The sequence below is a fragment of the Lepisma saccharinum genome, chromosome 14, assembly GCF_977018435.1.
Source record: "Lepisma saccharinum chromosome 14, izLepSacc3.1, whole genome shotgun sequence".
Taxonomy (NCBI): domain Eukaryota; kingdom Metazoa; phylum Arthropoda; class Insecta; order Zygentoma; family Lepismatidae; genus Lepisma; species Lepisma saccharinum.
In genome coordinates, this window is record NC_139242.1 from 27,382,323 (window position 1) to 27,454,411 (window position 72,089).

The following is a 72,089-nucleotide window of genomic DNA, read 5'->3' on the forward strand; positions in this document are numbered from 1 at the left end:
CAAGACCCCCATCTCCCGCGTGTAAATAGCAGGCAACAACACTCTGGAAGACCATAATGTATACAACTTGTTTACTACATATTTTACGAAAATATTAGAATGTTAGCTTGATATAATTGTGGATTGGAACGAACGAAATAAAATACCTGTTTTATAAGCACACTGGAACGAGCGCAGGCCTGCTGAGAGTCACTCTGGCAGTGAAGGTCACTGATCGAAGCAGTTGGTGCTTGCTTACTACAAGCAGGCGCCATATCTTTCCTCAAGGAAACACGGAAATCTTAGTTACTTTCTTTCGCCAGACTAATGGTGAACATTTACAGGAACGTAAGTAGTAGTATCGTAGCGTATTGTATTGGAATTAGATTTCGTGGTGTTTCAAAGATATCATAACAATATGTAAATCTCTTTTGTGACCTACACTGAACTTATTTTAAAGTTTCATTGACATGTGAAAGCGGAAATTTAGAGATCCTTCTTTCTTACGATTTCTAAACAACCGAAGAGTGTGGTGAACGTGAAACTATTTATTGTTCACATCAACGATATGCATTATACAAATGGTCCTTAATCAAAAACCCTATTACATCACAGGAAGTGATATTTAAAACAATTCTACCACGTATCCAACGTAAACAATATTCAGATTGATTCCAAGCTTCTGTTTGGGTTATATTGTGTCGCATTTTTACCTCTTGCAATAATCGCGACGACGAAGATGATGGGTAATGATACGAATGCAATGCTACATCTAAGCCTCAACAGGTTTCAAAAATGGATCCTCTGGCTTTGTAGAGAGTTACGGTGATTTTTATTTTTATTTGGTATTTTAAGTCCACTTTATGCACACAAAGGCTAATCGAGACTGCATCTACAGTTTAAAGTGGGATCCTAACCACTGTGTCTCCACCGGGTATCGAACAGGGGACTCCTTGATTACAATGCGACTCCTCTACTACAGCGCCATCGGGAAGGATGAGAGAGAGAGAGAGAGAGAGAGAGAGAGAGAGAGAGAGAGAGTTAGTAGTTACGGTGACTACGATAATGAAGAATTGAAAGTAGCAGAACGCCTAAGCTATTCTTTTGTCAATATTGGAATCGTTAATGAATGTTATGAATGTCAGTTCAAATTGGAAAAGATAAACTACTTGTAAAAGATTTCCAGAGTGCTGTTACAAATCGTTAATTTTTCTCTATCCACACATTACTTTGCTACTATGTAGATATTTGCATGCTAAGATGTAGAAAGTGCTGCATTTTCAGTGTTTGGAATTGCGATTTATTTCTGAGAATAGAGTGAGTAGTGGGAAAAGGATCACCTCACATGTTTGGATTATACGTCCCCGCCAAAAAAAAAGACACAAAATATATATCGGCTGTTGTTCTTATAAGGAAATATAACATGTATGAATTGTCTCAAGAAATATTGAAGCCTATTCACATCCCTACGGAACTTGGAAGAAAGCCCACGTAGGGATTGGGAAGTTTTGTTACGACAAAATTGGGATGTATAGTAAATTAAAATGCAAAGTCCTAAATTGTGCTTTGCACCAAGCCATGAAGGCGTATAGGGGGTGTGGAGTTAGTGGAGTTAGGGCCCCACGCTTTCTTCATCAGGCGGAAGGTGGGAATGATGTGATCAGCACCACGCCCCTGGCCGCCATACCCCCCCCCCCTTCCCCAGAGTTTCCTCCAGGTACCCATTATACGACGCTGGGTGGGCACCGAAGCAGCTTGAACAGGTGAACAAAATCCCGATTATCCCCCGTCGAGGATCGAACCCAGATCTCTCGCATGGTAATAAAACGCCCTAACGACTGTGCTACTGCGGCACATACAGTAATTAAGGCAAGAATTGTTTTAGCGTTTCGTTCAACGTTTTTAGGGGAATCATTTTCGGAGATATAACGGGTAGCTCTTGTCGGTTCTGCGACCTGGGTTGAGAAAAGGCGATTTTCTGACGAACAACATTCCACCTGACAAGTCACGTGACTTTCCTACATTTCCTGTGCCTCTTGGCTTTTGCATGAAAGACGAGTTGCTCTTGAGACAGACAGAATCACCCGATCACCTAATGGTGCAATGTGTGTTGCCTACCCTTCCGGCATTATTTACTGCCATTAAAGTCTTATGGGGAAGAACTTTTTTCCACCACTGTACAACACATAGGACAATAATGCGCACTCATCACGGGTTCGAACCCTGGCCTGGATTGTTCATATGAGGTCCCTTCATCAATTTCATCATATCATCACTCATCCTCGTTTTTGCAATAACCAAATGTGGCAGAAAAGCGAAGGAAAATAAACCAATCCAACAACAATATGAACGCGCGTTCTCTTGCCCAAATAAATACATCCGTATTTATGACTGTTAGAGGCCAAGAGTAGTATATTTAAATAAAACACTACTAAAACGAGAGTGAGAGAGAGCCCGAGCACATATTTGTAATTTAATCATTATATATTCCATACTTGAAAAAAAAAAAAAAGAAAGCATAACATTATTGTCTGCACATAACACGTTTCATAAATAATAAAACTACATCCCATATTATACATACATATTGTACAACGTATAAAATGTTGTGTAAATACAGAGAACTGCAGAAAATTTTCTTTAGAGGATTTACAAAAAAATCTATAAGAAACCAATCAATCCCCTATCTGTCCTATAGGAGATAGACTGGGGGACCTGAAAGCACGGGCTTTCAACCATTGCAGCGTGGAGAGGGGGCAAGGAAGGTAGAGGTAGAAATCTTCCTTTTCTTTCGGGCGGCCGTTTCAACTTGGAAACTGGTCAGGCGGAAGAAGAGCGAACTAGGGTATCCAGCCAGCTTTGCCCGCGGAGAACACCGGTGGACGAGAAGAACGTGGGAAAAAAGGTTTTGCATATGAGCTGTGGTGGCTTTAACAAGACAATAAATATTGTGATTTGAATATAATTCGAGATGTGAGATTGATTGATCTATCTCTGCTAGACTAGCTACTCCTCAGTGCACGTCACTGCTGCTATCTATCGCTCCATAGCACTTGGGAAAGTTCCAAGGCTTATGAAAACCTTCCTCAATGATTTTCCATTCCTCATTTGTATTGGGGACCTGGAAATGGAAACAAAACAAAATATGAATAATAAAACAAATTAGGTACTTACATCTTGTTGGTCATTATTGGAACTATTTTAACAACTATTTTACATTGTTACAGATTGCTGGAAATAAAGATTCAAATGAGCAAGAAGGTTCCCAGGCAGAGTCTGAAGAAGACCAACCTACGGGAACCGGCACCGTGCAAGGCCAACAACCAAAGATCGCTAATAAGCAAGCAGGCCCATCAAGAGAGATGAACAGAAAGCAATTTGGCCGACCAATCGAGACAGACAGGGAGCAAGAAACTCCATCAAATTCCAAAACTACCAAACGAACTCGCATACACCAATTGCATTCTGTTGTTCAAGATATGAAATCAATTTCATTGAAAACCTAAATAACGGAGAAGTTAATGAATTTCATGTTTTTGGAAAATATGTTGGAATGCAATTGAAGTCTCTACTTGAGGAAGATGCTGTCATTGCCCAAGCAGAGATACAATCTATCTTGACTCATTATAAATTGAAAAAATAAGGCGCAGAAGTGAATCGGAATGTTCGTGACAGCGGAATCAGTCACGACTGTCAGATTATTATCAATCCCTCGTAACCCCTATTGACAATCATGTAAGCACTGCAGACTAGGGATGGCCAAACGGATCCGGATTCAAAAGTTCCGGAACTAGATCCGGATTCAGGTCCGAAAGTTCCGGTTTCCAGAGTTTCGTATCTCAATCCCATTATAATATTACCACACCTTAAAAGGTATTAGTGGCCGCGGTGGCTCAGTCGGTAACGTGTCTGACTACCATACTCAAGGTCCCGGGTTCGATCTCCGGCCGGTTCAAATCCGGGAACTTTTCTAACGGTGGAAGCGGCCCCGGCGCCCACCCAGCGTCGAATAACATGGGTACCTGGGGGAAACCCTGGGGGGTAAAGGCGGTCAGGGGCGTGATGCTGATCACATCACCCCCACTCACGACCGGATCAAGAAAGTGTGGGGCGTTACCCCCACACCCCCTATACGCCTTCATGGCGTGGTGCTATGCACAGGGGAACACTTTACCTTTAAAAGGTATTATGATCTTCGATTACAAATAAATTTTTCATTAGTTAGTCCTACAAGAGTTTTTCAAGTGTTGTTCCTAAAATACTTTGCTATGCATCGGCTAACACACTCGCGCACATTGTAAATGCCATTGATTCAAATATGTATCCATTCGAATGTATTGGAAATGGAAACGCACATAAATGTGAGACATTCCATTCCAGGATGAAACCTTTAACACATTTAACAAGGTATAAATGATATACAAAAATTATACAATTGTTCTACAGTTACAGTTTTAAAAATTAAAATAAAACATTATTCAGTTATATAATTACAAAGTGTAAGACTAACAAAGGAGGTTATCTAAGTGTCTAACTCCAATTTCCATGAAACTTGGCAGGTGTATAGAGGGGCCCAAAGGAAGAAATACGTGTTTTTGTGTTTCAGCTAAAAAACTATTTTAGGGTGCAAAACCCCCCTCAAATGTCAAGATGAGGACAAATTGAAGTGAGGATCTGACCCCTGTGTCCGCCTCCGATTTCCATGAAACGTGGCAGGTGTATAAAGGGGGCGAAAGGAAGAAATATGTGTTTTTTTGTTTCGGCTAAAAAAAATGTTTTAGGGGCACCGTCCCCCCCCCTTCAAATGTCAACATGAGGACAAATTGAAGTGGGCATTTGACCCGTGTCCTCCTCCGATTTCCATGAAACTTGGCAGGTGTACAGAAGGGCCCAAAGGAAGAAATACGTGTTTTTTTTTTGTTGTTGTTGTTGTTTCGGCTAAAAAAACTGTTTTAGGGGGCAAGACCCGCCTCAAATGTCAAGATGAGGACAAATTGACGTGGGGGATCTGCCCCTGTGACCCCCTCCGATTTCCATGAAATTTGGCAGGTGTATAGAAGGGCCCTATGCCCCGTTTCTTCCCATGCCATATTTACGTGGTTTCGGGGTCAGATCCCCACTTCAATTTCTCCTCATGTTGACATTTGAGGGGGGGTTGCCCCCTAAAACTGTTTTTTAGTCGAAACAAAAAAACACGTATTACTTCCTTTGGGCCCCTCTATACACCTGCCAAGTTTCATGGAAATCGGAGGGGGACACTTAGATAACCTCCCTTGTAAGTGTATTAATTACAAATCACGCACGCTGGTGGGAGTAGTGTTGTGTCTGACCTTGTAGGTTTGTGTGTGTTGGTAGTGAATGTTATCAAATGGCGCCGAAAATCAACCGGTATTGGGAGGGTTACGTAATGGTCCTTTTCCATGCTAAGTTTTCATACGTACGCATTGTGAAACAGTGTCGGGAGAATGGGTTAACACTCGGGGTGACTACTGCAATAGCTATTGTGGCCCGTTACACACAACAGGCTCTCCTTTCGAAACATTCATCCATGAAAACCACCAGGAGAAGGGCTGCAAGCTGTGTACACCACCTTCTACTGCGTCACATTGCCGAACGTAAGACGAACTGCAGGAAACTGTATGAAAAGTATCTGGCGGGTTCCAAATGAAAGAAAGTTGTCACAATGGATGAATCATATGTCCATCTCACTGCTGGTGGTCACATTCGGGCGATCACATACCGTGACATTGATGGCAAGGGGCGCAGCAACTTTGTTCGTCAGTGCAGGGAAAGTTTCCCTCGTGGCTTTACGGTTGTGATGGGATTGGGATGTGAGGGTAAGTTGATGATACGCAATGTGGACGGAAACGTAAAAGTGAATGCCAGATACTTCCAAGACTCCATTCTGACACCTATCTATCGGAGAGACATCCCACAATTGTATGGAATGGACGTGAACCAGGTGATGATCCATATGGACAAGGCTTCGATTCATACCGCCAGAACATCACTACGTTTTTATCAGGAAATGGCAGAGGAATTAGGAATTCATGTCATTCCGTTTGAAGACATTCCTGTGAAAAGCCCAGATGCCAGTCAATGGATTTTTGCGCATTTGGACTGTTGAAATGACGTCTTCAACATTGCGGCCCACGCACCCTGGATGGTCTATGGAAAGCTTGCAGGGAAGAGTGGGACAGAATTCCCATGCCTGTCCTGCGCCGGAGCTTGCTGCAATGGAAACTGCGATGCCGGGCAATAGTCCACAATGCTGGGGGTCCAATAGAACATGATCGGTGATGGCGGCACGGTATCTCTTAAGGTGAGTACCTGTCAAAAATGGTTGGATATAAAGCAAACAACCTCTGTATATGTATGTACGCATATTAGCAGGTAACAATATGTTATAAACACATTATTACTTTCCAAAGAAGCGCTCGTGTGGGATGGCCAAACGCCTGGATCTGGCCATCCCTACTGCAGACACTGCATCAGTCAGATCACAAAATGAGAGAGGTAAATGTGAACAAAGAAAATGCACAAACCGAACCTGGGATGTTTGTTCAGCATAGGCGCCGACTCCATGGGGCTTAGGGGGGCTCGAGCCCGCCCAATGTTAACGATGTGGGGGCAGAGTCCCCCAAATAATTTTGCTTAAGAGGATCTAATGTATTATTTTGCTTCACTTGTAAACTTTACTCTGAATTGTGCCACATGAACTAAACACACATTTGAAATGTTCTAGACCAGCAACTTTGGGGGGCTGAGACCGCTAAACCATCAACTTTGGGGGGGGGGGGGCTATGACCAGAGACAGCAAAACACATGACTTATTACTATATACTAAGTATATAATTATGAGTATTGTTAAAATGTTTACTAAAAAGAGTTTCAAAAGACAATGTGCATGAACTAGGGTAGTTCGGGCTACAAATGGCTCTCACATGACATTCAGAACGAGATCATTGATATATTAGGGACATCTGTTTTGCACTCCGTGGTAGCAGATATTAAAAGTCGGGAATATTTTGCTATTATGGTTGCTGAAACTTGTGACATATCCATCCGTGGACAATTAATATTCTGCATTCAAACTGTGAATAAGAATTTTGATATTTTTTAGGAATTCATGGGTTTTTATGAGATTCCGAACACTGAAGCCAAAACTTAAAAAAGGGAGTGAGTCATTTATTAATTTATTTCAGTGATCAGAGGCCCCCCCCAATAATTTTGGCAAGTCGGCGCCCCTGTTGTTCAACAAATTATTCCGAAACAGATTCACAAAATTGTAATTTGAATTCGACAGAGGCACAAAACATGGACCTTGAAACATTTAATATAATAAACATGGCATTTCAAAACTCTTGAAGTCCCAATGTGGAAAAGTTTTTTTTTTTTCATTTTTGTGCCTTTTGTAATTTGTAAAACAGTAGCAATAATATATATATATATATATATATATATATATATATATATATATTTATTATTTACCTTCATTTGGTCTTCCAAAGCCTTGTAGATAGCATCACATATTAGAGATAGCTGGTATTGATACTCTGAAACACCTTCGTAAAAATCTGAGGCTGCATCCACAGACTATATACGTGATTGTCAATTCTAATTTTACTAGAGCAGGGATAGAATCATGCATCATCGTATTTAATTTTTGTATACTAGGACCAACTAAGCCAAGAAGTGTTTCAAACAACTCGGGCATCATTCTCATGCACAATTTGTATTCTTCAGGATCTTCTGTTTCTAATTCTATTAAGATAAGACTTAATTGGCTCAGTGTAGATCTCCTGGCTAGCATGATTCTAGTCCACCATCTTCTTTCAACAGTTGATTCTTCCCCTATTATTTCGAGGATTTCCTTTTGCATTAAAATTATAAGTTTCTTTCAATTAGCTTTCAATGCCATTTGCCTATTCATTCTGCACAACCGTATTCACTGGACTGGCCTACATGTAAACAACAATTTCATTTTTCATTGGATTGTCTTCAACATTGTCACTGGATTGGCTTAGTGGAATGTCTTCACAATTGGCCTCATGTAAATGGTCCACTAGGGTGGGATCCTGAAAAGTCGGCACCGAGAAAATATTCTATGCAAGGCCGCCTGCAGGGAAAGTGGGGGGGTGCTTGCCCCCACTAAGATATCTGGAAAAAGTTCATGTAATTCAAATGGTAAAATTGTAGCGATATTTTACTACAAATAATATTATTTTCCATCATTTACAGATACGTTGGCAGATTCCCCCTACGATGGATTACTAAGCAATATATGAATATACAAAGAATTGATAGCATTGTGTTACAACCAGCGGTGCTGCTCACCCTCCCATGAAGTACTTAAGTAACATAGCATGTTTACTATTGTCCTATTATTGCAAGTCACTTTCTTTTAGCTTTGTTGTACGCTCTCTTTGATTTGCCCTCCTAATTTATTTTCTTCATACAACATATTAGATATGGTGCACCTAATAGTAAAAGTTCCTTTTTATTGATTTTGTTTATTTCATTTTGCTTTTCTGACAACATATGGCTAATCACGAAAATGAGGATGAATGACAACATAAAATTGATGAAGGGGTACTCATGAAGTACACCATGCCCAAGCCAGGATTTAAACCCAGCCACAATAAATGAATTGGTAAGGGAATATATTTTGATTCCCCTCCTCTTAAACTTATTTACACATATTTTAGAAAAATATGTGTATGTTCAATTGAAATAATATTGTTCCAGAATTTGTTTGTAATGATTAATTTGATGTAAATTCGACGAGATTTTTTCTACCGAGTGCACCATTTCCAACCTTACAAACATTTATCGGCTTCAAATTTTAAGATGCAGAATCTTGAATATTCTGTAATATTACTTGTCGTATTTGTGTCTTGTTCTCTATTAATACATTGGAACATAATTTAAGACTGTTTAAATGAAAGAATACTGCAGTAATGTATTTTTCACTCAGTACACACATAATTGTCCTAATATTGGCTATTCTAATCTGACACTGAGAATGTGTCACCAATGGCGATGCGGATGTTCAAGAATGTAATTTAACTTTATGGTGTTTAACACGAGGCGTATTCGAAAAGTAAGTACCATTGGCAAATATTGACGCTGTAGCACTGCAGTCGCAACCGTGTGAGTTCTCGCTGACATCTTTCATCCGTAAGTAAGCCACATGCAGTCGTGGGAGCAGGTCATGCTTCTTCTTTGTAGGTTTATGAAGGTTTGAAATGTTCAAGAAAATCAATCGGCCCGCCGACTGTGAAGTCCGGTCTGTAATTCGTTTTCTCAATGCAAGAAACGTGAAACCACTATACATCCACCGTCAACTGTGAGAGGTCTTTTCTTATGTTTAAAGAAGGTCGTGAGACAGTTAACGATGAGCCAAGGAGCAGTCGGCCATCTGTTGTGACCAAGGATTTGGTGCGTGCGGTCGACATGGAAATTTGTGAAAACAGATGCTTCACAATATCGTCGCTTTCCATGGAATTTCAACAAATTTCAAGAAAACAGTCCTCTACGAAATTGTGACAGATCGCCTGAAATCGAAAATTGTGGTCAGCGTTTCAACGAGGATGACGACGTCGAAGCAGGAGTGCATGGATGGCTTTCATCACAGGCGGGAACATTCTATGACGATGGAATACAAAAACTAGAGCCACACTATGACAAATGCTTGAAAAATGGTGGAAACTAAGTAGAAAAGTAGTTTACGGTCTGTAGAATGTAATTCAAATAAAAACAGTTACAAAACTATTTTACTTTATTTCTTACACCCTTTCGGTACTTACTTTCCGAATACACCTCGTATCTTATAAGATGGAAAGCTGTTAGTAGTAATATTCTTCTTTTTCTATATTAGAGTTTGCCATAAATGTTTAGTGGCATTTTAGGTTTACAAATAAATAATGCATGATTATGCGGTGTTTGTTACTTGTTGTTAATCTGCATATGTTGATACAAAAAACCTATACTTTTAATAACCTTGCAAAAACTATGTTGCCATATCAATTTCTGCATGTGATTATCCCCAATATGTTGAGAAAATAACAGTATATTTTTTATAAACGCTAGGAATAAGATGTCAAACAGGGGGTAACAGTTGCTCCCTGTAAAGAGAGTTTAATGACAACATTCCTTCTTCCAACTATATGCATGTACGAGGCGCATTTCAAAAGTAAGGGCAGATTACTTATAAAAAGTGCTAGCCAACAGTGATTGGATTGCACCTGTACAATAACATCAACTAGTCCATTGGCGACCCAGCAGTAATATTCTCGCCAGTCAGCTGTTGGTCATCCGTTAGTTAGAGCATATTAAAATGGCTGTGCGATTACACAATCCCGTCAAAGCACGGCCTGTGATTCGATTTCTTAAAGCCAAAGGTCATAATGCAGCAGAAATTCACGGAGAATTGTGTGACGTGTATGGTCAGAGTGTAATCAGTGAAGGAAAAGTACAACAATGTTTTGATGCTTTCACACCCACCAAATTCAATAAAGTTTAAGGAAACTCCATCTGCATGAAAAGTCATGACAGCCATTTTCTGGAATCAACAAGGTGTGCTTTGGGGTGTTCCATGGAGCTGGGGGAAAAAATTACATCGCAGGCATACTGTGAAACACTATCCAAACCAGGCATGCCATACAAAACCAACGATGTTGAATGCTGCGATCAGAAAATGTTCTTATCCATGACAATGCTAGACTACACACTGTTGCTCTCTTAGACGTGTCAGATTCAGAAGGGAACTTTTTGATCACTCCTTGAACAGTCCGAAACCTGCACCTAGTGTATATAATGTCTTCCTGTACCTCAAAAAGTGGCTTGCGTCTCAAAGATGTGAAGAAACTGAGTTGTTGAATGGTGGTGTTGGATTAACTGAACTCTCAGGTGGCAAACTTCCATGCAGAGGGTATAAAAAACCTTATTCAACAGTACCAAAAATGATTGGAAATTAATGGTGGCTATAGTGAAAAATGAAGTGGTTACGTGTTTGTAACCATTAATACAAAATGCTACTAATACAGTGTGGCTACATTTTTTTTTATTATTGTTTGATATAATCAATTGGCCCTTTATTTTGAAATGTGCCTCATATATTTCCCTCATAAAGACCCTGAGACAGGGTTAAAAGATCTGTTCAAGTTTTCTTTATGATTGTGCTCTCTTTTCTGCTTAACCTCGTTCAAGGTAAGTCAGGCATTATTTTCCTGACATTAGGAGGTTTAAAACTTTAATAGTATCATTTGAAGAACAAGTATGGCTGTTCAATATTACACAATTTTTTGAGGTACCTGACTGAAGCTTATGGTTAAACCAGTGACATATTCTCCATGTTACCTGGTTTACTGTAGGTATTTCTATATGTATAAAAATTGCTGGAAAATTTGAAGTTGTTGAGCTCTTGTTATTGTTCCACTTGCATGCCTACATTGGTATTTTATTTCTATATCTTTGATTGATTGATTTGGTGTTTTAAGTCCACTTTATGCACAGTAATGCTAATAGGAACTGGGCCTACAGTTTAAAGTGGGATCCGAACCACTATGTGCCTCCACCGGGTATCATCTATTATATCTAATACATAACATATACAGAGTGTCCAAAAAGTCATGCAACCCAGTGTTTATGACCGTATAACGGAATAGCAAAACTGAATGAGGAAAAACACTTTCTGCCAAGAGAATGCCCTGTATATTGGGAAAGTTTAGAGAGACAAACATAGGTAAGAACATGCATGTTTTAATAACAAATAAGCAAAGTGTTGCCAAAGGCGGAAATTATTTTTTTGCAAATCGTGTGTATTGATGCACAGAACTCACTAAGGTAAATTATTGCAACATTTCACAATACCAACAAAGAATTTGGATGGCCATCTATTGAATTTGACAGAAAAAAGAACTTTGACGAAGTTTCAAAAACATTGCACAAGGGAATAAATGGGTTGTTCCAAAAATCGATGTTTTCACAATATTACGAGGGACACTGGCAACACTGTTGCTGTCACGTGCCACGTACAGACTTGTTTCACCTCAGGCTATCACACTAAGGTACTTTTAACGACAAAAGAGAAAGTTGGTTATTCTCGAACATATGTAATAAATTACATACACCTTGCAACCCTGAAATGTGGGTATCCCTACAAATTAAAGCAAATGTTCGCAGTGTCCACCATTTTCTTGGATAAATAAGTTGGTTAGCTTGATCATGTTCTCAGATACCTTCCTGAGGGTTGCAGCACCGATATTATCAATTTCCTGTGTAATGTTTCGTTTCAGCTCCTCCAATGTTCTGGGTCTCGTTTGGTATACTTTCCCCTTTAAATAACTCCACAGAAAAAAATCTGCAGTTGTTAAATCGGGCGAGCGACTGGGCCATAAATCCTTGGATATTAGACGATCACCAGAAAATTCTCTCAGCACACGAAGAGATTCATTAGATGTATGGCAAGTTGCTTCATCTTGTTGTAGCCAAGCATCACGTTCATCTTCTTCCAGGAGAGCAACGAAATGCATTATGAGATTCCCGTACACAGCGGTATCCACTGTTGTCTCAAAGAATAATGGTCCCACAATACTCAGTCTCGATATTCCACACCATACACTTATTTTCGGAGAGTGCAAGGGTAGTTCATGCAACTGATGTGGGTTTTCTGTCGCCCAATGCCTGGGAATTTTGGCTGTTGACATACCCATCCAATTGAAACCAGGCTTCGTCGCCATAAAAAACTTTATTCAGTACATTGACACCATTTTGTCGAACAAATGATTGAAACCAATGACAGTAACGCAACCATGCTGAGACATCCACCACTTTCAATTCATGAACAACACGAACTCTATAGGGGTAAAATTTCAATTTCCGTATAGCCTTGTGAGCAGTTGACTTGCATAAGTCCAATTCTGACGCGAGCTTCCGAACAGACTTTTCTGGCGACATCATTCTTTGTTCAACACGCTGCAGAACATCAGCTCCTAACACAGAAGGGTGCCCTTAACGTCGCCTGTCATGTACTGACCCAGTTTGGCGAAAACTTTGCACAAGACGAAAAATTGACGACTTATCTGGAGAGGGAGTAGTCGGAAACTTGGCACTAAACGCTTCTCTTACGCCAGAATATGACGATGTTCGGATATATTCTTCAACAATAAACACACTTTCCTGTGTAGAATATGGCATTTTGAAAACACACACACATGACATCAGCATAAGTCGACACAATCTGGAATGCCGTTCGCAGCAAACGGCAACCACCTAAGGCAGAGAAAACATAACAATTGATACACCTTCTTCTGTACCCACATTTCAGGGTTGCAAGGTGTATGTAATTTATTTCATATGTTCGAGAGTAACCAACTTTCTCTTTTGTCGTTAAGTGCCTTAGTGTGATAGCCTGAGGTGAAACAAGTCTGTAAGTGACACGTGACAGCAACAGTGTTGTCAGTGTCCCTCGTAACATTGTGAAAAAATCGATTTTTGGAACAGCCCATTTATTCCCTTGTGCAATGTTTTTGAAAGTTCGTCAAAGTTATTTTTCTGTCAAATTCAATAGATGGCCATCCAAATTCTTTGTTGGTATTGTGAAATGTTGCAATAATTTACCTCAGTGAGCTCTGTGCATCAATACACACGATTTGAGGGGGGAAAAAAACACCTTTGGCAACACTTTGTTTATTTGTTATTAAAACATGCATGTTCTTACATATGTTTGTGTGTCTAAATGTTCCGAATATACAGGGCATTCTCTTGGCAGAAAGCGTTTCTTCTCATTGAGTTTCTCTATTCCGTTATACGGTCGTAAACACTGGGTTGCGTGACTTTTTGGACACTCTGTATATATACAATAAATAAGAATTGTCAAATTTTCAGAATACACCACTGGGTTAAACTAAAAATTCTGTTTTGAAGACAAATCACAAGTACTCCAAGATCTGAGAGTTAACGAACAAAATATGTGCATATGTACTACTTGTATTGCAGGTAAGAACATGAGTCAGTTTACCTGCATTTCTCTCTAATTTCAGACACACAGTTTTCTTCTATTACCAGGTCATGGAAGTGATCACTCTTGTGCTAATCTAAATGCATGTGAATAGAGAGCAAAACATTTCCTTGCTTCCCAATTTTTTGTACACATGTTATTTTTTAAGCTTATGAACACATGTAAGGACATAAGAAAAGTAACAAATATTTTCCAACAGTTGTATTTATTTATACAAAATGGTCTTATTCTAACAAAGAAGCACATGATGAAGTCCCTAAGTAGATAACTAACAAAGCTTAACATTATAGCCTGAAGCCCTCTAACCGATCAACAGCATTTTTTTCAGGCAGCTTGATTTTTTTATTATGAGAAATAGTATTATGCAAAACACTTCGAGCCCATAAAGTACCTCTCATAACCAATGGGTAAAATCGTGCTTTAGTAACTTGTATTTTGCGATATTAAAGTAAAACATGAAGAATTGCTGTGTACAGGTTTTCTTTCCCAACACTGAAATATATAATAGTTTCGAAACTTCTAATTTAAGTCCACTTATAGAAAAGGCAAAAATTCTGGTCCATGGAAAAATCACAAGAGAGGGGAAATAAATAAAGACACATTTTATATAACAACTAAAACAATTGCTTTGATTAAAAAAAAAAAACTACTCATAAAATTTGAGCAATATTTAACAAAACCAGCTACTCTTACAACAAACTGAAAAATAAACACATACCTGTAACTATCCTCAGAGCCACTTACACAAAACATACAGTGCACCAATAATAACTTTTCTTGCAAATTCTTCCTCATATCATTTATACATACTTACTTATAATACAAAAGATAAAAAGCCAAATATTTATGCATGCTTTTAAGCACTGGGAAATACATATTTACAATTTCACACTCCTTACAATTCAGCTCATGTATTTAACCAGTAGCTTTGCTGAATCCGTTAATTTTAGATTTACACTGCATTATTTTTCAAATAGCTGAAACTTCATTTCAATTTGCATTAACATTCATTCGATCATTTTTGATGCTCGGAATCCACATACGTAACATAAGCACACTTTGCATAAGAAAATGATCACTATTTACAGTCACAGTAAGTGTACTTCAATTCACAGTTACAAAAAGCCATCTCAATGGTATGGTAGCACAATGTATGTCAGTATGAAGTGAACCACCAAGCTTAAAAATCACACTTACACAGGATTTTAGGATAACGAATTACTTCCTCATTGTAGCACCAAACCTATCTGTAAAGACACAAGCAAATGTGACATTTTGTGTTAAAAATGCCACCTACGTGGCAATGATCTATAATATAATACATGCACACTTTAACCCTGTACTTATGCTTAAATGATACACTGGAAACTGTTTTTCAGGGGATCAAAATTCAAATCCAGGAACATACAAATCATATTAAATTTGAAAACATACAATAATTTTTATATTCACTATGACTTGGATTAAATACCAATTACAACACCCTAAGCAATTTCTGCTGATTCCTACACCTTGCAAATATGATATTTAGAAGTGTTTAGAACAATTCTAAATGTTAAAATAAACATATTTCATTGCAACTACACAATGCAGTATTGTACAAATGATTGGAAACATTTTTCATATTCACACTACGAATGATACAACAATTACACAGGATGGAATCACAAAACATTTTTCAAGGTTGCATCTGCCTCAACATAGTTCCACTTACTGGACTTGCAGATGTAGAAATGACGACTGGTGCTGGGTATGTTAGAACTTTAGCTTATGCTACAGCTGGAGACTAATAGTGACGATTCCATCTTTCAACAAGATGGTGTCCCACTTCACTTTCATACTGAAGTCCAGAAATTCCTTAACACCGGATTGCCAAACAGATGGATAGAGCAGAGAGCGAGAGGAACGATGACCAACAGCTTATGTCCTGGCCTCCACATTCCCCAGACTTAACACCATGTGACTTTTACTTGTGGGGCTATGTGAAGGATTCTGTGTTTGTGGCACCATTACCCAGATATCTGGTCACGCTCCGGACAACTATAGCTGCTGCGATGGATGTGGATACATTGAACCACATTTAGAAACAGGACTACTGAATTGAAACCCGAAGGATTAAAAGAGGAGCTCGTATCGAGCACTTATAGTGTGAGTGAACAAACCTTATGAGTGTGCCTCCATACCTGCATGTTTCACTTTCCTATGTTGGTGTAATGCCTGCAATAATTTTCTAGAATCAGGGAATTCGTTTTGATATCAGGTGTACATTGCATTGGTTACTCATAACATTTGTCCTTTCATCTGGTTCACAGTCATAATTCATCCTCATTATTGTGATTAATCTAGACAAGTAGCAGAGTGGCATTAAATAATAATACTAATAATTATAATAATAATAATGAAGAATTTCAGTGAAAAATGCATGCTCAATCAAGACTCAAACCTGGGTCTCTGGCATACTGTACCATTGCTCTACCAACAGAGCTACTCTTTTCGCTGAAATTCTACACAGTACATCTTCTGTGTGTATCATATCATAATTAATAATAATAATAATAAAACAGTTCAACAATGTAATGCAGAAAACTCTGTGGATATACCTATGTAATGGGGTTAATTTTCCATGTTGTCTCATTCCACAAAGCCTCTTAATTTCAGAAATCCACTGCCTAAATGATCAACAGGTTAAGACAAAGTAAGCAACATAGGAAAAGGAACTCTCTTAATTCACTTATGAAGCAATCTGAATATTAAAAAAACTGCCTTCACTTTATTGCAAATTTCATCTCAGCTGCAGAGATTTAATGAAATTTGCAACATCTCAAGTGCTAATCACAACACTTGCAGAACTCAGAAAAATTCAGCCATTATCCAATATTCGTATACACATAGGTTTAATAATTACACTAAGGACTTTTGGCTTGTTATCTCAATGTACTGTGATAACTGTGATACTGTGGTTAGACATTTGTAAAATAGGAAATTTAATGAGCTGAGGAAATTGTACAATTCAGAAATACAAAAAATAAAATAAAGTTAAAAAGTTCAAACTTTCTAACCTACTTCTCACCTCTCTTACCTTGTTCGGTTGAATAGGAGGACATCTCCAATTGAAAAGATAATATTGAAGGTTACCATCACCAATGCCAAACTTCAACTCTTCCAAAAAGTCCTTATTTTCCATGAGGTCTAGGGCATTAAAAACATCAAAACCCGTCTGAAATTATAAACAGACATTAAACAATGTTTGCATTATAAAAAATGAAGATACAATATGTACTTAAAAAAAAGATACTTACAATTGAATTTTGGATTGTTGTTTTCAGTCCAGTTTATGCACAGATAGGATAATTGGGACTGAACCTACAGTTTAAAGTGGAATCCGAACCATTGGCCATTGAACCTGGCACCCCTTGATTACAAGGTAATGACATTTCCACTATGCCATTGGGGAAGCTCATACTTACAATTGAAAATTTTCAATATCATGTGATTGAACATTGTAACTTTTATTTTTGAGGTTTTTGAAAGGTGCAAGGTGGATTTTTCTACCATATTTTGTAACAAAATGATGTGAAATAAAATGCAATGTACGGAATTACCTAACAAGAAATTTAGACTGACAATACTTTCCAAAGTCAGGATTATCCTGTGAATTATGCAAAATCCCAGAAGAAAGTTTAATGCTGCTTCAAAATTTGGGATGAAAAAATGGACTACTGTACATGGCAATAAACTTAATAGTAAATAGGAATTGTAACTTTCCTGGCGATGTGATTCGAACAAGTGTTCTCAGGTTACCAGCCAGGTTGAATTGGAGTTGGCTTCAGGGAATGAAGATGAGAGCAATGTATGCCCTTGAAATGTTGGAAGCCAACTCCAATTTAACCTGCCTGGTAACCCGAGAACAACCTGTTCGAACTTAATAGTAGTTCAGTTAATTACATAAACGTGCTACTAGAATGGAAATTTTTATTTTCTTAAAGTCAGGTGTAGTATCAAGCACAGTTTTTAAGATCAAATTTGGGACTTTATATGCCAAAATGCCATTTTAAATACTGCTTTCCATCCTGACATATGTCCAGTTTTTATACTGGTACCATATCCTGATCTTGCATTCATCATAAATATGTCCCCCTAGTAATCATTCTCCAAAATGTGCATATCCAATTATTCTAAAGAGCCACTTACATTCTTAGCAGAAACTAAAGCATCCCCAATTAGTTCAGTCAAACTAGTGTTGTTAGAAACGTTGTAGAATGAATAAGCCGCCTTCAAGGATTTATGGACTGGATGATGCATCACAGTTGATGGTAATGTGTAGTAACTAACAAAATCTGAAAAGAGCAAATTGAGCAACACATGACTAACATTTGTGCCAATACAAATAATAAATTAAAAAAAAAAACTCGTACAAAATTAGTTATATTGCAATTCCTGAACTTTACTACGTTTATGCTCAATATTCTGACTATCAAACAGTTATCATCACCCAAGTTTCAAGGATGATAGGTCAATCACACGTTATTTTCATAGTGTTCTTTTTTTACTCCTCTTATACTTATCATACTTTGCATAAATCTTGAGTTGTAATCACGTTATTACATTTAAATATTTGTAGCATATATTGCATGCATTTTTTTTACTATTAATACCTGAATATACAGTATGGAAGCAAAAGAAGTATACTGAAAGTTGGCAACATTGTACACAGTCGGTAACAGCAGAGACGCAGGGAAGCAAAGCCTCAGTTGAAGCCTGTTGCTCGTAGAGAACAGGTGTGGTGAATGGCAGGTCGTAATGGCTTTGAGTATTCAAGAGAAGGCCTTTGTGTTTGAGCATTATTTCCGCTCGTACGGAAGTGGCCATACTGATGGGCCTAGTGTGAAACATGAGACGAGCCCAATCCTATTAAATAATTTAATATGTTTAGTTTATATGTATCTTGTTTTTCTATTGAAAGACTGTGGTAATATGAAACGCAATTATGGGACTGAAACTGCCAATTGAGCAGTATGTACATCTTTTTCTTCTTTATAATTCTTGTTCATTTAACAAATGCAGTTCAAGAAGTGTAACATTGCATTAATGTGTAACCATGAAGTTTAAAAAAGTGTTTTGCAGTTTCTAAAATAATTATTTTATTTTAACTAGAAGACTATAGTGCTGAGCTAAGTATTGATTATAGGGCTGAATCTTCTGATCGGTCAGATAAAGAATATTAATCCTAACATTCTGCGTTGATAATCTGAAAGTTGGTGTTACTGGGATAGACATTGCTACCATATTTTGTTCATTTTTATATTGCTTAGTTCAGTGACTAGAAATCTTAATTATAAATCACTTGATGAGATTTTAATAATAGTTATGTCTCATATTTCTGGCGACCCATTTAAAGGATACGATATCTTATGAAATGACTGATAGAAAATCTGGAAGAAGTGGAAAGAAGACCATGTCATCATCTACTTTTTATAGGTCAAATCTTCAACAAGGTAACATAGATTTATCATCCGTTGAAGAATTGGAGTGTTGTTAAGATCCAAATAAAAAACAAAAGATGTGTTGCATGTGATAGATGTGGAAAATGGTATCCCATTGATTGTCTCCAGCTTACTGCACTACATTGGACAATATTTGAAACTACAAACCAAGAGTATGTTTGAAGACAGTGTGATCCATTTAAGATTAAAGGATACACAGATGCTGTAGGATCCAATTTTGATGCTTTAGCAAAGGTCATCTTAGACAGGATGGGTGAATTAAAGATTAGCATGGAAAACAAGATTGAACAAAGTAATGAAAACATTGGAAACAAGATCGAACCAAGTCCTGAAATCATGGAAAAGTGTTGAACGCGATCTTGGAGAAAACTATCAGCCACAGATAACGAGCATGAGGGGTTAGTGCTGGAGAAGATTCTGCAATCTCCGAAGAAAAGTCAGCAACGTATTGCGAAAGAACTGGGTATGAAGAGAATATCAGTGCAGACACTTGTCCATGAACTGGGAGCTTTTTCATATCGTATGCAGGTGTGTCATCTGTCATGAGATGTGGACAAGAATGCATGGTGTCTATTCTGTGCACGTACATTGGCCATTGTGTACGAAGATAAAAATTTCCTTGCCAATATCTGGTTTTCAGATTAATGCCACATTAGCCTGGATGGTTACGTGAATGAACAAACAACATGATTTCTGGGATTTGAAAGACTTACTGATGTGACCTACCTTTGCACCCACATATGGTTACTGTGTGGTGTGCCATCTCCGGTCATGGCATAATTGGTCCCTACTTTATCGAGGATGACCATGGAAATCGACTTACCGTTAATCAAGAGAGGTACAGAAACCTGGTTGTCTCAAGGTTTGTGCATGATCCAAAGAATTTTTGTCAGGCTCGATATCTGTGTTTAAACACACAATGGTTTCAGCAGGATGGAGCGACACCACACACCAACCGGATATCCCTACTGCTTCTGCAGAATCACTTTCAGCAGCAAATCATCTCACGGCGAATGGCTTACCCATTCCCTGCCAACTCACCTGATCTCACCCTGCCTCATGCGTATTTGTGCGGATGCTGAAGGAGCTTGTCTACCACGATCCAGTGTCTCGTGATATTGATCAGTTGAAAATGAACATCAAGCACATATTGCATTCAGTTACACGGGACACAACTACAGCGAAGTTGAGTAATTTGCAGCATCGCTACGAGAAATGTTTGGTGTTGGACGGAGGACATTTGGAACATGTACAGTAACTTAGCTTTCGGGTCTGTTCTGCTGTGTTGATATACGTAACGTTTTCATGTTCATTATCAGTTACATTAATATCTGACAAATAAAGAAAATAGTATGTATTCTGGTATAGTTCCTTGCTTCCCTGCATCTCCGCTGTTATCGACTGTGTACAATGTTGCCAACTTTCGCTATACTTCTGTTCCAGCCATACTGTACATCCCTGATGACTGATACAGTCAAAATATTACATGTAAATAATAAGTAAATATTTTTTACAATTACTACATTGTATTTTGTGGCTCATATTTATTTTTATCAGGCAACAGCATGTACTGTATATAAGATATTTTACATCATGTAAAGTAAATCACAATATTCTACAGACTGAAATTACAATTCAGGGCATTCTTGGTTACTTCTCTTTCCTAAAATACTGCTGCAACTTTAATGAGTGAGGATTCATTTTTTTATGAATTTATATACAAAGGACACAGTCTCATTTTAAAACAAGATACCTAAACTGTCCTTGAAATTACAAACCGACTACATACCACTTCATTTGAGTACTACAACAGATACAAGTAGAGGATCAAACAATCTGAATAGCTACCAACTTCAGTGTTTTTGCGATTGTGCAGCACAGTTCAATACAAAAGCAGCTCTAAATATATTCATATTCCCCATATAAAAACATATGTACCTATTTCAGGAAAATAATCTTACCTGTTAGTATTCCACCCTTCTCAACTACAAAACTGTCTACAATGTTGTTTTGTGGTAAGAACCAATGACGAAAATCCTCTTCTGAAAATATAGGAGCTAGGTCGAATTTTTCTAGATACTGAAAAGAACAAAATCCATTTTAAGTAGGAAATACACCACTTTTAAAACAAAAATCATTACTTTCAAGAAGGTTCGAGTTTAAGCCCACTCTATGCACAGAAAAGCTAATAAGGACTGGACATGATCCGAACCATTATGTATCTCCACTGGGTATCAAACCCAGGCCCCTTTCAAGTTGAAAGCAAGATTTTTAGAACCTTACAAATGGTGAATATTTGGTTTGAATGATTACTGCAATACTCAACAGTATGGGACACTATGGTGGTTACATCTCCATGGTGAACTGGAGCCAGAAGATTAACACACTTCACACTCTCCCTAACCTATTCTTATTGCATCAAGGGATAAGCACCGCTAATGTGGAATATAGGTAAAATTGATTAAAACAAAAAGGTATTCAAGGTCCATGTGCTTAGCTAAAAGTCATGTTAAGAAAAATATATTTTAATGATGGATTATAGTATTACACTTATCTGGTTCTATCAGCCTCATCTAGTTTGCTGCACTTTTTGACACTAGGTGCAGTGCAGTGTCAGGCTGGTGCAATTAAATTGTGTTCAACCAAGTACATGCTGTATGTACAAATAGTAGTGTTCAAGTGTAGAAGATTAACAAATGCCGTCTGCTGCTTTCAAAATAATTTGATAGGTTAGCATGAACTACGTGATCATACACCACACTGTACACTGTTCCAGAACGCAGTGCAAACTGTACAGATACCAAATACTCTACATGACAACAAATCAGTGAAGAACGAGGGCTGCTGGAAAGGTTTCTGCAATCAATATGAAAAAAGACATGTGAAATTCTGGGAATGGCTTTATTGTTTTTCAAAGTATTCACCCTTAAGATCGATACACTGTTGCATACACACAAACCAATTTTGAAAGTACGTATTTTTTTCTGAAGTTTATACCTCACAAACCGGTATTCGGAATGCATCAACAGCTGTTTCAGGCAACACAAATTGCTCACGACGCATCTTATTTTTCATGTGTGGGAACAAAAAGAAGTCATTAGGTGATAAATCAGGAGAGTACTGACAATGAGTCATTAATCAGACATTTTTACTGGACAAAAAAATTGGATGGTGCTTCATCCCCAAAAGGCAAATGAAGTCGCTCGATGCATTGTTTCGGTGTTAAACTACATTTAAAATTAAAAAAAAATCATTGCCCAAAAGTGTTCACGAGAAATTTCCATTTCTCACACGAAACTACTTCTTCAAACTGCAGTGAAAAATAAACGAATAGGCTTAAACAAACAATCAAAGATAATTTAAACATAAAAAAGGTCTATTCTTCCAATTTTTATAATAGCAGAACACTAGCGCCACTGTTGGTGATAGTTTGCAGAAACTTTTCCAGCAGCCTTCGTAGTATACAACTTTGTGTTGTATTTTGTAACCAAGTACAGGTGAATGCAAAGGGAGTCAAAATGTGCAGCAAACTATTTGCAAGGTATGTGTAAAACATATCAAAGTCAGTGAGCTTAACTTTTAACAGTGTGTCACCAAAATAAGATATATAAAATTTTTGTTTATCTTAACCTTTATTTATTAGACCCCTACATAGGTAAATTTATTGATAGATTTGCTTTATTTTACTTCGCATTTTGTCCCACTTTTGGCTAATTTGCGAAGATGGGGATGTTACAATGAAATTGATGAATCGACACTCACAAACATCCATGCTCAGGTTGGGAATCGAACCTGGGACCCCTGGCATCGTAGGGTGATATACAACCCACTCCATGGGGGCCGGCCCCTACACAGGTAAAGTTGGAAATAATCAATTAAGAAAATAAATATTTATTTAATGAAAAATCCCTACCAAAAGGACAATTAACATGAAAATTGAAGATGTATTTAAGAGAATTAGACTTGCTTTACCTATTAATGCATCCTGGACTGCATTTGGCAGACTAGCGAGGATCTGGCATCTGGACTCTCTCAGCCAGTATAATCTAATGTGGGGCTCGTATTGTCCTATATATTTGTGATTTACAAGGCATGCTTGCTGTCAATAATGATTTGACTGCGAAACATTCAGAATTCTTGGATGTCAGATGCTTTTCTTTTTCTCATTCACCCATAAACATTCTCTTTCAGCTCGCTTTATAGTAAACACAAGTACGTTAAAATAATAATACATTTCTAAAATTATTCTTAAAATTGATGTAATTAAACATATTTGTGGTTGACACATTTTAAAAAAGAAGTAACATCCGTGAATTACTTTCTCACAGTGTATAATAATAATATATTTAATAATTTTATTTCTGTTCAGTAGACTTTTTAAGTCTTCATTCTTGGGCGGCGTTAATAGCGTTTGTGACATGTTTTAACTGCGATGATGTGGATGTTCGGTGATTATATGAAAGTTAGGAAGGGACACCCAGGCCGGTATCTGAACCCACAAACCCTGGCATCGTAGCACACTGTACTAACGACTTCGTTATGAAGGGTGGTGAAAGGCAGTATTTTGAGCAAAACAGAAAATAAGTTATTAATATTATATATAGTATTACATATAAGACATAATGGAGACACATAGTGGTTCGGATCCCACTTTAAATTGTAGGTTAAATCCCGATTAGCCTTACTGTGCATAAAGTGGACTTTATAAAACACCAAATCAATCAATATAATATAGGAAGCAGCGTGTAGTGCATCTCCACTGCAAATCAAATTAGGGACCCAATTTACAAGGCGATTATATTCTGTACTCTGTACTCTTCACAGTTACAAGCGCTAACCCACTGAGAAACCAACCGGCCCCTGTGACAAAGTAGTTAGCATATCGTGCCTCAACACGAGGGGTCTCGGGATCGAATCCTGGCCTGGGCATGGATGTTCGCGAGTGTCCATCAATTTCATGACATGATCACTCATCCCCATCTTCGCAAATTAGCCACAAGTGGCACAAAGAGCTAAGTAAAAATAAAGAAAAATTAATCAATCAAACCACTGAGAAACCAAAGTTTTCTATTTTGGAATATCTCTCATTGAACTGGGCCTCCTTCAGGACTAGGGGGGATCGAAAAAAGCAAATTTTTTATGATGCTTTTGGGGTAGAGCGGAAAAGTTGCCTCTATACATAAGTAACTTCTGTTCAAAATTTCAACACCCTAGGATAATGTCTTCTGTTCTGGCAAGGGACGTGAAATTTCAAAAATTTAGTAAAATCAGCATTTTTTTTTTTTTTAATTTTTTTTTCAAATTTCACAGCACGTTGCGGTAGTGTGCAAAAGTTGCACCTATGTATGGTTAATTACAGTACAAAATTTGGCGCCCCACGGACAATATGTTCTGTTCTGTCAAGGAGCCAGAAATTACCCACAAATCGACAAATACACTGTTTTTTCATTATACTTTTAGATATAAATATGATTTATTAACAATTATGTTAGCAGCAGATTTTCCAGATTATCATTAACCACTAATTAATGATTATTAATCTTTTTTTTGTTACAGGTCGTGAACTGAGCTAGCAGTGAGCAACAAAACATGGCAAAATCTTCAAAATTTTCAAAGCGAGGAGCATTAGACTGCCCAATTTTCGGATCACCGACAGATTTTGCTGCGATGCTTCCAACAAAAGAGGATGTTATTAAATGCTGCATTTACGTCTTGGATCTGAAACAACTGGTAACAAGGAACCCGCATTTTCTTACATCGCAGAGCAAGTTTGTGTAAAGCTGCAAATGCTGTATTCTGATGCTTCCATTCCGACAGTTTCAAAGAAACGTGTCCTTGATATGATTCATGCATATCACAAGAAATATATTGATATCAAGGCTGTTTATAAAAGAATAGAGAAAAGCATGGCAACTAAAGCAAGGGTGGAGAAGTTTAAAGAAGAATCATGCTTTCTTTTTGATATAGCAGCTTGTAAGTGCTCCACGTTTACAGACTGCAATTGCCCGAAGGAATCCAAGGTCCCCTTTAAGGAACAGACATTTCTTGCTGATCAGAGAACAAAGTGCCTAATGTGCATTGGATCGCTCGATTTGCAAGAAACCAAAAAGCTCCAAGCACGTGCTGAAAGGAAGACAAAAAAATTCCTTCGTAGTTCTAAATCTACTGCGTCCTGCTCATCGCAGCCTGATGGTGATGAGCTCTCATCAACATCAACGTTATTAGAAGACGATGAGGCAATGGATGAGGATAAGGAACCTGAACCTGATGACTAAGACTACAATCCCGGACCGTCGACTTCATCCTCTTCGCAAATGCGAAAGAAACTTTCAAATACCGCCTTAATAAGCCAAAGATTTGGGGTATCGCTTCAAGCCACGGCTGCCATAGCTTCTAGCGTTCTGCACGACGTAGGCCTAGTCTCTGAATCGGATACATCTTTAGTGATTGATAAGAACAAAATTGCTAGAGAAAGGTATCGAACCATGCAAGAGCTTAAAAGTGAGAGTTCGGACATTGACAATGATCATTTAACAGGTCTTTACTTCGATGGCCGACGTGACAAAACATTGTCAACAGAAAAGGAGGATGATAAATACTACCAAAGAACAATTGTAGAGGAACACTATTCCTTGGTGAAACAACCAGGATCTAGCTACGTTGGTCATGTTACACCAGCTTCAGGATCAAGTCTGGCCATTGCTGAAAGTATTTACGACTATATTACAGCAGAAGTGCCCGGAGGTTTAAACCATATTCTTGTTCTAGGGTGTGATGGAACGGTCGTAAATACTGGAGTTCACAATGGGGTACTGCGTCGTCTTGAACTGAAGATCGGGAGAGCTGTGCAATGGGCTGTTTGTCAGACAGTACAAAACCTAAAGACACATATTTTACATTATTATTACCTACAAAACACACATTTTCGTACTTTTAATTTTGAATACTTATTTCTTAATTCTTATATCTAATAGTATGCGAGTGTATGGCAATTCTGGTTTATGTTTAAAAAATGTTAGTTAAATAATGAAAAAACAGTGTATTGTCGATTTTTGGGTAATTTCAGGCTCCTTGCCAGAACAGAACATATTGTCCGTGGGGCGCCAAATTTTGCACTGTAATTAACCATACATAGGTGCAACTTTTGCACACTACCACAAAGTGCTGTGAAATTTGAAAAAATTTTCAAAAAAAAAAAAAAATGCAGATTTTACTAAATATTTGAAATTTCACGTCCCTTGCCAGAACAGAAGACATTATCCTAGGGTGGTGAAATTTTGAACAGAAGTTACTTATGTATAGAGGCAACTTTTCCGCTCTACCCCAAAAGCATCATAAAAAATTTGCTTTTTTCGATACCCCCTATTCAGGACGTAGTGATAACATCGTCGCTCTGAAATCAAGGGGTGCAAAATTTCTTACCTGGTGGAGGTACAATGTGCTTCGAATCCCACTTTAAGCTGTAGGTTCAACCCTGATTAGCCTCTTTGGGCATAAAGTGAACTTTATAAAATCAATCTTTCGTTGAACTTGATATTGGTTTAGATTTTTTGTATGTAAGTTTGAATATGTATAATAATAATGACTATAATTAATAGACGTAATGAAAGCCAAAAGCATAGAGATTACATGAAATTATCCTTTGTTCGAGATGTTACTGGCACTGGTATTGATGAATGGACTGGACTAAATATTTTGCTACCCTTGGGGGAAGGGGGGGAGGTCAAACGAACCAAAGAAGAATGGCAGCCACCCTGCTCTGTTTAAGTGGGGGGGAGGGTGGGTGGTCGGACGCTTGGCAACTCTGAACTAGCCTTTCTTTGTCGGTGTGTACTACACCCCAAGATTTATGGTTGTGGTTTTGCCTCCGATGTGGGACATGGAGGTCGCGAAGGCATGGCAAAGAGAATACACAATTCATCTTCATCTTCGCAATTAGCCAAAAGGGGCAGAAAAGTGAAGGAAAATAAACTAAATCAATAAGTCATTGTGATAGAAAAAAATTTTGACCACTAGTATAATTTCTAAACTTTATATTGACTTCTTGTTGATAACTTTTACACAGAATTCATCACTTTCTTCCTTGGTAGACAACCTGTTAAATCAATTTGTGTGGGGGTTATAGTATCATAACACAATGTTCTAGACCCATATGATTGTAAATTTAAAAAAAAACTTTGAAAAATCCATTTTTGACACACAAATATACGACTAATTGTTCAACACAGCAGGTGTTGTTATAGAGAAAATGCTTACCTTTCCAAGAAGTGTGTGTACTTCAGAAACATCCTGTTCCTTCATTATACGAAAGCCTTCAGTGCGAGGATGTTCTGGCAATTTGTACAATTTTAATGTTCGCTGCATGGTCATGTTCCGACTAAGATGAGAGAACTTGACTTCGATCAGTTTCTTTGGATTCAAGGAGCGATGCCAATACCTGCATGGAAAATAACTTGCAAAATAACTCGCTGCTGAAAGCACTATTTCATGGACAACTTGCATATACAGTGGAACATAACTGATAGGGATAGACCGATAATCAAATTTTACCAGTATCGATTGATAATTTATTGATACCAGTAACTGATATTCTACCAATCCGATAAATTTGCAAATGTTTCTTTCAGAACCCAAATGAGCTTTGCTTTGGTATTAGAATATACAAATTGTTTGTTTTTGAACAACAAAAATAACATGGACTAAAGTACTTTTACATTACATTACATTAGTCAATGTTATCAATTTAACACTAAATTACAGGCTGCTTACAGGTATATTGTATACGTAAAAATTATCATCAGCACTTTTATTGATAATCCAAAACAATGATATGCCCCTACTTACATGAAATTTAGAAAATTTCGCACTTCGGCATTGCACAATTTAATGGTTAAATCCTATTAATTTCGAAGATCCACTGTCTACATTCACAAAAGGGTACGGCGTTTGAAGCGGAGATGGTACCGCGTCACTGCATTGTTTGTTCCCGGGCAGTGGTAGTTGCGATTCCTCCCGTTCAGCGGTGATGGCGAGTGCATCTTGGTTTGCATCATCTGCTTCCTGTTATCAGGTGGCGTTGCCAGTTGGGGGTTGGGGGCTGGGCTGTGCTCCTTGGCATGGTGCTGTTCCTGTTCCTGTTCCCCGCGTGGCTGGAGGGGGGGGTCAAGTATGTGCACCGCATCTTTTCTTTTTCAGGTCGGGGATCTTTCTGAGGACAGGGTGCCACGTCGGGTGTGCCTGTCCAGGTTCAGTGCTGGTTTCTGTTGGAAGATAGCATGGGTTTCTTTGACAGTGTTTTCTATGACAGAGCCAGTTGGGTGAAGTATGGATATGGAGTTGATGGTGGTTAGTGGAGAGGAGGTGTTGAGAGAGGCCTGATTTTGGTGTGTCATTTTTGGCATCTTTTACGTGTTCATTAATCCGTTCTTGGACAGTGCGGATAGTTCTGCCAGTGTAGGTGTTGTGGCATTGGCATGTGGTCTTGTAGACACCAGGGGATGCAAGTTTGGGTAGGTAGTCTCTTGAAGTTGGGTAGTGCTCTTCCGATTTGAGATATGGGTTTGTGTGCCACTCGGATTTGAAAGGTTTGAGGGCCTTGGCAAATTGCCAGATGTGGTGGGGTGATATGGAAAAGCGATCCATTTGGGTTTAGGATTTTGGTTCGGGTTATCTGTTTTTTGGGTGTCTGAGATGGGCTTCTGATTTTGCACACCACATGGATAGTTGGCGCTCAGTGTAACCATTGTTTAGTCCTATTTCAGTTACGCATGCTATTTCATCATGGAGGTCATCTTCTGTACAAATTTCACGTAAGTAGTTTTAAACCGCGTTTACAGCAACCATAATGAATGATATGCCCATTTGTTAGTCGATACTGATAAATGTGTATATTAATTGGTCCCATCCCTAATCATTTATACATTCATTACAAAGTAGTAGCTTAGGAACACACATTTCCCATACCTATTCCATAGCAAGATACTGCCTCAGATGGTGTGTAATCTGATATACTTCCAACAAAATTTGAGATATGAATGCATAAAAGACAGTTGACCAGATAGCACTTTGAACTGATAGCTATATTCTTACCAATTAACCAATAATGATGCGTGAAAATTGTAACAAGTAAAAGTTGTTCAAAATATTGATTAATAATAGTAGGTGGGTATTCCACTGTTATTGTAAGCATCAATTTAACATAGTTGTGCTTTAAAATTTTCAAAAATACAAGTTATGTAATCACAAAATTTAGGTTTTCTTTTCCCACAATGATTCAAAATCAATTGAAACTTTGAATATGAAAATAAAGGTTCAAACTCTTACCTACAAGTGCCCACTGGCTTTGGCAAAACCACTCCAGCAGTATATACAGCCTGGAATATCCCTGTGAGGTTCACTCGCCTTGTGATTTCTCTAATTAAAACTGGAGCTACTCGTTTTGATCTCAGCTTTTTATGAACACAGAGGAAATTGATCTCTACCATTTTTTGGGCACTAGAAAAGAAAAAATAATAATACAATGCTTGAAATTTGACTAGGTAAGGTACATGTAGAAACATCGCTACAAAAATTTAAATCAGTGTAAAATCTTGTAAACTGCCTAAAATATGACTTGTTGCTGGATTGATTGATTTGGTTTATTTTGCTTCACTTTCATGCCACTTTTGAATAATCACAAACATGATGAGTGAAGATATGATGAAATTTATGAAAGGGCCTCCCCGATGGGGCAGTGGTAGCGTTGTCGCCTTGTAATCAAGGGGTCCCGGGTTCGATACCCGGTAGAGGTACATAGTGGTTCGGATCCCACAATAAACTGTAGGTCCAGTCCCGATTAGCCTTACTGTGCATAAAGTGGACTTAAAACACCATATCAATCAATGAAGGGGACATTCTCAAATAACACCCATGCCAAGGTCGGGATTCAAACCCGTGACATCTGGCATCAGAGCACACCATGCTTACCACTCCGCAATGAAGGTCGGACCACTTTGCCATGGAGGTCGGACACTTGTTGCTAGAGCACAGGGCTAAATGAACACTTAAACAATCATACACCATTTTTAACATTGCCTCCAAACTACTGAATTACAGAGAATAGACAACATATAAGTTTGGATAAAATTAAATTTTTGGGCTTCCCTTATGACATAGTGGTAACATCGTTGTCCCATGTTCGATGTCCAGTGGAGGCACACAGTAGTTCGGATCTCACTTTAAACTGTAAAGTCCAGTCTCAATTGACAAATCTGTGCATAAAGTGGGCTTAACATATATTTTTCCTATCACCACCACATACAATTATAAAAGGCATTAATCAAAGATATTGACAAAAATCATGAAATAGCCAACGTTAAAGCTCATTGACTCTTGGATTGAATATTTCTTTGTGCAAAATAAAAAAACACAAAAATGCATTACCTTATGTAAAATTAATATAATGTGCTATTAAGTTAGCATTGAATTGAAACATTCAGCTAAGAACAATAGAGGGAAAATACTTACTGATTATAAATCCTAATAGTAGCAGGTATGGCACTAATGAAGCCCACAAGTCTATTGTTCTTTGTCACTCGAACTCCACAATGCCATTCACGTAACCAACCTGGAGGTTGTAAGGCCCTAAAAAGTATGCAAAAATACACCCACTGTAAAACAATACTACATAATAGCAAAAATCACGTAGTTATATTCAAGAGCACATGAACAAAAAGAAATTTGTTGCAAAGTAGCAAATTTGGTTTATCAGTTTGATTTTTGGTACTTAGCATCACTTTTAAGTTACTTTAGGCTAATCGCAACAATGAGGATGAGCGGTGATATGACGAAACCCATGGAAAAGACCATACCCAGGCTGGGATTCGACCCTGGGACCTGGTGTCACAGTGCTCTATGCTAATTACAGTGCCACGGAGGTCTGTAGTTTACCAATCAATTGCAAACAATATAGCCATAATCTTAAGGGTCATTCCATGTCAAATCATCCAGAATTTTGTGAAAATGTCACTCACCATCCCCGATTTTGATGAAATTTGGTATACTTATAGAATTTTTAATGCTGATTACAAAAATGACAATTTTTCTTCGATTGGTCAAGAGGTTCAGAAGTTACGTGCTTTTTAAAATCTCCATGTACACCACTTGCGGCTACACTTTGAATGACACGCATTAGGTTATAAATGATGGTATCTTCTCTCAGGTTTGCTGTAGAAACTTCAAGTTTCTTTTTTTGTTCAAAATAATGTAAGCTTTCATTTAAATAAGGTTTCAGATGATTGTATTAATAACCATGTATTTTTATGTACAGTTTCATGTATTTTTTTAGAAGAATAAATGACTAACTTCAAGACCAAATTTCGTGCAATGCCCCCTTCAATTTCCCCCCCAATTTTATATGTACATAGCTCAAAGTGTGTACTAATGCCTAATGGAAAAATTGGGGTGGGCAGTTCAGAGACAGGGTGATAAAAAAATCATTTGCATCAAATTACTTTAAAAGTTAATCTTATTAAAAATGCTTATGTATTTAGCACAAAGCCTGAAGTACAATATGTTTTATGGTAATATTCAAAATTTCTGTTCACTATGTGTGAAGGTAAGCATAGCAATTAAAATTTACAAATAATAATTGCAGTGAAACTCTAGATTTCAAGTTCCTTGATTTTATGTTGTCCTGCATTTTATTTTCAATCTTGGTGGTCCCAACATAGCAAATTGCTAAGAAATTTTCCTCCATTTTACATTTTCTCGCATTCTAAGTTAGTTTCAACTGTCTTCAATTCTTAAAAAATTATAATCGTCGTTATTAGCATTTCCAAGTTTAGCAAATTATCTTCAAGAATATTCTTTTTGTGCATTTCATCTCAATATGGAAGTTCTTTTTCTGGCTACCCTTCACGGGGATACGTAATATGTAGTTAGAATTAATAATACACATTTGTGCTGATTCGAGATTTTGCCATATACCACAGTAACTGTTGTGACGGGCTGGTTGGAACAGTTAAAACACTTGTATAGACTTCTACAGTATCAAGTAACAAGTGCGGCAATGATGTACCATTTAGAAATAGTATTCAAGGCATAATTTTTTTATTAATCATGTAAGGTGAAATGACAAAACACACAGTACGATTTCTCAGCGATTCCAAAGTACCAAATAACAGAACCAGGAAAATTAAGTATGCACTATTTTGAACTTAGGATACAGGTTCGGTAAGTTACTTTTTACAAGTAACCAAGTTACAGTCACTAATTTAAAAACTAACTCAGTTACAGTTACTTTGAAAGTAATTGAGTTACTTTACAATCACTGTGAAAGTAACTTACAGTTAATTATTGATTTGTGTAAAAATTACACACAATCAATGATCATGAAGACTTGAGTGATTTATTTATGTTTTTAGTACATAATATGCCTTCATATATATTTACATTACTACTGCCAATAAATGATGGAACACAGTCAGCTTTGCTTGAACGATTTTAATTAAGAAATCATTAGTATGCTAACCACGGTATTTTGAATATGGTGTTATTGATTTCACTTGCACCTATTTCTTTCTCCTCCATTCAAAGATCAACAAGGTGCACTCCTTTGACAATGTATTTTTACTAGCTTGAGAACCACATTCCAAAGTCCACCAAAAACACTTAAGTTTTCACATACAATTAGAAATGAATTGAAGTAAAGCATGGATGTTCTAAAGTTAGCATGGAACAAAGCATAGCTTCCTTTCCAGGCCAGCAATTCCAGTCGCTAGTTACAGTTAGAATTCCTAAATAAAAAGTAACTGTTACATGCAACCAGTTACTTCGACGAAACACTGGTTGTTTAACAGTCAATGCAAAAATAATAAGTGCTGATGAAATATGTTTTGTATAACTGTATGGTTTGACTGTTGTGAAGAAGTGGCTTTCTGAATTCCAACTGTAAACAGTTATGAAGTAGCTTGTGTGTGCGACTCAAACTTGTTTGTAGGATTGCCTCAAAAGTCAAAAGTCTACGTGAAAAATAGGAGATGAGGAAATGAAATTCTTGCACGTGAAAAATAGGAGATGCAGAAATGAAATTCTTGCATCCACTTAGTCCATCAACTTCCTACTACTGGCCACAAAATATTCTGTGTCCGGTGGACATTAAGAACACAAATGAAAGGACATATGTACTTAGTGATAAGTCAAATACTTTAGTGTGTTCTAAATGGTCAACATATTCTTCTAATATGTGAAGGGAACAATTGATAGTACATGAAACTTTGGCAATGCATAGAGTACAATAGTGTAACTATTATTAGTACTATCTTTATGGGCGTAACTTGGGAACTATCTTTGGGTTGAAAGAATCACAAAGTTTTCCATCCCATAAAAATAGTGTCCAAGATTATTTGCCTAATACAAAGAAAATCACAATTATAACTCTTTATTTGTTTGTTCCTCAAGTGCCAGAAGGTTCACAATATATATTTAACTGGTAAATTTTAATTAATCTATAAATTTTGGAGGTGACCCCGCCAGGTTACGCCTATACTTACCTTCACACATAGTGAACAGAAATGTTGAATATTACCATAAAACATATTGTACTTCAGGCTTTGTGCTAAATACATAAGCATTTTTAGTAAGATTAACTTTAAATGTCATTTGATGCAAATAATTTTTTTATCACCCTGTGTCTGAACCGCTCATCCCAATTTTTCCATCAGGCATTAGTACACACTTTGAGCTACGTACATATGAAATTGGGGGGAAATTGAAGGGGGGGGGGGCATTGCACTAAATTCGCTCTTGAAGTTAGTCATTTATTCTTCTAAAAAAAATACATGAAACTATACATAAAAATACATGGTTATTAATACAATCATCTGAAACCTTATTTAAATGAAAGCTTACATTATTTTGAACAAAAAAAAAGAAACTTGAAGTTCCTACGGCAAAACCTGAGGGAAGATACCATCATTTATAACCTAATGCGTGTCATTCAAAGTGGAGCCGCAAGTGGCGTACACAGAGATTTTAACAAGCGTGAAACTTCTGAACCCCTTGACCATTCTAAAAAAAAAAAATGTCATTTTTGTAATCAGCATTAAAAATTTTATACGTATACCGAATTTCATCAAAATCGGGGGTGGTGGGTGACATGGCCTGGATGAATTGACGTGGAATGTTATGGATGGAAGGTATCACAGAAGCAATACATGACATTTGCCAGATTTCATACACTATGATTACGAAAATATGAACTTTCTAGTTCCTGAACTAACAGAGCGTACAAGAAAAAGAACATCTTAGCAAAAACCTTATAATTCCCCACCATTTATTCACTTCATGGAAGGCATAAATGAACGATCATGTGGCATGTTAAAATACTAATTGCCACCTTACATGAAAAGTATTGGGAAAACAAACTGCTACATCCTATGTTCTTGTAGTCTTCGAGCAAGAAATGAAATCTGTCAAATATATGAGGAACTTTTATTGCCTCCTGAATTCGTGTTGAATGCCTCATAAATCATGTACTGATTGTTTATGAAAAGTTAAGATTTATCTTCTATGATTAAGTAATTTACTTAATAATAATAATAATAATAATAATAATAATAATAATAATAATAATAATAATAATAATGGTGCTGTTAGTAGTTTAATTTTCCAAGAGTTGAAGCATGGCTTGTGTTCAATATAGCAACAGGTCAACATTACACATGTTTTCTTATAATAATGTTCCTCAAATATTAAAAAATAAAGCTGGTGTCTGACGAAAATTGTGGAACTTTGATTTAAACACAGTATTTTCTTATCTAATCCATGTATAAATTAATTTTACAAAATTGGCATACAATTACTTTACCCTATTATCGACCAACTTACCATTTCAAAAATTCTGGAGGGTAATCAAATCTGAACATGCTATCATCATCTTCTACATAATTTTCATTTAAGAGCAAATATAGTTCTTTTAGCTGAAAAATTTAAAAATATATCCATTAGTAATCCATTAATTCGAACAAAATCAGTTACAATAATAATTTCAAAAGTTCTTTCTTTACAGTAAAGCACTTCTTTAAATAACTTTCAGTAGCCATAAAATATTAAAAACATTAAAACATTGTTATCAATGATGCAATTGATAAACATTAGTGATACAGAGATAAGACTGATAGATTTATATTACACTCTCAAGAAGAAGACAACTTGCACGTTGTCAGGATATATTCTGTTTTGTTGATGGGTAACATGTTGGTAACGTGAAAGCACGGATTGTGTAAAATATTGTCTTGTGGTTAATAAAACCAAATGCTTAAATAACAAAGCCGAAATCATTGTACATGGTTCATCACCTATTTCTAAACGCTCATCAAAGACTACATAAATATCTTTCTCAAAGAAGTATTCGAAGATTAAAGGATGCGGAAATTATTAAAAGCAACATTTCTATAACATTGTGCACAGTAAAATGCATGTAATACTATATGTTGTTATATTTTTGTTATCAAGCATCCCTTCTCTGCCACTTTTGGCTGATTGCGACAATGGGGGATGAGTGATTATTAGATAAAATTGATGAAGGGACATTCACAAACCTCCAGGCCCATGTTGGGACTTGAAACCAGGAACTTTGGTGACAGATCGAAAGTCACCAAGACAGCGCATGTAATGCTGATTTTCATATACATTCAGTGCTCAAAGTGGGGAAATGTGGGGTAATGCTACGTCCTCGGTAAAGAAAATTTTCATACAGCATCCCACCAGCTATGATAATTTGCATAAGCAACCCCACACAGAATGCACAATGTCTTTATGTTGATCTATATAAGCAACTTTAGGAATCAACATGGTACAACTTTGAAAATCTCAGAACACTGATTAATTCTGCTCCAAAATTTGGTATGAAAAAATGGATTTGTTTACGCACAAATAAATTTAGCAATTTTCAAACTAATTAATAAATCTAAATAAATTTGTGACAGAACTGTGCTATATTGGTATAGTAAGTACAACATAACTAATTAGCCTCATTTAAACTATTGACACAGACTCAAATATGCATGTCAACAGGAATTAATAAAAGATATGCCCTGATATCATAAAGCCAAAGAATCTTGATGATTTTACTTCATCATATTGCATACTGTTGAAGAATAGTAATGTGCTATTAGAATGGATTTATTTTCTTTTTTCCAGTAAGTTTAGTTTTTAAATCGTATTTGACCATTTTAACATTGAAATGCCATTTTAAATACCACTTTTCATATCCCAAAATGGATTCAGTTCTTGTACTGAAATGGTGATCTTTGATACACCATAAATATAAATCCCCACTAATGACAGTAGTTCAAATAGTTTGATCATGAACATAACTGAAATCCACAGCATTTCAAGAAGAGGATGATAAACCAATTACAATGCAAATACCCAACGTACCACTAAAGGATCATCTAAGTTGAGTGTGTCCCAATGAAAACCATCAGGAAGAGAATATGGTTCTTGACGTATTTCCGATATTTGTTTATCAGGTTCTATTGCTTCATTTACAGCTATCTTCTCATCTGTAAATATAAATGTTACATCCACAAATTAAAAGATAAAAATGTCTAAATCAGGTACTGTGCAAATATGAGGGCAATTTGGAAAAACCCTCCGTTTGTGCATGTGTGAGAAATAGCCGGGAATAACGACGTCAGTCCTCTGGCATAGAAAATCCCGCCAAATGTGAAGTGCGTGAGGTAATACGATTTCTGTGTGCAAAAAAACTTTCGGCAGCTGCGATTCATCGTGAATTGTGTGATGTTTAGGGACCAAACATGATGAGTGAAGATGTCGTACGTGAATGGTGTCACATGTTTAAGATGGAAGAACTGACGTGCATGATGTGGCAAGAAGTGGGGTCCATCTGTAGTCAGCAATGAACTCGTGCAATAAATTGACAAAACTGTCCGTGAAGTCCATCGGTTTACGATATCTGAACTTTCTGTTCACTTTCCCCAAATTTTTCGGACTGTTTTATATGAGGTGGTGACAGAAAAGTTGGGATACCACAAGTTCTGTGCTTGTTGGGTTCCAAAACTCCTTTCTGAGGAGCACAAAAAACACTGAATGGGATCTCCTTTGGACTTTCTCTCGCATTATGCCAAGGAAGGAGAACAATTTCTTAACAGAATTGTGACTGGCGATGAGACCTGGGTGTTGTACGCGAACTCTGAAACCAAATAGCAATCAATGGAGTGGGGTCATACGCACTCACCAAAGAAACCCAAAAAACTCGGCAAAAATTGTCTGCCAGAAAGGTTATGGCAACAGTCTTCTGGGATGCCAAAGGAGTACTGATAGTGAAGTTCATGGATAGTGGATCGATCATCAATTCAGAAGTCTACTGTGAAACTTTACGACAACTCAGTGGAGCCATCCAGAACAAGCATCTGGGCATGCTGACTTCCGGTGTGGTGTTGCTTCACGATAATGCTCGCCCACACACCGCTGGATGCATTCAAGAACTTTTGGAGCAGTTCCGTTGGGATGTTTTTGCTCATCCTCCCTATAGCCCAGATTTGGCACCAAGCAAATACCACCTCATCAGGCATAAGAAACAGTGGCTTGCGCCGCACTGCTTCAACAATGACAATGAGCTTCACAATGCTGTCAGGGGGTGGCTTCATTCCCAGGTGGGAGATTTTTTTGCAGAAGTAATTTCAAATGTAAAACGTTATGACAAGTGCCTCAATTTGAATGGTGAATATGTTGAAAAGTAATGCAATGTTGTACTTTTCTTATGTGTATAATAAAAGTTCTGTATCTACGAGTGTCCGTCACTGATAACCAAACAGCGTTTTTTTTCCAAATTGCCCTCGTATCTTGTAAATAAAAGGAAGAGAGAAAAATTAGGTATTGATAAGTCAAGATATTATCATATAGGCGTTACAAGCTAATCAAAGGGGGTTTTGTATTGTCGAGGTAATTGCAATGAACAAAAGTAATATACATAAATTGGTTCATTTTACTGATTCCCTGCAGGGTATATTCACCAGCATGTTTGGGATCTGGAATTGAAGTTACCTGTGGATAGAACCTTATAACTAGACCTCGGACTTTTACGTTCTAAAAAGTGTGCTTTTAGGTTCCTAAAATAGGCTATAAAAATCCTAAAATAGGTTCTAAAAATTGTGAAGTAGGTTCTAAACAAACATAGAATGGTTCAGAATTCCTGAATATAACAATCGTTAAAAACAAAATTTCACAAGAACCGTAAGAAATTTTAATACGTATAAATAACAACCAAATATCAATTATAAAATTATCCACAAATTATTTTTAATACTATGTTTGTACTGTTACTTGTTGATCTGAAAAAAGAATTACGTATGTATAATTTGCTGAACAATATCAGGGTGGCTACCCACTTAGAATTCCGGGAATCATGCGTGATTTTTGGTAAAACATGAAAAGAAGGTACAAGGAGATGTTTTGTCTATTCCAAGTTTTTCTCTGTAGACGTGAAAAAATGCAACTTTTTTAAGAGAGAGAGGGGGGAGGCTGACAAGGACAGTTTCCTTTCTCTTAGTAGACAAGGCTTAGCATTAAGAGTCCATAGTGCGGGGGCAAGAAGTAGGAGGGAACTACCCCTCTAATCGCCGCCACTGTGTGCATTTTGTTTGGAGCAAATTTACAATACCCCGATTTTTGTAATGTTTTGCATACTCACTCAGGGTGGCTACAAACAAGCAGAAATGAAATTCCCTGACTTTTCCAGGTTTTCCAGGACAAAATTTACATTTTTCGCTGACAATTACAAAGTTAACTAAATCGATCGTTTTGCAAATAGAAATAATAAACTCACACAGATCCGCATATGGTTTTGTTAAGTACCAATATTATCTTCTATGAAAATGACTTAATTTCTATGATTTGCATTCAAACTGCAAAATAGTGAATTTGGAAAATTATTACAATTCACAAGCTATGGAACGATTATGGAATTTTTCATATGCAGTAAGTTTAAAATAAAATACTTTATTATTTTTAAAGTTACGACTAAATGAGATAAGAGTGAAGAAAGAGTGATTGATCAAGAAATACAATTTGTAATTTATCAGTCTCCTTAGCTATACATTCTCCGTATTATATGTTGATATTTCCACTGAGGTTTCGAACCCTCTGCTTGCAAGAACCATGAGTGCGGACTCATTTTTCAATGCATAAAGCTACTTCTCTCTTCTCTGTAAAGCAAACAACTTAACTCTTGCATATAAGTGAAACAATTGAATCGAACAAAATAAAGTGTCATATTTCCTTACGTTATTAATGGGATTTCTGCTTCAGTACAATATATCCAAGTGAAGTACTGTGAAACTGACAATATGTAGTTATACCATTATTGTTGACGAAAAGGGTATGTAGGTATTAGAAATTTAATGCAAGGAATTTATAGAATTGCATTGTATAGGTACCTGATTAGGTAACCACACATTAAAACAGGAACACTAATAATAACAGCTTCTGAAAGTTCATATACGAGGGGCATCCTGAAAAAAGCTCCTCCAAAGGTCGGAGAGCTACACACACACATGCAGGCAGGAAGAAGTGGCATGTAGCTGTAATCTGGTACAGTTGCAATGCAGCCGTCTTACGACAGTTCTAGGTTAAAGATAGCAGCTTTCATACAGTCTCCCACCGACTGCGATGTAGCCTACATTGCACGCTCAGAATTTGGCACAGAGCCACCAGCAATCGTGTCAGGTGTGCAGACCGGACGTCGTGAGTGATAGTAAGGTCAGATGATGGTGCAGACAATTCACGGAAGGCCAATCAAATGTGCACAACCCCTTACAGCTGAGTACACATGGGCCTTTTGCATCACTTCAGGTGAGAGATCTTGGACCAGTCCCTGTACAGCCCTGGCCTTGAATGTACCGACTTTCATCTCTTTGTTTACCTGAAGAGGTTTCTGGCAGGGCAAGGATTTGACAGCTACACTGCGGTAGAGATAGTTCCAGTCTTTTCTGTCAGACACATATAACATGGGCATACAAATTTTAGTGCCATGCTACGACAAATTCCAGAACAACGGTGGTGATTATGCCGAAAATTAGGGTAGGACTCACTGTTACTAATGTAATAAAGTACAACTGATATTCTTGTTTTATTTATGTCTAATCGGTAGGGACCTTGATATTTTGTTATTTTTATAAAAAATTGGTGTATTTTCTTATTTTTTATTTTTTACTACACGGTGTTATTTTCCCCAAAATTCACATTTTCATTTTAGTGCATTTTCTAGCAAATATCTGAAATTATACCTTCATGGTGTTTTTAAACTACTGTTTCAAAGTAAGTCAAATGGCTTACGCCTCTTCGTGAGAGTTTGATATCTTGAAAGTTATTTCGGGAAAGTTCTTTTCCATACCCCTTTTTTAATTTTAAGGTAAGGATTTTAGATAATGGAATTTTCCCCGTATATACTGAAGGGTGCATAATGACCGTAAGTGGCGACACACCCAAAAAATTAAAATCAATCAATCTCACGTGACAGATACCGATATATAGGGGCATGCATATTTCGTTTTTGACGAAAAAACGAAATTTGAAAAAACACATTGTAGTGTTAATTTTTTATGTTTTTGAAAGGTGTGAGATGCATTTTGTGACCATGTTTTGTCACGAAATAATGCGAAATGAACGGCAAAAAGCGAAATTAACTCCTAAACACGAAATTTAGGGTTTATTCACCAACGCGACACCTTCTAAGGTCTGAATTATCCTGAGAGTTATGCAATTCCCAGAAAATTGATTAATTCTGCTGTTAATATTGGAGAAACAAAAATTGACTCCTTTACACAGAAATAAACTTAATACTCGGATAACTACATAAATGGGCTATTAGAAGTGAAATGTTAATTCTGTGGAATAAGTGTAGTTTTTAAATCAAATTTAGGATTATATTCACAATTTTAAAACCAAAATGTCATTTTATATACCCTTTTTTATGTGATTATTCACCGCTATAACACCGATATTTTATTTTATTTACCGCTTTTGAACCCGAAATTGACTCAGTTTTTATACCGAAATTTTGCTTTTTTATTTACCAAAAATATGTGCCTCTACCAATATATTATGGCACCAAAAATTGGCATTATCTTTTTTTCACTTGTTAAGTTGAAAAAATCGTGGGAAATACATGATTTAATGTGGCTGTCGGAATTATTCCATGTACGTATAACTCTATAGTTTACTCTTGAGTAAAATGTTGGAAACCTTGCATATTCTATGTACACAAACATGGGCTACAAAAGACAAGAATGTTGGATTTCATGGAATTTTTCGTTGTTTTAGGACATTTCTTTTAAAAAAAATAGTTAAAAATGCCAATAATTCGCATTTTATGCCAAATTCACATTATTTCGAACGGGCTAAAAATGTGTCCAGACATCATCACTGGACATTCCTAAACATAACTTCGCAGCAATTACCATTTTTCACAGTTTTCGCGTTTGCGAAAAATCAATGTCCCTACTAATTAGAAATTACTTTCTGGCCACCCCTCGTATAAATCAGTAGATGGAAAGTGAAAATTTAGCAGGGCTGGCAGAGAAAAGTCAATTCTTGAAGAAAGTGATATGCTTTTATGATTGAATGATTCGAGTAAATATGATATTCAAATATTTACGTATCTATTATTAGTATTTTATTTCATAATATTGGACATTAACCTTACTCAGTGAGAGATTAATGACCATCTCTCATGAGTTTAAACAGACAGGAATTTACAGTGTTGCAGTAAATTTGAGGTTGGGAGCATGCACTTGCAAATTTTTATAACGTTCACCAATGCAGATTTATGTTTCACTTTTTCGTGATAGTATTCAATATATATCCCGTTTGGTTGGATTCTTCTTGATATCTAAGAATAGTGCAATGTCCTTGAAAACGTATGTTAACTTGTGCAAAACCAGTAATACGTCAGGATAATGAAAGAAAACCTTCGTAAGCACTGCTACATTAAATAAGCTGAAGTGAGCCAGAAGAGTAATAAAATTCCAGCAGCATATTTGAGTCTAAAGCTTTTCTTGTTTATGCATGCGATTTTTGTTGGATGTTGCAGTCCATGCAATTTCTGTCGCATGTTGTAGTGAGATACTTGTCGGGTAGCGATATTCGACAAAAATCGTATGTATCAATGGAACCTATTTGTTTCCATGTTCCTTAAGTTTGCCCAACAAAATGCCTTACTACGACGTCCGACAACCATCGGACGGGGCCACCCGCTCTTATCCCCTCCATCTGTTGACAAGTCCCCTTACTACTCCCATACGGACAAGAAAAAAAATGATAATTCAATGCATTTTCCACGTAATATTTAGAGGCTTAACATTTACTCCCCCGACGATGATACCATATGGTATCATCAGTGTAAGGTCGTACTCGCCCGATGATACCATATGGTTTCATGGTGCTGATTACGAAATGAATTGGCTTTTTGGACCTGCATACACTTTTGTTTGGGTGGAAACTCTGACACAAGTCTGGAGCAAGCCTGGGGAATTCATATTGATGACCAACCTCCCCCACCCCCTCCGCAACATATCCATGCCACATTTCCGAACAGAGTTTCACATTTTGGCTCATTATTCAACATGTATGGCACCCAGGAACATGAAATATGTTTCAATCTCTTTGTAAACGTCAATTCTTTGAAGAGAATGCTAAGGTTTGCGCCTTCTCCCCAAAATAGCGGCAGAAGAGGGGCAAACTCGAGATTCTTGTTTTTTTTCATGGAAATTTGGTGGTCGTGCCCCCAAACACCCCTTCCTCGGTTCAGCATTCTGAGTTATACACGGTTGCATGCTATGATGATTTAGCTGCAAAACAAAACTTATCCGAAATAGATTGCTCCCATAGAATATGCAAGTGTAGTCTGGTCACCTTACACTCAATGTAATAGCAAAAAGATAGAAATAATTCAGAAGAAATTTGTTCGTTACTTATATTATAAAAAACACAAAAGATCATCTTTTGAGGATCAGGTATCATATAAACAACTACTCAGAGAATTCAATGTTACAGCTCTGTACGAAAGGAGAGTAGTATCACATCAATTATTTTTATATAAGTTAGTCAACGGGCTGGTTGACAGTCCAAGTCTCCTCCAAACATTAAAATTTAATGCTAAGAAGGACATGTTGCGGTTCAGGCAGCCTTTTTATTACAGTAAATCCAACTCAACAGAACACCAGAATTCCCCCATTCTAAGACTATGTATTAAACATAATGAAATAGTCAGAAACGGTGGAGACTTGGATTTCGCTATGCCATTCATGCAATTCCTGTCCGTCCTTCGAAGAATATCATGAATAAATAATAAATAATTATAGATGTTTTCTGTGTATATGGGTATGTTTGTAAATACAATTTGCCTGTATGTGTGTATATTTATTTATATATGAGTATTTACATGTGTATAGTTATAAATGTCTCAGTCTGTATATAGATATGTACCTTGTTCTACCTCAGTGAATATCATTTTTGGATATATGTTCTCTAGAATACTTGTGCTGGTGTTCTTTATGAAACGATTATTGTAGTTTTGCTCCCCTTTTTCTTCTATTGTTTTTGTATTGTTGAAATTATAATTTTTTAATTGTTTAAAATATATATATATGTAAGCCTATTGTAATTGGAGCGAAAGCTCTGTTATAGGTGAAATAAATAAATAAATAAATAGTGCCAGAGTTATAACAATTTTCCTCCAAAAATTCAAATTACATATTTTCCGTAAAAAAATAATCACATTTTGGCTTATTATTCTACTTGTATGGCACCTAAGAACATGAAACACGTTACGTGCTTTCGAGAAAAGTCCATTCTTTGAAAAGAATACTAAATTTCGCGCCAACTCCCCAAAATAGCAGAAGAAGTAGGGGCAAACTCCAAATTTTTGTTTTTTCCATTGAAATTCGGGGATCGTGACCCCAGCCCCCATTCCTCGGTCCGGCGTTCTGAATTGTACACGGTTGCATGCTATGATGTTTTATCTGAAAAACAAAACTTATCTGAAGTAGATTGCTCCCATAGTGCCAGAGTTATAACAATTTTCCTCCAAAAATGCAAGTTACATATTTTTCGTAAAAATAAAAAATCACATTTTGACTTATTATTCTACTTGTATGGCACCCAAGAACACGAAACATGTTTCATTCTCTTCAGAAATGTCCATTCTTTGAAAAGAATACTAAAGTTCGTGCCTTCTTCCCAAAATAGTGGGAGAAGAGGGGGCACTCTCTAGATTTTTGTTTTTTCTATTGAAATTCGGGGGTCGCGCCCCCCAAACCTCCTTCCTCGGTCCGGCTTTCTGAATTGTACACGGTTACAAGCTATGATGTTTTAGCTGCAAAACAAAACTTATCCGAAGTAGATTGCTCCCATAGTGCCAGAGTTATAATAATTTTCCTCCAAAAATGCAAATTACATATTTTTCGTAAAAAAAAAAATCACATTTTGGCTTATTATTCAACTTGTATGGCACCCAAGAACATGAAACATGTTTCATTCTCTTGATAAATGTCCATTCTTTGAAAAGAATACTAAATTTCGCGCCTTCTCCCCAAAATAGTGGGAGAAGAGGGGACAAACTTTATTTATTTTTTTATTGAAATTCGGGGGTCGTGCCCCCAAACCCCCTTCCTCGGTCAGGTGTTCTGAATTGTACATGGTTGCATGCTATGATATTTTATCTGAAAAACAAAACTTATCTGAAGTAGATTGCTCCCATAGTGACAATTTTCCTCCAAAAATGCAAGTTACATATTTTTCGTAAAAATAAAAAAACACATTTTGACTTATTATTCTACTTGTATGGCACCCAAGAACGTGAAACATGTTTCATTCTCTCGAGAAATGTCCATTCTTTGAAAAGAATAGTAAAGTTCGCGCCTTCTTCCCAAAATAGTGGGAGAAGAGGGGGCAAACTGCAGATTTTTTGTTTTTTTCTATTGAAATTCGGGGGTCACACCCCCCAAACCCCCTTCCTCGGTCCGGCGTTCTGAATTGTACACGGTTGCATGCTATGATGTTTTAGCTGCAAAACAAAACTAATCCGAAGTAGATTGCTCCCATAGTGCCAGAGTTATAATAATTTTCCTCCAAAAATCTAAATTACATATTTTTCGTAAAAAAAAAAAAATCACATTTTGGCTTATTATTCAACTTGTATGGCACCCAAGAACATGAAACATGTTTCATTCTCTTGATAAATGTCCATTCTTTGAAAAGAATACTAAAGTTCACGCCTTCTCCCCAAAATAGTGGGAGAAGAGGGGGCAAACTTCAGATTTTTGTTTTTTTCATTGAAATTCGGGGGTCGGGCTCCCCCAAACCCCCTTCCTCGGTCAGGCGTTCTGAATTGTATACGGTTGCATGCGCTGATGTTTTAGCTGCAAAAAAAAACTTATCCGAAGTAGATTGCTCCCATAGTGCCCGAGTTATAACAATTTTCTGTTCCTGTGCAGAGTTCCATAATGATATCTTTAAACTAAATAAAAAAAAGTCAATGAAGGCGAAATTCCCTGACATTTCCATGACTATTTTTGACACCTCAAATTCCCTGACTTTTCCCGGTTTCCCAGGTTTTCCAGGTCTGTCGCCACCCTGTCACTAAATGAGGCCTCCTAATCACGAATTTGAAGCTAAAATTTGGGGGTCACGTGTAGAAATTGCAAAATAAGCAAAATTGAGTGGTCTGCAATCGGAACAGAAACCCTGGATTTCTCCACGAAAACAATGGTTATTGCAATATTTTACATTTTAGAATGAAATTTATATATTCCTGATTTTACTACGACCCAAAATTTTAACTATTTTTCCCTAACCTAATCTTACCGTGAATGGTTTGGGGCTATCCGTGAATGGTTTGTGGGGCTACCCGTGCATGGTTCTACCACCCCAAATTTTAACTGTTTGCCTAACCTAACCTTATAAAGAATGATTCATGGGACTATGCGTGAATAGTTTGTGGGCCAATTGCGATCACAGACCGATAAAAAATGTTAGTTTCATAGCACTGTAACGGCAAAATTTCCTCACTCAATTTTGCAATTTCTACACGTGACCCCCAAATTTTAACTTCCAATTCGTGATTAGGAGGCCTCAATTAGTGAGTATGCGAAATATTACAAAAATCTGGGAAGGGGTCTGGTATTGTAAATTCTTACCTTTTGTTTTGTTTAGAGCTCTGAAAATCATCACAGACTTGGAGGAAGTGAAATCGACAGAACACATGTTTCAAACATGCCAGCCATTGAATTGTTTAGTCACTAAATACATTAAATACCACTGTGAGATATAAAAATCCTGTAAAACCTAAAAAAAGTTTAATTTAGGCAGTTAAACCTAAAATAGGGGCTAGAATTTACAGTACCGGACCCTTCTGTAATTTCCATAATACTAATTATACTCACGAAATACTTAGTCGCAGTGGTTCTTCTAAGGTTAAGATGTTGCGGTCAAGTGCAGAAATTGATCATTAACATGTAGAAGTTGTAAAAGAAGTTCTTCAATTCTCACAATCATTCTCCATGTACAAGTATGGAAACCATTTTTGTTGATATAAAACATTTGACGTTCGCTATGACTTACTCAGTAAAAAAGTTGTGAATGTTGCACAGATCGTTAGATGGAGTGTGGAGCAGGTTGCATCGAGGACTAAACTAAAGTGAAAGTGACAATCACGATGTAGAAGAGGATGTGGAATGCAAACTCATTTGATTAGAGGTAAGTTTGGCAACAGTGCATGGATCGTAAAATTGCAGGATACAAAAATGGAGTCTTCAGTGAGTAATGTTTGTGGTTAAAGTGCTACGAAAATAAGATTTTTTATAGGTTAGTTGCTGCAATTACCGAAAAACCATTGATGGATAGCTGCACTGAACATTCTCAGTAAGGTTAGGTTAGAAAAGTGTGAAAAAAGAAATTCTGGAGCGCGGAAAGTAATTTTTGGAGTTCTACGTGCTATGAAACTTACATTTTTTAATATTTAAATTCCTTACCAACGTATCTATAGAGACAGGCAGGTAGCCGGAGCGGAGCGAAGCAGAGGCATTGCCGCTATAGCGGTTGCAGGCAGCAGGTTTAATACCCCAGGGGCAGAGCCCGGAATCGGCGGGAAATTTTGACAGCAATTTTGATGACATTTCTTGGGGTAAAGCCATGAAAAACCGACTTCGACATACATCGATCGGTACGGGTGCTTCGAAGTTCGCATACTCACTAATTGAGGCCTCCCAATCACAAATTTGAAGTTTAAATTTGGCGATCAGGTGAAGAAATTGCAAAATAAGCTAAATTGAATGGTGTGCAATCGGCACGATTGCTCATTATTTACAAAATTTTCAGGTAAATAATGAGCAATCGTGCCGATCGCAGATCACTCAATTTTGCTTATTTTGCAATTTTTAGACTTGACTGCCAAATTTTAACTTTGAATTCGTGATTAGGAGGCCTCAATTAGTGAGTATGCGAAATATCACGAAAATCGGGGAGCGGTCCGGTATTGTAAATTTGCTCCAAAATAGGTTCTAACAAGCAAAATAGGTTATTTTAGGCACTATAAAACTTCGTCAGTTGTTGAGTTTTTTAATGAAACGCTGACATAACTTGTTATTTTATATTTTGTTGCAAAGGAAAAAAAAATAGGTTAAAAACCTAAAATCTGAGGTCTACTTATAACACAGCTTCTATTGATTTTAATTTTGTACATTTGCCAACAATTGATACAGAATTCCATCAATAAGAGTACTAACCCATTTTTGGTACTGGCTGCGTGCTCCAAAATTGATACTGCTTCTGCAAAGCTTCTTCTGTTGTCTTTGCAGGCTTCTGTTGAAATGAAAGCACTTCCATTGCTTTCCTAAGATCCTAAAATACATTGAAAAAATCTGATCAGTGATTTAATTTAGCAATGGAAAAGTAATTACAAAATAATCTCATACTGTCAGTGGTGTGTTTATGTTCATCAGACTCAATGATGAAGCTTTCAATCAATATGGATGCACACAAAATAAAAATCACACTGTAAAAAAACATGTTATGTTCAATTTACCTTCTTGCTGCAGGTAACACAAATATAGTATGAACACAAGTAAGGTTTTCTCTATTTCAACCTTACGTATTACCGCCTCTCACCAGCCCCCCCCCCCAATAAATATATTAACAATATAAAGGTTTATGTGATTCCAATGTATCCAAAAATTCTAATTTAATTCAATTAAAATTATATATATATATATATATAATTATATACCAACTATCCCCTGGAAAGATACATCACTGCCATAATCACCACCATCACTGACAGCTCATTTCTTGACAACCTCCACAACAAACCTAACCTTAATCCCTCTCAAGATCTCCGCCAGAACCACCACATCAAAATCCTCCCAGCTGACAAAGGGTCCACCATGGTGATCTTGAACTCTCAAGATTACCTGGCAGAAGCCACACGCCAGCTGGCCGACTCCTCCACCTACAAAAACCACCATGGTCGACCTTTCAGCCACACACCTCAACTGAATCCAGGACTTTATCCACACCCGAGGCCCCCCTGAGGGTCTGACAGCCTCCACCATATTCATCTCATCCCAGACAACTCATGCACCCCCACTTTTTACCTGCTACCCAAAATCCATAAACCTGGCAACCCTGGTAGACCCATCGGGTCCAGTTACAATTCACCTTCTGAAAGAATCTCAGCCTTTGTCGACTCCCACCTCCAGCCTCTTGTTAAAGCTCTGCCCTCCTACCTTCAGAAAATCAACACTCTCCCACCATTACCTGCCACCATCGATGTTACTTCTCTCTCCACCAACATACCTCACTCTCATGGTCTCTGCTTCATAGAATCCTTCCTCAACAACAGATAAAAACTCCACAACCCCAGCACTAATTTCCTGACCCATCTAGCTCACCTTGTCCTCACGTGTAACAACTCCACCTTCGAGGACAAGCACTACAACTTCACCTTCGAGGACAAGCACTATCTCCAAATCCGGGGCACAACCATGGGTACCAGAATGGCCCCATCCTATGCCAACCTGTTCATGGGCAAACTTGAAAAAGAGTTCCTGGAGACCCAATCCCTCAAACCTCTCCTTTGGCTCCGTTTCATCGATGTCATCTTCATGCTTTGGACACATGGGAGAACCTTCCCTGACCACCTTCCTAGACAAACTTAACCACTTCAGCTCCATCAATTTCACCTGGACCCACTCCACCAACCAAATCACCTTCCTGGATGTGGATGTGCACATGAAGGAAGGCCATTTGGAAACCTCCATCCACATCAAACCTACACTTCTCCAGCTCCCATCCATTCCACAGCAAGAAAGCCATCCCATTCCCCCATGGCCCTCAGAGGTCAACACCTCCCGACAGAACTATAACCTCTGCTTACACCAAGCCTTGACCAACCGTGGATATCCTTCCACCCCAGTTACTAAACAAATATCCCGAGTTGCTTCATACACTCCCACCAAGAAACCTGCCACCAATCCCCCTGCACTTGTCACCCAATATCACCCCCACCTCAACAAAATCAGACACACTCCACGTTCCCTCCTTCCCATCCTGCACAGTGATCCTGACACCAGAAATATCTTCCCCGACAAGCCCAGAGTTGTCTTCAAACGCCCTCCTAATCTCCAAAACATCCTGGTCCACCACAATCCACCAACTCACAATCAACTCGCACCCACCCACAAATGCAACCGCCCAAGGTGCAAAACCTGCCCCATATTTGTCACTTCCCCGCACCCTCCAGATCCACACTGCCACTGGCAAATTCACCCTCTACCCCAAAGGACCCTGCTACAGCTCTAACCTAATTTATATCCTCACCTGCAACATCCGTGGGAGCTTCTACCTGGGGGAAACATCCACAGCATTGAACCGCTGCATCAACAACCACCGCTCCTCTACCCAAAACCTGGGCTTTGCTGTTGCCATTCACACCAATCACCACAATATTCCTTTTAATGACTGCTTCCAGGTAACGATCGTCCACTCCTTGCCCCAATCCACCAACACCTCAATACGTAGAAGATGGGAGAGGGCCTACATATCGACCATGAAAGCAACCACACCCCCAGGCCTGAACAAGGCCACCCAGTAACACCCCTCATCCCCTATCCTCACCCTCACCACCACCTTCCTCCCCCCACTCACTGCAGGTCATGCTTACTCTTTGTTCTTGTCACCAAGTTCTACAACGTCTCTCTACTCCTGAAGATGTGACATACCATCATGAAAATTTGAAGTTTTTCTGCTCCGGTGAGTGTTTCCTCTCTCCTCTTTCACTTTGTATTTAGCCCTTCCTTCCTTTTATTATATATATAAAGGGTGTTTCATAAAGTGCGCAGTTTTTGAAAATGCAATAACTCAGCCAAAATTGCATGAAAGTTGACATTTTGTTTTTTATTTTATTTGACACATTCACTACGATTTAATAATTTAAAAGTGAAAAGTGTCCGGCATATGCCCGTATGCGATTTAAGAGTGAAAAATGATGTCTGGCATATGTCCACCTCCGTTTCGTAAGCAGGCAGTAACTCGATCTGTGAAGTTCACCATGACTCTTGTGCAGACGTCTCTGTCGATTGAACCAATTACCCGTTGGATTTCCCTCTTCAATTCAGGGATTGTTTTGAGGTTTGTTCATGTACACTTGTGACTTCACATAACCCCATAAAAATAAATCACATGGGGTGAGGTCACAAGACCTCGGAGGCCACTCCTGGTCACCACGAAGTGAGATCACGCGGCCAGGAAACTTTTCTTGCAGTAAGGTTATTGTTTCATAGGATGTGTGACAGGTAGCCCCGTCCTGCTGAAACCACATACTTACGGTATCCAGTTCTTCCAGAGCAGGCCACAGAAAATTTCTGATCATGTTCCGATAACGAGGACCGTTTACCGTAACTGAATTTTCGTTCCCATCTTCAAAAAAAAGGGGCCAATCACACCTCCTGACCAAAATCTCAAACAATCCCCCAATTGAAGAGGGAATCCAACGGGTAATTGGTTCAATCGACAGAGACGTCTGCACAAGTGTCATGGTGAACTTCATAGATCGAGTTACTGCCTGCTTACGAAACGGAGGTGGACATATGCCAGACATCATTTTCCACTCTTAAATCGCATACGGGCATATGCCGAACACTTTTCACTTTAAAATTATTAAATCGTAGTGAATGTGAAAAATAATAAAAAAAAAAATGTCAACTTTCATGTAATTTTGGCTGAGTTATTGCATTTTCAAAAACTGCGCACTTTATGAAACACCTTTTATAACTATTCAATTTAAGATGCAGAGTTTAAATTTGCCATTTCACAAACTCAGACTGGGAATACATTTCCAAACACAAGTAAGGGCCTCCTGATGGTGCAGTGGTAGCGTCGTCGCTTTGTAATCAAGGGGTCCCGGGTTCGATATCTGGTGGAGGCACATAGTGGTTCGGATCCCACTTTAAGCTGTAGGTCCAGTCCCGATTAGCCTTACTGTGCATAAAGTGGACTTAAAATACCAAATCAACCAATCAATCAAACACAAGTCACAAATTTTACGGAATATACTAATTACGAAAAATTGTTAATTGCATAAGAATTTCAAACTCAAATTTATCTAATCAAATTCAAGATATCTTATTTTGCAATAATGTTCCCTCTGTCAGATAGATTGTTCTGCAAAGAACACTGACAAAGTAAAAGGATTGAGAGAATTCTGTATTATTTTCCACGCAGCTTTCTTTTTTTCTTCCTCGATCAACATTAAAGCTAAACTGTTAAAAAATTGCCTCAGTACATTTGTAAAGGTATGAATTCAGTTGAATTAATAAAAGTTGCAATTTTTCATGTCTAAGGAGAAAAATTCACGTATAATTCCCGGAATTCTTTTCATTCTTAAGCTGGCATACCTGTATGGAGATGTTGCGTCCAGCTTGAAGTTCTCCATCATCAAGAGAATTTTCCAATCCCCTCTCAGCAGCATTGCCTCCTTTTCTTTTTCTACACCTCTTCTTAGAACTGCAAAAGAATTAAATTTAATATTGATCATGAAATTAATATAAGAAATAAATATATATAATATAAAGTACAGCTGACAGCACAGTGCCTCCTTTCCAGCATAGCAGAAACACTGTTGCCTTATAATCAGTAGAACCCAGGTTCAATTCCTGGTGAAGACACATTGCATAGTGCTTCAGAACTGCAGGTCTAGTTCTGATAAGCCTTTCTGAAAAAGCAGGCAAATGCACAAAATGCACACATAGTCGAGCAAAGTAGCCACTCCTAGACTAATTGATTTTTTCTTCCTTTGTGATAAATTTAGTTTGGAATATTTCAGAACATACCTGTTGCATAGAGTGGGAAATTATAGTTAGATGTCAACATTTCAACCCGCAGACACCACAGTCGTTATCAACATCAGAAAAGTAAAAAAATGGAGTGAATTTACAATACCAGACCCCTCCTCGATTTTTGTAATATTTCGCATACTCACTAATTGAGGCCTCCTAATCACGAATTTGAAGTTACAATTTGGGGGTCACGTGTAGAAATTGCAAAATAAGCAAAATTGAGTGGTCCGCGATCGGAACAGAAACCCTGGATTTCTCCACAAAAACAATGGTTATTTCAATATTTTACATTTTAGAACGAAATTTTAATTATGTTTGCCTAATCTAATCTAACCTTACTGTGAATGGTTTGCGGGACTATGCATGAATGGTTTTTGGGGCTACGCATGAATGGTTTGTGGGGCACCATAAAAAAATGTCAGTTTCATAGCACTTGAACAACAAATTTTAACTACACAGTTGTGATCAAGTACCCTAAATTATTGACTATGGGAAATATGAACGAATGCCCATTATTATTAATATGTACCCATCTAAAAGTTACTAAAAAAAACTTATAAAAGAAATAACTTTATTTCCTACCTTCAAAGTCACCATCTTCCTCACACCATGCTGATTACTAAACAAGTGAACGCTAAGTTGAACAAACATGGTTTCCATGCTTGTGTACAGAGCACGATCGCGGTAATTGAAAAGCTTATTTTACAACTTCTACACATCAATTAACAATTTCAACACATCACCCCCACAAGTTAACCTCAGATACTTCATCGGGACTACGTATTTCATGAGTATAACAAGTAGGATAGAAATTACGGATGGGTCCGGTATTGTAAAATCTTAGCCTAAAAATATTGCAAACAGGACATATGTGGGTGGTGATGAAGATATAAGCTGCAACTGAAGGACACCTAGCCAAACAGTGCCATTCTTTTTAATTTTTGTGCTACAATTAAATAATTACTTATCACCTATTAAGTAAACATTATTTTACTAAATGCGTGTGTGCAGCAGGAGGTCCCAGGACTTTAACAAAATCACTTACAACACCTTCTCCTCCAGCAGGAGTACTATGGTCTGCGCAGGCTCTCTTGCCTGTGGTTCCACTGTATTGAAGTATATGTTATGTACATGATAAATCATGAATAATAATGTGTCGATAGTTTGCATTTTGTGACTATTCCCACAATGCTGTTTATAAATGAGGGCTAGAATCTACTTGCTGTCCTTTTTTTCCTTTCGGTGGTAAGCGATGGGGGTTAACAACACTGCAGGCTCATGTTTGCGTCCGCGTTGTGAATGTGTGTGCTTTGCTTGTTTGCGGCGTTGTGTGTGTGTGTATTATCAGAATGGCGTACGTCTGGTTGGATGGCTTCTGGAACAGGAAGTGCTTGGCAATTACTTTCGGGCCATGCACGAGTAGCCCCACGAACCATTCACGGGGACGAGGTATGCCTACGAGGTTAGGTTAGACCTGTTAGGTTAGGTTCAATTAGCACACTATTCACCGAAAAATTCCCTCCGTACGTTCAATTCCGCATATCCGGTTAACAACGGTTTTCCTCGATTTTATCCTATAAGTTGTTTTTCCTCGCATCAGGACTGACTTTTTTAAATTCCTTATACAATAAGCTTTCCAACGATATATGACCTAATATACACTCTTACCTAAATGAGGCCACGAGCAAAACTTCCCACAATATTGCTTACAAATGGGGCCACAAGCAAAACATTAATTTTATTCCACTACCTATAATACGACTACATTACCCATGCTAACCGGACAAAAATCACAAAAATATGAATAAAAACTGTCTTCGATGTGCTTCGTCACTGGTTCAAGGTAGAGATAATTACGTGTATTCATCGTCAATGATCAACTACACAGAAAAAACACTGAAATACAATTGCATGCACAATATGTGAGATGTTACAATATGAAACTACACGATGATAACCAACATTGTCGTATAAGCACAGGAAGACACCGTCCCTTCTGCTATGCGGTAAACAATATATTCTTGACAAATCAACACCTTAATATACTTTAATTGTCGATTTTCTTTATCGTACCTCTTAGATGTTGGTTCTTTCTCCACTGAATTCTGTTTAGGGGGATTTGCCTCGTTTTCGTTTGCATTAGAAGCATTGCCATCACCACCACCTTCCATCTTCTTTCGTCCGAAAGCTTCAAACAGTGTTGTAACGTCTACCGATCACCATTATCCTTTCTTACGTATACAATTCCCCTCTTTCGAACAATCTCTTCCAGTCTAAAAAATTGGAAACGCGAAGACAAAATCAGTTCTGGAAATTGACATTATGAAATGCATTCATCTTATGGATAAAGTTGGAGACATTTGTTTTGGTTCTTGAGAGATTCGCCTTCAAACACTGCTGATATTTATGTCCTACGTCACTGAAGTAGGAACGTCCTCTGATTGGCCTGACATCACTGGATCAGTGTTCGGAAAGTTACTTTTAAAAAGGTAACTAGTTACAGTTACTTGCTTAAGAAAAGTAACAGTTACAGTTACTCGTTTTAAAAAGTAACTCAGTTACAGCATGGTTACAGTTACATGTACTTCAAAAGTAACTGTGCGTTACTTTTACAGTTATTTTCTGCTGAAAATTTTATTGCAACCAAATTACACAAATCGATCATTAATTGTAATAACATATTTTGTCTTTCACTTACGTTACTGGTACATAATATAAGTATTCGTATATTTGTTACAAAATAAAATGTTCTCCTGTGCTTTGCGCGACGCCAAGATGGCGTATAGGGGTTGTGGAGTTAGAGCCCTACACTTATTTCATCATGGCAGAAGGTGGGCTGATGTGATTAGCACCAAGTCCCTGGCATCCTTTACTTTAACCGCCCCCTCCAGAATTTCCCCCAGATACCCACTTTATACGACGCTAGGTGGGCGCTGGAGCCGATTCAACATGTGGAAAAAAATCTCGATTCTCCCCACCAACATCTTTTCGATTTTTACGTATGTCAATTTTCTGTTTTCTGTATTCTCATTGGAACAAATACAAACATCCATGTCCGAAACGAACTAGAATCCGGGACCCCTAACATATAGTGCGTTGTGCTAACCACTCCGCCACGGAGGTTGACCTAAGCTACTGCACTCAAACATTTGTATTTATAATCATTGTTGTTCTTAAGGAATGTCTAGTGGGGGTCTACAAACTGTATAGAAAGAGAGAGAGAAATATCACTCAAGCCCGACCCTGTGGCCGAGTGGTTAGCACATCGCGCTGCGACGCCAAGGGTCCCGGGTTCCAATCCCGGTCGGGCTTGGTTGTTTGTGAATGTCCATTCATCAATTTCATCATTTCATCACTCATCCCCATCTTCGCAAATTAGCCAAGAGGCACAAAACGCGAAGTAAAATAAACTAAATCAAATCAAATCAAAAATCAAATCAAAAGAAATATCACTCACGTAGAATATATTCTAAGAAGGGAGGTCTGTTTCGCATAAAGTGCGTGTCAGAGAGAAATAAATTTGTTGTATAATTTCAAGTGTTTATCAACCAGAAAATGATAAAAATTATAATGTAGTAGCCTATAATTGTGCGTTATCAATGAAGGTGAAAATGGCATTTTAAACCGTATATTCTTCAGTTCTCTCTGAGAGGATTACATAAAAAAGCAAGCAAGAATGTTAGGGTCTTCCTGATTCGTTAGTTTGCCACTTGAGTGTTTTAATTCACTGTTGTATCAATAACAAATTCTGTCGTGTCTGTCATTTCAAGAAAATGGGTTCTCATTTAAATCTTAAACGAATAGCACTTACCAGAATGTTGTATTACTTTTTTCAAAATGTCCAGAAATTCTTAATAATCGTAAACAAGTTAATTCTAACTGGAAATATTTTCACTTTCATTTTTAAATTATCAGGAACTGAGTTGAATGAAATCACGTGGAAACAATTGGATTGTTTTCCATTCATATGCGCAATTGCTAGCTCTCGTCTTCTTCAGTTTCGTTCATAACTACCAGTATTGTTGAATTCGTTCATGAAAACGCTGAAATATTGCAGTACGTCCCTTTTCAGCTTAATCCGATATTATAACAAAGAAGAAACTATCGGATGCTGCTTACAGAGGGGGAAGTTATAAGGTCACTGAGGAACAAACTACAGAAACAAGAGACACTTCACAGCACACAACTGACAATGGCAAACTGTCAGCAATAGGAAGGAATTCTCCTCCTAGAGCTCATCATCCCGCTTCTGGGAAATCCACCCCTCTTCCGAGGTGTGTATATCTCTTTGGAATTCAGGTCTACCAAACGAAAGATGAAACATACAATAAACCTTGAAATTCCTGAAAAGAAAAACTCAATATGCTGACCAAGGCAGAAAATTATTTTATTTTAAAACATAAACTAAACGTAACGTTTCAACCTTCTAGCAAGGTTTTCTTCAGACTCTGTACCCAGTACAAATGTTTAAAAATAAAATAAATTTTCTGCCTTGGTCAGCATATTGAGTTTTTCATATCATGGAAACAAGGCTTAATGGTGTTATAATTGAAATTCCTGGCACCTGGTTGGAGCTTACCGACTGACCACCGCCAGGAGACAAATTTACTACAACTACTTTCTCTTTCCCTCTTCATCAATTGTTTGCAAGAATTAATATATCAAAGTTAGGCTTTTATATCACAGCAGAAACTAAATTCCAACTCACTTTGAGTCAGGGGCGGCGCCAGAAATTTTCGATCGGTTGGGCAGAAGCTGCATATCGATAGATTAGGGTGGGCAGGTATAAATGTAAGGCCATATAATATGTATATGTATCCCTTCCTTACACTCCCGATTTCCCTCCACTTCTTTTCCCTTTCCTTTTCATCTTTTCTTTCTTATGTATTTCTTTCTCCCTTTAACTTTCTCTTTCTCTCACTCCATTCTCCAAATGCTTCTCTTAACTGGCATATACACTACACACACTACCGCGCGCGCGTGTGTGTATTTGGTTTTTCTCCTCTTTCTTTTCTAATCTATTCTCGCATCTTGTTCCATTTCTTTGTCTCTGATGGACACGATTATTTCAATGAAGTGTTTGTGTGCGTTCAGCCATACATTCTAATCACATTCTTTCATTCATGTCAATGTAGTGAAATAAATGTGAAGTGGTTGCATCACATTTTGTCCTTCAAGTGTAAAAAATACAAGGCACATACTCATGGGCGTAGGCTATATATAGCTCACGTAAGAGGGGGTTCAACTTGTGGTTCAATTAGGGTTCCTATAGACGGTGTTAAAGGCGGAGCTACTGCGGAGCATGCGCACTCGTCTGGTCCCCCTCAAACATCCGGTTACGCTTAGGATGCTATGGACGTTAATATGAAAGGGCAAAGTTTGATTTGATTTGATTTGATTTAGTTTATTTTACTTCGCGTTTTGTGCCTCTTGGCTAATTTGCGAAGATGGGGATGAGTGATGAAATGATGACATCGATGAATGGACATTCACAAACAACCAAGCCCGACCGGGATTCGAACTCGGGACCCTTGGCGTCGCAGCGCGATGTGCTAACCACTCGGCCACAGGGTCGGGCGAAAGGGGAAAGTGGAGATTCTTTTACAAGGAAATAGGGTGTCAGCTGTGTAGCATATGGTTGCACAGTTCGATCGGTGCCACGTGCCAGTTTCGATGACACAATGAAGGTTGCAAGGAAGAATGGTTTCTCGGAATCGACGAGAGATGGCAGCACGCTATATAAAGAGGAGCAAAGGAAATTATAAAAAACTTAGAGCGGAGAAGAGGGATTATATATATTATAGTAAATTGAGAAATATATAAAAGAAGAGTTCAAATACTATAAAAGAAATAAATAGAATGTTGTATATAGCAAATTAAAATAATTAAGAATATGGCCGCATATAAGACGTTTAGGAAAGTTATTAAGTAAACGAACGAATTCAGAAATCTATGTCTTTTGATTTCTCTGGCGAGGAGACCGTCGCCATGTTTTGGTTGTTTGTCCCCGGTGTTGTCAAATTAGACGCCCCGAAGCACTTTACGGTTGCGCTCCCTTTTAGTCGCACTGGGCCATCGGCAGCGCTTGTTATTAGCGATCCTGGTTATTTCCCTTGGTTGTTGTTTTAGGAGGAGGCGCTATTGTCAGATTAGACGCTACTAAAAAACCTCTATAGCTTAGGTTCAATTCTCTACAAGGAATGCAGCATAATGATTTGTCTATATTATTGAGAAGAGATATGGTAAAGAGAAATATTTGCGATAAATGAGAGAAATAAGACTTTTTCCTGTAGCAAAAAAGAATAGAAGAAATAAGAATTTGCTGTGGAAAGAATAAATAGAAGAATTTATCGAGAATATAAGAATATCTCGTCGGAATATAGAAGATAATAAGAATTGCTGCAGTAGAGAGGCAGCACTTCGTTCCTATGCGTCAGCAAAAATTCGATGCGACTGGTGTTATGTTACATCCGGTCGTAGCGGTGTACGAGCGATTTTATTGTTGAGTCAGCAGAACATGTCTGATCACGTTGAAGACATCGGAAGCGGTGGGGGAGGGGGTCAATGGATTTGTCACGTTGTTTCTTGATGTATGCTAACCTAACACGTGCTTATGTTTGTGTGTGTGTGTGTGTGTGTGTGTGTGTGTGTCTGTGGAGGAAATGCGCGCGCAACCATTGCGTATGATGCAAACACATGAAGAAATGATTTAAAGATGGCGCCTAAGGTGCTATACCCCGAAAGTTTAGCGGCTAAGGTTATTGCTTTTTAAAACAAGAGGCGTCGATGGTTCGATTCCTGGTAGAGTCAATATTGATTGATTGATAGATTGAGTTAGTTTTTTTAAGTCCGTTTTATGCACGGTAAAACTAATCAGGATTGGAAATCAGTTGAAAAGTGGTGATTCGGACCACTATGTGCCTCCACCGAGTATCGAACCTGGGACCCTTTGATTACAAGGCGACGATGTCAATATTGAATGGTCTCGATTAGCCTGTGTGTAAATAAAGGCAACAAAATGGTTGAGTTCGAAAATCGAGTTGGGTTAGTGGTTAATGTTGTCGCCTGGCAATGAAGAGGTCGCGGGTTCGATTCTCTAGGTAGTTAAATTAGGCCAATTGTTTAGTCCCGCCATTATAGGTCCCCGATTAGTCCATCTGTGCATAAATAGTGTTTGAATAAAATCAATATGGCGGCCTTGGGTTAGTGGTTAATGTTGTCGCCTGGTAATGAAGAGGTCGCGGGTTCGATTTTCTAGGTAGTTAAATGAGGCCAATTGTTTTGTCCCGCCATTATAGGTCCCGATTAGTCCATCTGTGCATAAATAGTATTTGAATAAAATCAATATGGCGGCCGCGTTTTGTATTTAGCGGCGGCGGCGGCGGCGCGGCGCGGCGCGGGGGGTGTTTTTTATTCCGCGAGATGTTTTAACCAAGTGGTTGAGGGTTCGATTCCCAATGTTGGTGAAAATTGGATATTCAATTGTATTTGTTTAAAAGTTCCGATTAGCTTTTTGTGCACAAAGAGAAAATTAACTAATTGGAAATAGGATGTTTATGCTGTAATGAAAAGGTCCCCGGGTTCGATTCACAATGTCAAATTGGTTGATAATGATGTTGTTTTTAAAATAAAAAAAAAAGAAGTGTGGTGAGTCCCCATTAGTATTTATGCAGGGACAGATATTAAAAATCAAAACAAAATGCCTTTTGATTACAACACAAAGACTTTACCGCTAATGTATAAAGATAAATTAGAATCTGTTGTTTTGCCGTGTGGGGCCCCCCAGTACCGATTAGCTTAAATGCATAAAGAGTAGGTAAAATAAGCAAGATGGCCGTCACTATTGTTTTGTGATCAAAGAGGAGTTACAGGTTCGATTCAATCAACGGAGGCAACATTCTATGTTTCAATTCCATGTAAAAGTCTAAAGTTATGTTTCGATTAACCTCAATGCATAAAGAGGAATTAAACAAAAAACAAAGCAAAATGGCGACAGATGTGATAAAAGAAAAATTGAATTAGTTTTTTTTATAGTGACAAGAAAAAATAGCGAATCACTGTTAGAAATAGAATAAAAATAAAGATACTTGCCTTTGCGTGTCCAGCGCTGTGCAGAAAAGCTCTCATGCTTTATCTCCGACAAGTTCACAATACACAATTTTTTTTATTGTATAGTTAATTATTAATGTTGTTATTAACACAGATTCTTACCAGTGTGAAGAAAAGCTCTCATGCTTTATCTCCGACAAGTCCACAATACACACTTTTTCATTATATAGTTAATTATTAATGTTGTTATTAACACCGATTTTTACCAGTGTGAAGAAAAGCTCTCATGCTTTATCTTCGACAAGTCCACAATACACACTTTTTCATTATATAGTTAATTATTAATGTTGTTATTAACGATTGTTACCAGTAAAAATATAAACCATGAGGATTTTTAAAGAGGTGATAAGTGAAAAAAAGCCAAGACATATATTTTATCCCTGTTTATTACCAATATTTACAAAATTCAAAAGAGCCGCACACACACACACACATACATATGTAAAATGTTTATATTGTGTCACCAGTTTATCAGCATGTTATTTAACAAGTTTTTATTCTTCAAGTTTGTTCACTCACCCACATAAGGAATTGTGTCACTATCATATCCATTTTCTGCTGCAACCACTGAATTAAAATGTTTCACTATTTTTTCCACAAGCATGTTCTCGCAAAAAACAAACACTTCTTTGGAAAGTCTTTTTCCGTCGATGTTTTGTATAGACAAAGGCTCAGGTTTTGTACATCCATGTAGATGGGAAAGCACAAACTTCTCCTTATTACATGCATGGACAGGGGAAATATCTGTGCAACCGAAACATTGTTCGCGAAGGTCGAGAATGCAAGATTCCACACAGTTTCCAAAATATGATTTCAGATACGGCGACACTGTTTCACACATAACTTTCGCATGCTCGATGCACACAAATATCTTCATAAAGTTCCGCCACGAACTTTCTGCGATGAACACTATCTCCAGGGAACCGTAAGCTGGTTTCTTCCTTATAATGATCTGACGGCGATTGTACAGTGTGGTTATCAGCAATTCATGTTGCTCACTTAGTGGGTAGGAAACACGAGGCTGCTCACCTGGAATAGCGATGTAATTGTCGATTACTGGAAACAATTCCTGAAGAGCGAGCCACTCCTGCAACTGTAGTTCAACACCGGCTTCTGTGTAGCCTGACCACAGGTTGGAAATCCAGATGAGAGGAAAGTCCGATTGAGATAACCTTTGTTTTCGAAGCATTCAAATAGTAGACGTGATCAAATAATATCGACTGGCGTATAAGACTAGTTACTTGTTTTTGTTCTTCAGGTAAATGCTGATCGCTCTCTTTCTGAAGAACCCCCTTGAAATTAGTGTACGGTTGAAATCTTTTTTTCAGCGGCATCGAAATAGAGGATTCCATGACTAAGAACTGCGAGATACTGCATGTCGCAGCGTGCAGGTATACATTTCAAGAAATGCGTGGGTATGTTTTTGAGACGCATGCGCGCGTAGCAAACCAAGCATGTGCTGGACAAAAAAGGTGGAGGGGGCGGGGCCTTACAAAGGTCAATGGTGAGAGAAAAATCAGCAGAATATCATAAACGTCATATTGAGGAAATATTGGATAACAAATATTAATTAATTTAATTAAAGCATCAACCGCATTGTCGATCTGAAATTAGGTTTATAGACAGGGGGCAAAATGGAAAATATCGACGATGTTCTAGTATTGGATTGTTTCTGTATTTCCATCGGTATAATCCTCCACCACATTTGAAGCATACTGTTTTATCCTCTTTTTGAATGTAAAATAATCCTGCTTCGGACAGAGCTTCTACAAACGGGAATTCTTTTGATTGCCAGTTTCTGAAAGAGGACAATCTAGCATTGAAAGATCCCATCTCTGGATATTGCGTCATTGTTCTGTAAAGACACAAAACAAGATAAATATTATAAGTAAGCTGTTGTAAACTGTAACGCTACAAAATTATTAATATACTATTAGGACTATATGTAACTTGTATAAAATTTCAAACAGTATTTACTGTCAATATTTTCTAGTATACGTACCGAGTATTATAAATTTAATTTACGAGTCAGCAAATAAGTTGTTATAATATTGTCGTTTTTTATCGGTACTGGGAATAAAATTTGAAATTTATGCATGGGTTTACCAGAGGCTCTATGGAATAAATACAGAAAACAGTAATGCCCACAGTACACAGACCCGTAACTTTGTATCTGATGAGTGTTGTACGTATAGAATTTAGAGTTACTTTCCAAAAATCGCAAATGGTTATGCACATGTGGAGGTTTTCCGTAACTATCAAAAAATTCCCCCCGGGAGTTACTGTCTATGTAAATTGCTACCCAGTGCTTCCCGGGGCTATCTTTGGGACCTGTATTTACAATCAACGCTGCTGGTAGTTCCACATGTACAGGTAATTCATTAGCTGCGAAAACCCCAACATGATGATTGTCAAAGGCTCTATTTGATATTAACCCGTGAAGCAAATTTAAAGTCGACAGCATTGCTGGACACTAAATAGTAATATTGTGCAACTCACCTTTTTATACTTCAAAGTAGACGGTACATGTCACAGTAGATTCCAGAACCAATTTGATCTGGACCACCAAGCTGTTTATCGTTGTTGAAACAATGGAGAGCTATCTAACACAACGCTGATGCTCGGAATATGTAGGCGGGGTTTTACAAACGCGCATGCGTACAGTGTTAATGCTACCTGGCATTTGTTGTGCTGTTGTAAAGTGAATTCTGTACTATAAGAAAATTGTCTGTATGTGTGTGTGTGTATATATATACAGACACACACACATATTTATTTATTGATGAAGTATATATATATATATATAATACAATACAATATAATATATATGTAATTTGAAGATACAACATATCAGTAAAATCTAACAACTAGAAAAATATTCATAACATTCGACTTTTATATTATATGTAATTTAAAACATTCTTCACAGTTTGAGAAATGGAGTGCTTGTGGAAACACCCGTTCTCTGCAATATTGGCTGGTCCATCAGGATGCGGAAAGACATATTTTGTGAAGCATTTTCTCCAGTGTTTACCCCAAATGGTAAATGTAAAATTCAACAATATTTTGGTGTGCTACGGGGAATGGCAATCTGCATACAATGATTTCCCTGGTTTTGTACAATTTCGGGAAGGAATGCCTAATATTGACCAATTTGTGCCAAATTCTGGACCTCATCTTATTATTATCGATGATCAGATGAGGGAATGCGATCAAAGAGTCACAGATTTATTCACAAAAGGGTGTCATCATCGTGATATTAGTCTTTTCTTTATCACTCAAAATCTATTCCATCAGGGAAAAGGGAATAGGGATATATCTTTAAATAGTCATTATATTGTATGCTTCAAAAATCCAAGAGACAGAGCCCAAATTAATTATTTATCGAGACAAGTATACCCGGAGAATCCAAATTTTATAAAAGATGCATATTACAATGCCACCGCTGAACCCCATGGATATTTGCTGTTTGATCTGAAGCAGAACACTCCGGAAGAAGTACGTTTTCGGTCGCGGATATTTCCCGACGATGATATCAATTATGTATATATTCCTACAAAAAAAGCAAGCATAATCACTAGTCGTTTATTCTGTCATCATGGCTCCAAGAGTGAAACACGCTAAAGTGCTCCAAGTTTTGTCGGATGCTAAACCAGCTCTTCGCACAGCGATATTACAAGCTGCTGATTCTTCCTTAGTTAATTCAATCTGTGAGTGTTGTTACAATGTTCTAAAAGGGAATGTTCCTCTTTCAACACCTCAGAAAACAAGATTGAGCCGGTACAAGAAGGTGATACGTAATCTCTCTGCCAAAGGACACTCTACAAAGCAGAAGAAACAGATACTAGTGCAACACGGAGGATTTCTACCTGCGTTATTAGCCCCTTTAATAGGAGGTGTGTTATCAAGTTTATTTAAGTGAAAAAAAATCTGAACATGGAGCATGCCAAAAAATTGTTATAATACCTCAAGAATTTATGGATAACATGAGACATCCTGTTATGTCTGCACCGTCTACATCCTTATCGCAATTGAATCACGATATGCAAGTAGTTTTGAATCTCAAAGGTCTTTCGGATGATGAAAAATGGAATCGTTACAGCATTGTGCTCCAAAAATTTCTGTCTATTACTCGAAAACAAAGAGAACCTGTGTCGCTACCGATTACAGAATCTACTGAGAAGTTGACTGATATGAAAGAAGAAATTCTAGCTGCTACACCTAGCATGTATCGTAGAAAAGCCGAACTGTTGTATGAACGTCTTTTACATAATAGTAATATTGATTGGGATAAATATGGGGCAGTTTTTATTAACAATAATAAAATTGAAGGCTCAAATATTGTCGATCTAGTATCGGATATAATTCGACCACGAAAAACAAGCAATCCTGTTGGGTGGCAACTGTTCAATAGAGCTCTGGCGTTATCTAATATTCCTCAAGAATATATTGGAAACCCCCGGAGACAGGAGTTTATTCAACAGATTGTTTTTGGCAACCCCGGACGCCATGTTCCGCTGTCCGGAGCTAACCAAGAAGAGGCACAAGAATTGACAGAAGCAGAAGAAGAAGAAGAAGAAGAAAAGGAACCAATTTCTTTTGTATCATCATTTCCAGGGCACAAACGTAAACGTACTGTTCCAGTTTGGTCAAGATACAAACCATGAGCAAAAAAATATTAGAGAATATCTGGTACAATCCATCTCATCCAGCATCCTATTCTACAGCTTCAACACTATGGAAAGCTGTAAAAAATCCATACCATTGTCAACAATCAAACATTGGTTGACAAAGCAAACTGCATACACTTTGCATAGACCTGTAAAGCGTCGATTTCCGAGAAACTTTTATTTTGTGCATAATATCGATGACCAATGGCAGGCTGACTTGAATGACATGCAGAGTTTGCGGAATCACAACAAAGGGTACAGATATATACTCACAGTTATCGATATTTTTAGCAGGCATGCTTGGGCTGTCCCTGTAAAAAATAAAACTGGTGTATGTATAAAAAAGGCTTTCCAGCAAATTTTCAAACAAAGCAAAAGAAAACTTTGAAATTACAAACTGACAAAGGGCGTGAGTTTACCAACAGTATTGTGCAGGAATATCTCAAAAAACAAAATGTAATTTATTGAAAGATTCAACAGAACTTTAAAGGAACGCATGTGGAAGTATTTTACTAAGCAAAGAACCAGCTGTTATGTTAATGTACTCCCAAAGCTTTTGAAAGCTTATAATCATAAAATTCACTCGAGTATTAAAATGGCACCAGCAGATGTTACTCCTGAGAAGGTTTTGAAAGTAAGGCACAATATGTATGACAAAAAACTCAAATCTGATTCATCTCCACTATTGTCATTGAAGATGCCATTCAAAATAGGAGATACAGTGAGAATAACAAAAACAAAAAAACGCTTTGACAAAGGTTACATGGAAAATTGGACAAGAGAAATATTTGTAGTGGAACGTATATTGAAAAGAAATCCTCAAGTGTATGAATTAAAAGATCTACAAGGACATAAAATCGATGGAACATTTTATACGGAAGAGTTGCAACTGGTCCGCTTACCGGATATGCATGAAATTGATAAAATCCTTGCGACCAAAGGTAAAGGAGCCAGTAAAAAGTTGTGAGTTCATTGGAAAGGTTACTCCAGATTATTTGACAGTTGGATTAGCGCATCGTTTTTGGAGTCAAAAAAGAGAGAGAGGCATAAATTTTTGTAGGTATTCTCATCAGTGGTACAAATAACCTTCATAACACATCATGAGAAAAGCAAACGCTTTCTACCTTACTTTGCCTAGTAACAGTTCCATGAAATATTTCCCAAGTAATACTCTAACTAATTACACCACAAAGCTTCAGAACCGTGTGGAGTTGGACACCAACAAATGGGAGATGGCATTGGTAGAAGTGCATTATCCTTATTCAATACTAAACATTACAAGATTTAACAACTATATTCAATATAAATCTATGGATGATGTCAAATGGAACGAACTTCGAATATCCGAAGGCTATTACGCATCTATAAACAGCATTGTTGCAGAAATCAATAAATATTCTGAAACATTAAATTTTAGTCTCCGAAATCATCCTGCGTACAAACATGTGACTGTTGATATATCTACCAAGCAGAGAAACATAAATGTACGATTGTCACCTCAACTGGCACGGATATTAGGTTTTAAACCGACCGATGATCTATCAGAAGTAAAAATTGGACGCTCGCCTTCAAATGTTGTGAGAGAGATTCCTTCCCAGATGTATATTTACACAGATATTGTGGAATCACATATGGTGGGAGATGCTATCGCCCCTCTATTACGTATTATAAACATTAATCCTATGGAACATACTTTTGGAAGTGATGGTGTGCAAATTTTCGATTCACCACATTACATCCCAGTGCAGAAACATAATTTCGATCAAATAGAAATTGACTTAAGGGACAGCACTGGTGCACACATCCCATTCTCCTTCGGACTAGTGTGTTTCAAACTCCATTTTAGATGTTGTGGTGAAAAGCTCTGATTATGAATGACCCATATTTTTAATACTACCATCAACAAGCTGGATCTGGTGTGGGTAACATATATTACGGTGCTGCCTATCAAAAAGGACATGGCATTGGAAGTTTTCTTGGAGGACTTTTTCGCTCAGCTTTGCCTCTTATCAAGAAAGGAGCGAAAGCTGTAGGAAAAGAAATGTTAAAAACGGGGGTAAATGTGTTAGGTGATGTTGTAGACAAAACACCCCTAAAACAGTCACTACAATCCAGAATTTCGGATGCCAGATCAAATCTTAAAAGAAAAGCTGAAACAAAGCTAAAGGAAATGATTGGTTCAGGTTATCAGGGGCATAAACATTCCAAAAGGAATCACTATGCTTCGGGACAGCGAACTGGAAGGACCGCTCAGAGAAAGAAGAGATCTAGTGCCAATACAAACACCAAGAAAACAACCAAACGCAACCGTAAGAAAATTCAAATAACATCAGATATTTTTGATTAGATATGGCGCTAATTAGGGAGAAATCATGTGAGTGTTTTAAAAGTGAATTGGATATTTTCTCGGTAAAACTTACTCAGACAAGCATCTTAGAACACCACACCATCGGATACAAACCTGTTAGTTCTCTGGCAGATAATGCCCCCACCGAGTTTGTAATACCTGGACATGGTGATGATTATATGGATTTAGCACACACAATGTTGAATATAGATGCCAGAATTGTAAAAGCGAATGGTCAGTTATTGCTACCCACAGATAAAACAATTGGGCCTGTCAATGATTTTCTCAATCCAATGTTCAGCGAAGTACAAATCTACTTAAATAACAAACTCATCTCGTTTCCATCTCACATGCACCCATACAGGTCTTATTTTGAAAAAGCACTGAACTATGACATATCTGCAAAATCATCTCATCTCCAAAGTGCATTGTGGTACAAGGATCAGAGGCCTGCACAAGACCCGGAGAAAACCCGTCTGCGAGGAGGCGCGCCTACAATAATATGCAACACGCACATCAAGCCCAGGTGTTCGACATCGCGCAAGCGAGCTTCACGTCACAATGTTGCACAGGCTTCGATGCCTGCCAGGTTTTTCTATTACCCGGGTCTTAAGAAGACCCGTGAGACTCGATGTAGTTCTTGCAGGTAGACGGCGAGCACTACTGTCAGTGTTGCCAACGGCCATTATATTATACTACGCATGGAAATATTTGAATTTCTGCTAGGCGCAGGTGCCTTGAGGTTGTAGAATCATTGGCGTAGCAAGGGGTGAGCGAAGTGGGCGACCAACCTGGGCCTCGCGCATATAGGGGCCTCGCGTCCTATGAGGTTGATACGAAAAACGTAAGAAATGGAAGTGAGAAAGATAGAAAAGGCTAATTTTTGTGGGCAATAAAATTAAGACATTTTTAACTGGCTTTATATTCTAGTTTAACGTTATAATTTGAATGAATACGTCAAATCAGAGGCGGGCGGGAGCTCTAAGCCTAAGGGGCCCCGAAAAAGTCAAAATAACTCTAATTTCTCATGTGAAACATCAACGCAAAAATTGCTTGGACAATTTTAAGCATTTTTCTTCTGTGTCGTGACCTTGCAGAGCCTACCCGATTTTAATATGTTAATGGTAAAGCACCTCAAACTGCCACGGAGCAAAGTATGGGGCATTTAAATGCTTCTGGTATTTTAAACTCAAGAAAGGTATGGATAATATTAGCAGTTCTTCCTTCGTTCCTACAACTTCAGACGCAGCTATTGCCTGCGCCTGCCCTCTGTAACGGGCACGAAGATGATTTATCTTCCGAATTTCCTGATCAAGTTCTATGTTTCAGGAATGTGCTTAAATCTGAAATCAAGTGCTTTAGGAAAGTTTCTTCTCCTTGATAGCTCTACACTAACTTCCAGTGTTCTCTGTATCCTGTACCGCCTTCTGTTTGGGGGAAGGGATAAGTAAGTATTTGTATTTTCTTCTTTTGAATACATAAATGTCAAAGAAAGATATGTTGTAATATGTGAAAATTCAGAGTTAGAGCATCGATTTGTATAGTTATTAATGTAAGTGCAGCCACAACCAGCCATTCTAAGTAATTACGTAAATTTCCTGGAAGAAGCTGACTGTACTTGAGGGACCCAAGTTTATTTCTTGCGGACGCGTAATTTACGATTTTATTACGCCACTGCGTCAAATATTTAATATTACAAGAACATTAAGACGTAACAACAAAATGAGATTCACAGTTATTATTATCATCTAAGTCCTAAAATTCAAAGTTAACTGGTACAATTTATGTGCAACAAAGTCAAAATTGCTAATTAAAAAAAGTCAAAATTGCTAATTTAAAAAAAAGTCAAATTAGCTGTATCAGTTGATTACACCAAACATTTCACATTTATTGTGCAAATGACTATCGTTTTAAGATTTGCTGATGTTGAAACCGATTGTGTAGAAGAGCTTGTAGGTAGATACATTGGACCCCTAGACAGGATTGTGATTTAACGCACTCCCTTCCCCCCGCTCTATCAAGCACTGACATTTTATGTGCGTCCTTCCATATTTTCTACTTAAGCCATGGTTTGTGACATTTACATCCTACAAACTTCGAAATGAGGAAACAAAGAACGACTCATTAAATAATATATAGGTTATATTTCAAGATTCTCACTTTGTATTTCTGATTTTTTTTAAAAAAAAGTTTAGCACACTTAAGGATATTTCAGTTATCTTACTGCCTAAAGAACATCTTAAAAAACGTACTATTACTACTACTTTGGTTAATGAAAATTCCAGCAGCGTGTTACTGTAGCTCTGGTAAAAAAAAAAAAAAGGTAAAGTGTTCCCCTGTGCATAGCACCACGCCATGAAGGCGTATAGGGGGTGTGGGGGTAACGCCCCACACTTTCTTGATCCGGTCGTGAGTGGGGGTGATGTGATCAGCATCACGCCCCTGACCGCCTTTACCCCCCAGGGTTTCCCCCAGGTACCCATGTTATTCGACGCTGGGTAGGCGCCGGGGCCGCTTCCACCGTTAGAAAAGTTCCCGGATTTGAACCGGCCGGGGATCGAACCCGGGACCTTTAGCATGGTAGTCAGACGCGTTACCGACTGTAGCTCTGCCAAGTGTATATTTCTCTGTCGCGTACTATTAAATATAATTTTCGTCAGAAATTAATTATTATTGTAGGCTATTATATAAATATGATAATTTGCTGACGTTTCCTTGATGACTGTGTATCGATTTACATTGATATTTCAAACTTAAAGAACGATGGGGCCTTGCATTCAAATCTCGCCCAGGACCTCGCGATATGTTGCTAAGCCACTGCACCTAAGATTTTGTAACTTCTCAAATTAGTGTCATTATTATGTCAAACCAACTACCACATATTTTCTAAATTTGTTTCGATGGTCTAGAAATAGGTTTGTGTGTCTTGTTCATTTTATGTCACCTTTCTGGTCTTGAAATCGTAAATCTTGTGTCGGTTTCATTTTTACGTTGTTTGTTTGTTGAAATGTGTAAATAGCATTGCCTGTTATTTGCACCCGTGTGAAAATACAAGCTAACAATTATATTTTGTATCGTATTACTATCAATGCGGTCTGAGAACAAGATAACTAGCAACAACACTAGCGAAAGACGATTTGTTGAAAGAGATGACAATATTCAAAAACCTTTTATAATGCAAATTCTGATTTCATGTTCCATTTTATGGACCATCGTGCCTTAGTGTTCAGGGGGGGGGGGATCTTGAGCAACTAATTCGGATATTGAATTGGCAAAATTACACCAGAGAGAAAATCTGTTTGATTGATTGATTCATTTATTTGGTCAATTTATGCACAATAAGGCTAATCGGGACTGGACCTATAGTTTAAAGTGGGATCTGAACCATCATGTGCTTCCACCGGGTATCGAACCTGGTATCCTTTGATTACAAGGCGACGACACTACCACTGCGCCATAGGGGAGCACCCCGAAAAAAGTATAATGTAGAACAACCACCAGTCACACAAAGTTCCAAAGTATTTACGATGGCACTTTTTGCGAAACTTGGTTCGTACTCCTGTACAGGTGTCAGCAGTGGCAGCAATTAGGGGCGGGGCCGAGAGAGTGCAGTTGCCCCCCCCCACTTTTTGCTACTTTTGCACCACGCTAACCTCATGTACCAAGGGAAATTAATTATCCTTGCCCCCCCCCGTACATTTGCACTTTGGCCCTCTAGTTTTGGAACCCAATCGCCGCCACTGGGTGTGAGCGATATAAATGTTTTCTAGCAAGGAATAAATGTCTGCAATTTCAAATTGATAAAAGTGATGAACATTTTAAGTGCTCCTAGAACAGTTTAGAATCTAAAAGTTGGCAACGGTGACTGCGTGACTCATGTATCTGGAGACGGTGCAAAACCGGAATCAGCGTTCGCTGAAGATAAGCGAGCTTCGTCTTGCAAGGCCTTCCAGTTACCCGTGGGCTTTCGATGCTTGACGGGTCAAAACCCAGGTATATAGTTTTACTCGCCCGCCCGACCAACCAGGCGGGCCTAGTAAGCGATTCTGGCCGTTGTGCAGC

At 37.8% G+C, this 72,089-nt stretch overlaps 1 protein-coding gene across 1 annotated transcript; it reads right to left on the minus strand.

The window, feature by feature from the left end:
* Window positions 1-14,188: 14,188 nt before the first annotated feature.
* On the minus strand, window positions 14,189-55,256 carry Nmt (N-myristoyl transferase). Its single transcript, XM_083135295.1, has 12 exons — window positions 54,975-55,256; window positions 52,461-52,569; window positions 48,294-48,408; window positions 36,928-37,052; window positions 35,374-35,465; window positions 31,012-31,128; window positions 29,830-30,000; window positions 27,763-27,943; window positions 21,468-21,585; window positions 18,194-18,339; window positions 17,082-17,219; window positions 14,189-15,249 (listed from the first exon to the last, which is right to left on the minus strand). Exons 1-12 carry the CDS (start codon window positions 55,070-55,072, stop codon window positions 15,229-15,231), a joined length of 1,431 nt encoding a protein of 476 aa, XP_082991421.1. The 5' UTR covers window positions 55,073-55,256; the 3' UTR covers window positions 14,189-15,228.
* Window positions 55,257-72,089: the final 16,833 nt, after the last annotated feature.

Bases quoted from the DNA above. Each gene is read 5' to 3' on its own strand.
- Nmt (XM_083135295.1), bottom strand. From the start codon at position 55,072: ATGGAAGGTGGTGGTGATGGCAATGCTTCTAATGCAAACGAAAACGAG. The intron at 35,466-36,927 runs GTACGTTGGGTA...TAAATTTTTCAG, and splicing joins ACTTAGATGATCCTTTAGTG to CTAAAAGAACTATATTTGCT. The intron at 30,001-31,011 runs GTAAGTATTTTC...TTTCTTTTCTAG, and splicing joins ACTATTAGGATTTATAATCA to TGCCCAAAAAATGGTAGAGA.